We start from the raw sequence: 61,981 nt of genomic DNA on the forward strand, positions 1-61,981 counted from the left end.
GAGGTCATCTACTTCGAGAGGAAAAATGGTAAATTGAACTATTTCTTAAATGGTGAAACACTGTCACTGAGAAAACGTTCCAACTCCACAGGACAGCATCTGAGATCAGGATTTAACCTGGGTTTCACTAACTGGTGCATCACCCACTAAATTGATTCCAAATTAAATGAATATAAACAGCTTGAGCACAAGCAAAACTTTTTAAGAGTAATTTTGAGCACAATGTGGGACAAAGAATCTGTTTCCAGGCTTTATGACTCGAAAGGCTAAAATCCATCAAATATTGGGCAGAGCTGTGTTGTAATCCATTTATATTAAGTACAGAGCTATTGCCTTCAGTCCAGGTGGAGAATCATTGCACAAATTAAATAGTAATGTATTTTCTTGATCTCAAGTCCAACTTTCTTCTTTCAATCAAAATCTCCAAAAGTAAATAAAATGGTCAATTCATGGATGCCTTTAGTGAGCTTTCTCTGTGCAAACTGGCATTTGTTACATAAGAGTCACTACATTCCAACCCGATTTGTTCTCCGAGAAAACAATTCTCACTGTTACGACCCACCATTTTTTTTCATGTTTATTTCACACTGCCACAAAATTATGCTTTGATTGCCTTCCCAAATTCTACTCTGCAAAGACACAAGAATCCCTGGTTAATGCACTTAATTAAAAACAATTACGATGAAAATTAAAATCGCCTTGATTCTATCCTGTTGGAAATATTGCCTCCTCCACCCTTCCTACAGCATACAAGCTACTTCTATCTGTGTTGCAGTTCCGATGAAGCGTTTTTGACCTGAAACATTAACATTATTTCTTTTCCTACAAGTGTGGACTGACCTGATGAGTATTTCCAGCATTTTCTGTTTCTATCAAATAAAATATTTACATTAAATAAATATATTTTCTACATTTTAAATCACTGCATTTTCAATCCACGTGACAATAAACTTAAACTTGGTATCTTTCTAACTGCACTGAACCTGCATGCTTGAACTTAGCATGGTTAATCAGATACAATTTCACACTTCAAATATCCAGTTCTATTCAACAAAGGCCAAACCAGAATAGATACATCATCTCTGGTGCCAGCCTGTTGGAATATACATCTCAAATTTAGTACCAATTTTTAATACTTGGTTCCTTCATGATCATAACATCTTTTCTTATACTGTAAGATTACATCAGAAGCTGCAGTATCCTCCCAAATGATATATGGTAACCATGTTTGATTAAAATTCTGTCTTAAATGCACTTCACGAAATATGCAGTTGCTGCTTTGTGAACAAGGGCCAGGCATGATGGAATATATCATCATCTGCACATTACAGGGCCAAAAACATACTTCATTGAATGTAAATTGACAAATTGGGAAATAAAGTATGTTAAATTCATTTTAGTGATCAGAAACATAATGAAATTGGCTAAATCCAGAATTGGAATGCAGTCATAACATACAAAAAGATATATAGAGTGGTGCAGATAATTATAAAAATTGTTGTATTTTCCCCATATAAAATTGTTTGGGAACACTGACAAAGCAAATCAAAAGTTTTGATTGTGAAATGACAAAAGTATTTTTGCTAACATTGACAAGTTTCAATCTTCCCACAAAACATCAAGATGCAATTACAAAGTCTAAAATCAAAATACTTTCCAGATGATTATCCTTTTCATGGCAGATCAGTCATTAATCTATCAGCTGTGAATATAGTTTATTTCAATAGAATTATGAATCAGTTAGTGGTACTTTACCAAGGGCTTTTGCTGTGTTGACAGAAATCAGAAGCCTATCTCATCACCATTCCCTTACCACTAATACACACACACATAGGCAGAATGAAAGAAACAAAATTCACTGTAAACACCTGCATACTGAATTTAAACTGGTAAGTTTAAGGACCGGACACTCGCTTTCTGGCTATAGTCAGCGTTCAAGAACAGTTCGAAACAGATTAAAGCTATTTACCCCATATATGCTAACTGACATAATTATGGTGACACAACTTAGATAAATGTCTTTCTTTACTGAATCCCTCTTTTAATTATTGACTTTAAGTTCATAACAGTTTAATAATTACGCTTTATACAAAGTATTATCCTCTAGTTTTCATGTGGGGGGTAGGGGAGGTGTATAAATAAGTCTATCCCTTTCAGGTATGGTTGTATGTTACTTCACCTCCATGCTCTTTGCTTGGGAAATTGCTCTTCCCTGGGGGGAACAACCAGTAACTTCCTTCAGTCACGAAAGAGCAGATAGAAAAATTCATGAAAATACATCTTCCTGGAAACCAGAGATTCGTAAATTTAACAGAGCAGTTTTATGTATCAGATGTTATTATTATGAACTGTCTAGATTTAGGAAGATATTCGCATTTAACCAAGAACAAGGACCATTTTCCCTCCATTAGCATCTCCAAGTCTAGATAGTTGAGGATGTTCCAACTTCTCAGTAACCACTCTAATTAAAAAGAAATCCCAAAGATTTTGCTCTTGCTCCGTCAGGTTGTGGCCATCAGGTTGTTACCCATCTTAGACGACGTGAACCATGAAAGACACTGGGCAAGTGTCCAGGGCTCGGGTTGCAAGAAATTGAATGAAAAACAACGGAACACTGGGCTCGAGGAAATTTGGACCTGAGCAATTTAACGAAGCATTTGCAAAGAGCCGTTTTGGGGGATGAAAACGTTTGTTAACTAATTTTCAACAACGTGACAAAAGCATCGTCGGTAACGTTGGGACCCTTCGATTCACCAAGACCTCGCTGCCCACGTTCTTAGAAAAAGCATCGTGATAAACTGTCGGGGAGCGACTCGGCTCCTAAAACTTGACCCCGGGCAATGAAACAAAACCGTGAGCAAACCAGGCGTTTCCCCAATTCACGTTTGGACCAGATCCCGTCCCGAATCGTTCGTTCCTTTTAATCAATTGACCTCGCCCGTCAGCTTTGCAGCCGCCGTGCGCATTCGGGGTAATAACCACTTTATAACTTTAAAGGAATCGGATCAAAAATCCCCGGGGAGGGAGTTGGGGGATGGGGGGGGAGTTGGGGGATGGGGGGGGAGTTGGGGGATGGGGGGGGGAGTTGGGGGATGGGGGGGAGTTGGGGGATGGGGGGGGAGTTGGGGGATGGGGGGGAGTTGGGGGATGGGGGGGAGTTGGGGGATGGGGGGGGAGATGGGGGATGGGGGGAGATGGGGGATGGGGGGGAGATGGGGCTACATCTGTTCTTAATTTAGGTAAAATTGCGTGAGAGGGCAACAGCAGGGGAAATGTATTCAGAGTCCTGAACTGGGCAAACTGCTGCACTTCACTCCACACGGGTCACACTGTGGTCTGATGCAATGGTGTAGGACAGGTTTGGCTCTGAAGGCGTGGCGCTGTTTCCATGGGAATCCCATGGTGATCTGGGTGGTAGCAATCAAGAGACTTTAAACAAACAGACCTGCGGAGAGCCGAAAAGACACAAAATACAAAGTATTCTCAACTGCAAGTTAACTCCGCCCAGAGCTGGTTGATCATGGGACCGCTCTTGTCACTGGTCTGTGAGTGGGTTCCGGGTGGGGAGATTCAAACCGCCCTCCCACTTTCTATCCGTCTTTCCACTCCAAGTCCATTGGAGATGTGCGGGGGGAACGGCAACCGTTCCCGGTTATTGTTTAACCCAGTCAACTGGAGCCGGACCACGTGCCCAGTCAACTCTCCCTCGCAAATGTGGCGAAGTTACATCATGCAGAGGGATACATCAAATTGTCACCGGGGTCTGAAATTCGAATCTGCTGCAAAAAGATACTGGATGACAATGGAAAAACAAAAGAGACAACGATTAATTTTAAACCAACTCTCGAAGTGTCCTCTTTGTATGTTTTCCTGACCATAATTTCCTCGAGAATCACTTTCTCGATTTCTGATTATGTGGCAACCAACTCTTCATGTTGCAAACATCCCAACGTGCAACTGTCAGTGCAGACAGGTGTATTTTGCTAAGCAGACTGGATCAAACTCCAAATCAGTGTTGGATAGCCCGACAAATGGCCTGCTTGTTCAGGTATTGTGGAAGTCGGCCTTAAAGATGCAAGACAATGCCCATTTAATTTGCTCTCTCTCTTTCAGAGTCTGGTGGAAAACAGATGCATCAACAGAACGGCATTAATCATTGATGAGAGGGTGACCGTCTTTATCGTGGTCTTAATTGGTAAACCATCAGAGATTAATATCAATTCAGCAGCTTCCTCTGGATAATTCAGTGCTTTGACGTCTTTGCGAGCACAGTGGAGAGAAAAGATCGATCAAATGGAAGGCCTATTCATGAGTCCCCCACTTCTTTTAAGAAACCGTTTTGGGATTAGTTCAATAAACCACTCTCCAAATTAACACGTTAAGATTATTTATCAGTAAATGACAAAACTTCATTGCCACTTTTCAATGGTGAATCAATACTCCCAGTTGCGCAGGCGTGGATCACACGAGTAGTAAGCCCAGCCTTAAACAAATATTGGTCTGCAGTGATCATTGGACCCTCCAAAACCACCGAAGTGAATGGCCAGTTAATCAGTTCCCCTTGGTGGTTTGATGTTGGGAGGTCCCGGCATTTCTGTCTCACACCAGCCGTCATGTTTCGAAGATTTTGTCAGACGGATGGGGGTCTCTCCTCCTCGGAGAACGTCACCCCTTATTATGATCTTGAGAAGCCTCGCACTTACCCCAGAGCGGTAAAACGAATCAAAACTTTCCCAGCGCCTCGTGGTATTTGAAATAAATAAAAGTGAAAAATCATTAACAAAACTTTTTGAGGTTTAATTCTGAAAGAAGCAGTAAAATCGGAGTTGAAGGGACTTTTGTGTAAGCTGAGTCAAAAATATTTCCATCTAGACAACCATTGACACTTCGTGCAACCTATTTTTCTCATATATCATTCAATGTCTAAGTATCAAAAGGCGGTCTTTCCCCTCCAGACCAACAGAGTAGCTGGCCAGAACGACAAGCGTGACGCACTTGGTATCTTCTGGTTCTCCACCGATCAAAAGGTGGAGCACCGATTGGATTGTTCCATTATGTGCGATGCCACGTCCCTGCTTTCTTGTTTGCAAAGAACCAATGGAATCTCCCAGGCGATTGCTCCTTTACTTGTCACATGGTCTGAGCCTCAGGCAGGTAAATGAGGACAGAAAGCAGCCATCGTTTTCCCATGTCAGAGTGAAAGAGACCAGGTTTGTCAGTTTCTCCTCGAGCAGGATCCACTCCTCAAACACCTTTGGATCAGGTAGAACTAGAGGAGCTTGTTCCTTTTTGTTTAATGGAAAATAAGATCTTTCTCATCTTCCCTTCCTTTTTCTTTCGGTAGAGGTGAGCACTCGAAAGGTGAACACTTTTTTTGTGTGTTTGATCCTTGGCTTGTAGTTCTCCGTCATGACGGCTTCGCACGATTCTCTGGTGGTTTTGTATGGGGCAACGGCTGGTGCAAGTGGGGCTAAACTAGGTTCGGATGAAAGGGAACTAGTTCTCTTGGTGTGGCAAGTTGTGGATCTACACAACAAGAAGGTACGCAATTGATCTGGATTTTATGCGTGTCTTTCTGTACACAAACCTGTTTTCACCGGTGAATTAAATACACCTACCTCTTTGTGTGTGTGTGTCTGTTACTTTGTGAGTGACTGAGTTACTTACGCAATGTTGCAACCCGTCCTCTCTCTCTCTACCCCCCCACCAACCCCTCACGGTTAACAGGTAGGAGACGTGCACAGAATCCCGGTAAAAGCCGACAACCCGGAGTTGAGCGAACAGTGTAAAGAGCAGCTGGGTGTTCGCGCGGAGGAAATCGACAAGGCGGAGCCATTCGAACGAGTTATTGCACAGGTGAGGCCGCCGCGATTTGACCTGAAAACATGTAGGTTTTAAAAAAAAATCAACTCTAATAAAAGGGACTTTTTGAGTTCTGGAGAGGACGTGTGAAGGGTGTGAGGTTGGGAACAAAAACTTGACAGGCAATATGGAAACCTGTTGCCAACACAGGAAGCAGTTTGGGGAGTGACCCACCTGAATTCGGGAGGAAACTGCTTTTTTTTTTAGCCCAACTCAGGAGGAGGCGGCCTTCACACACACCGATTTTAATCGCAGTTGCGTGGCCTGGTGCTCAAATGTGAACCAAGTTGCAACGTTTCACTACATTCTATCAAATCCTTTGAGCGTTCAGGAGCCGGAACTGTTTGGGAAAGGGGGGAGGGGAGTGGTTGGTTGGGGGGGGGGGGGGGGGGGGGGCAGCGGCCAATGACGTCCCGGTGGCTTGAGAGTCTTTATTGAATTTCGGGATCAGCCTGTCAATGTTATTTGCCTTCACCTGCGCCCCTTTGTAATGTTTGCAAAGGGATTTCCTTGCTCCGTGTTGCTTTTTCTTAAAGAAAAAAAAACTAGCAACTCCAACCTGAGTGACAACAAAGACAGTTAATCTGTAGCTTCTTCCGGGGGGTTTGTTTGCATGAACTGTAACGAAAGTCGAGTTCTGTAGCCCGGGAAAATGGAATTGGCTGGAGTCGGGGTGGCTCTCGGTTCATCAATGAATCCTAACCGTTTGAGTCCGGTTCACGGACAAACATGGCCATTGAAGGGAAGCTGAATGCCTGGTTTAAGTAACAAAACCGGGTGGGGGGTTAAGCACAAGAAAGCCCCGTGTTTAGATTTTGAATCTCAAAAGGCTAACTTCGACAAATTCCATCTCTTGGTCACGCTGTTGCTATTCGATGATTTGAGCCACAACTGGGCTCTCAGATGATGAATGCCGGTGTTTAACTACAAAGTGCGTGCGTGTGGTATTTAGTGGTAACTAAGTAAGAGAGGAAACTAGATCACTTAATTGAACTTGTGTCGGTTCACGTTCCCCCGCCCATTGTTTTGTTTCTATTTTTATTGACGTTCAGCGACCCCCGAAACTTGATTCAACGGACAATCGATCACACTAACGGATTTCAGATTTGTTGACCAAGTACAGACATGACATCTCCCACAACCCTGAGATTCTTCATTGAATGATATATTTACATCAGAGGTTTTCCAAGATGTTTAAGGGAGAGGAAGAAAAAAATATTGCAAAGGGAGGATGTGCCCTGGAAGCTCCTTAGTACCCAAGTGTCAGCCCCCAAAAGAAATGGACTATGGATTGGTGATGGACAGATTATAGCCCAATGTCATGTCGCGTTCATGTGCTTTGGTCACATTTAAATTGTTATCTGTGTTTTATGTACTTGGGAAGCTGCTGCAAATGTGACTGAGCACATCTCTACAGCTTTCTTTTGTGGATTGAAACAAACCCCTTCATTCACCCTGCTCCAGAAGGGAGATTTCCCCTTGCATGTGTCTGGAATCCTCAGTGGGGCCCTGCTTTGAAGACCAAGCAAGCGATCTGATTGGAGTTTTGTGCAGATTCACAGAGTTCAAGCCCTGCTTGTGAAAGGCGGTTCCCAACTTCCACCTGAATTATCTGCCGCTGGTGGTCCTGTTGAATCTGGACCACAGGTCTGTCAAGTTTCTGCAATAAACAATGAACGCTTCAGATGCAAAGGACTAATTCTATCATGTTTTACATTAGTGAAATACATTGGCTTCACCAGAATGCAGACAAACAAAGATTGATGTGGCCACATAAGGGCTATTTGAGGAGCTATCTGATCAATAAGTTTTAAAGACTGTGTATAGTAAGAGGTACTTTTATGGACTTTAGGGCTGTGGCAGCTAAATGCACTTTTAAATTGGAGATGTCAGAGTTGGTAAAGGTTATTGGGCATTGTTGGTGCTGGGGAAAAAAAATGAGAAAAGGACCAAATGAAGGTACTTGAAATAAAGTCTGATTTTTTTTTTTCTTGTATGTTGCTTGGCCTTGATCTGAAGTAGGATGATGAGCACAGATATGATGGTGTTTGGAATTTGCTGCTGTTTAAAATAGGAAGAGCAAAATTCTGAATAGAGAGAAAAAAATTTGAGATTGACATTGAGATAGTCAAGACTGGGAGTGACACGGATGAGGGTTTTGTCCGCAACATGTGACAGAGGCAAGAATAGGGGAACTGTGGATATGTGTGCAGGATCTGAATGGAATAAATGTTGCAAACTGAGAGAGATGGAGTCCATTGGGGAAAAAATGGAATAGGCAGTGGTTTCCTGAATCTTTGTAGGAACTTTCTGCTTTTCTAGTACCTGCTTGGCAGCTGGTGTGACCGTTTTAAAGGGAATAATTGGATGTGGTGGACCAGCACCTGCAAGTAACAAGATGATGTCGAGAGACATGAGGACCGAGGAAGAATTGTGGGATGGTGGAGAAAGACAAATTGAAACACTTTCTAGCACTGTTCTCTTCTGTCTGCTTGCATCTATTTTAATAATGGTTTCCATTAAAAGTTGTGTTATTTCCAAAATATTCCATGTAAAGTGAAATAAATTAAACTCCCGAACCTATTGGCTTTGATTTGTAAATCCTTAGGCCCTTAGTTAATGAATGTTGTTCTCCTGACGTGGCTATTTAAATCTTGCTACAATTTAAATTACATTTTTAAATTTAATTTTCTAAATTGAAATTTGGATACGCATCACGGTAGAAGGCCATTTTGGCCCACTAGTCCATGCCACCCAATTACTTACAAACTTGGTAAGTTTTGAACTGATAGCAAGATTTTTTTTAATCGCATTTTCAATCTATCAAGATTGAGGCAAATTTTGTTGATAAATATTCTAAGCCATTTAATTGTGAAAATGCTGCTTCAATTTTCCGTTTTTTATGTCTTGTCTCCAAATTATGCAACATTCAGAGCTTGCCTCTTGAATGAGAAATCTTTGAAGAACTACGGTTATAGATTTTCCTCTTTTACAGCTTGTTATCCTTAACTTCAAGGAAGTTAATGATCATTATTACTTGTCTTGCGCACAATGCACATATGCACCACTGTTCTGACTTGCTGTAGCCAAACAAGGCCTTTCCATTCAACCTGACCACTATAATTCTAGTTGATGAATTTAATCAGAAAACCATAACCACGGTGCAAATTCAACAGCTCCGACACATGGGCTGAAATGGCCTGTTATGCTGGTTGTCTGAATTTAAATTTGTTTTTGTATCCCCAAATTTATTGACTCAAATGCACTCCCTCAATTATCTGTAACCTTCACCTGCTAAACTTTTAAGTTCCTTTGGAATTCTGTTGTCTTTGTGAAAATCTGTGAACACTGATCAACTTCAGTTCTTGATTGTGTATTGCTTGGGTCTGAAAATTTTGTAGCCATGTTTCAAATCTCTGCATGATCTCGTCCAGCTGAGAGCATTCTAATGCTGATCCATTTGATATTCCCAGTTTATGACACAATAAGTGGCCATTAGCTTTGGGCTTGGGACGACCTTTGTGCTTTGCCATGCTCTATTTTTCCCTCCTTTTGAAATAAAGCTTTTGGTCCTGAGCCCTGATATTGGTCACAACTTTGTTTTTGCTTCTGCAAAGCAGCTGAGGAGCTTTCACTACTTCGGAGAAGATCTACTGTAGGCTAATATTAATCCATAGGATATTGTTTGAAAGGGATTCTAAAGTTGAATTACTGAAGTTGTGGAATCTAAAGATGTCAGTGTTCACACAAGTAAATGATTTTTTTGAGAGAGTCATTAAATTGTTTGTAACATGATAGTGAAGTAACTAGATACTAATTTTGTAGGTTATTTGGTTTAATGTTAATTTATTTTCTCAAAGTATGGCTTGTTTGCAGAAAAAGTTTATACAGACATGTTTTCAGGAAAAAGTAACCTGAGTATTTGGGGATGCTGGATTGTGGTTTTCCTGGTTGATGGGAGTTTAGTTGTCTCTCTTTAAAGTGGTCAGACACGTTGTTCTGCCTTGTCCAGGCTTCAGCACCAAGCTGCCTAACAAGTATTTCTGCTTAAAAGTTTGCATCTAGCTGACACTTCCTTTTAACCATCTTCTACATGGTTTTTTTTTGTGTTTGAAAGTTGAATTTAGCAGCCTATGGAGTGGGAATGAGCACATTTGCTTTCACTTAATCTGAATTTAAATGTTGGAAATGTCTATTTTGGTGTCTAGCTGAGTGTGTGTGTGGTGCAGGTGATTGTGATTTATGATGTTGAAATCCATGCAAAACTTGTTGGTTATACAGACTTTATGGAGCCACCTGTAATTGCTAGGGGAGGACACTCCATGTTCCTTCTCTGTGTAATGACAGAGAATATGTATTTTGGCAAATGTTAGAACAGTTTTAAAATTGATAAATCTTGTGGGAAAATTGAAAGAACTTCATCCTCTTTATACTTGTAGGACTGAATTTGTCTGTGGCAGTGCTCTATGTCTAATTAAAAAAAACACACAATGTATCCTTCAATAGATTCATCCAGTGAATGTGTTTTGTACTCTCATTGGTGTTGGAGCAGCTCATTTATACATCTGGCTAGATTGAAAATGATTTGAGGCCTTCACCAGCTATTCTAATGACTAGGCAAACAGGGATTATTGTATATGCTTCAAGTCGCTGTCATCCATGTGGAAACACTTCAGCACCATCAGCTTGCTTGTTTTTACTTCTCTTCCTTCACCCCCCCCCCCATCTGCCCCCACCACCACCCCGATTCTAACACTCATGTATATCCATTGCCTTTTGGTTAGCCTTTCTCCTGAATATAAATAGTATCACTCGCTCAAATCTCAACCTTTCCTGCGGATATTTTGATATTCTCTTGCACAACAGCTTGTCATTTCGATAACAGTTTAAGGCATTGCTTGTTTCCACTTGTGCAGTGGTCTTGGTTAAATATTGCTGTAGATGTACTAGTGAGTTATTTCCATTAATATGGGAGAAGAAATGTTTTCTTGATCTGCTTCCCCACCCATCTACAGTCTTAAAAAAACTAGTACTATAATTGTGTTGATCAACATTTTAGATGTAGTTACTGTACTTTATGAAAGTTGGCCCATAGAATCTTTTTTGTGGTTTAAATGATTTGTGTTTTGTGAGTCCTCCCACATTCTTTAGAAAGGTGTGACCCAATAATTGTAAATGATCTGAATAAATACATGAATCATTCCTTTTCAGTTCAACCAGTTTGTGTCGAGCGAGTTGAAAGCACTTGGGAGAAGTTCCTACTGCCTTTGTACAGATGGCCAACTACTTGTTCGACAAGTCCTGCACCCAGAAGCATCCAAAAAGGTGAAGGAATTTGACAGCTCTGAGGTTATAAATGTTGGGGGAAAACAGAACATTTGGGTGATCCCAAGCTCCTCTTAAGTGCTTTATGTTGCCTTCTCTAGCTTTAGACTTTGGGTTTAAGCTTTTGAAAATTTCAGCATCTTTGCTAAGAATGGACCTGCTACACAGAATTTCCCAGCAGCTAATGAGATTTAGATCATTCGCATTTTTGGAGTGTTTCTCCAGCAGTGGGATTCTGAGTAAATTGGATGATATTTTTTCCTGAGACCTCTATTGAAAATTACTTTTTGAACTTCATAACCCAAAAAAATACTTTACGTAATTCTTTTTGTGACTTGATTAACTGGCATTAATGGATGACATTAACAGTTCATCTCTCGGGTCTTTCAAACCAGTTTGGCAACTGGCGCTTCAAGCATTCCATATCTTTGACGTTTAGATGGTTATTTTAGACACCTATTTCTAAAGAGTAATCTTTCTTCATTGGCCTGGCAGTTTCATGTTCTCCTGAGTTGACCATTTTTCTACTAGCCCAGATTCTTCACTGTTGCCACTCCATCATGCCCTTCTCTGTAGACTTCACAAGTTTCCTGATCTTTGGACTCTTCATGACCATTCTAGTTCTCCGCATCCTTCCTGATTTAACCTGCAGATAGTGCAACCTGATAAATTAATTACTAATCCCACCATTTGTGTAACCTTGTGCTTTAGTTCCCAGTTCATCTGAGTTTTTAATTTAGCCTTGTGCTGCTTTTCAAAAGAACATAAATAGAAGCAGGAGAAGTTCACTCAATCTTGCGATCCTGCTTTGTCGTTTAATAAAATTGCACCCAACTTTTAACTCGATCATTTTTCTGTTCAAAGTCTTTACTCTTTCAATGCCTTGGTACACCAAATATATTAACCCCTGCAGTGAATATACTTGGTGACTGGGCTTCCAGAGTCCTCTGGCAGAAAAATTCCAAAGATTTACCACCACTTGGGCTCAAATCTGCACGTCTGAGGTCTTTGTACTTCTGTGCAGTGCTCAGTGTATACATTTGCTTAATATTACTCCAGTTTGAGTTTGATGCATTTTATTTGAATCCTATTTGTATGCTAGATCAGATCTTTCTCTGAGCAAGTAAATTACTGATACTCCTCCTTCTATGGCCTTATTACCAAACTTGACTCTGGTGTTTGTGAGTTCTAGCTATTAATTCATTTATTCTTTCTTTGCTGTTTCTTCTTGGGTTCCTTCTAGAATTATTTGTTAATGAGTATTGGGCTAAATCTTTATTTTTTAAAAATTGTTTGATCTCAAATTCCTTTGGAGATTCTGCTTTATTCAAATCTGTTAGTCTGAGTTTGATAGAAGTTTACTGGAATGATGTGCAGAACAGATTTGACTTGGAGATTGAAGATTCTGGGTTTTTTTAAGAAGCTAATTCAAAACTTAATAGAGATTTTAAACATGGAAAAGTTCTGAAGGTTATTTCAAAATTATGCATGTATGATTATTTTTGCAAATGAACCAGAGACAACTTGAGAGACTTTTTTTAAATTTTATTTTCCATTTGCATCAAAACATATATAGTATTTATCCATAACATAAAAATAATAAAAACTGTGACACAAAAGTCATAGTTATATATTTTCTCCCCCACCCCCTTCCTCCCTCCCCAAAAAAAGTAGGAAAAAAAAGAAAAGAAAAAGCCTGTCTAATAAACCTATACCTTTTAATTAATTGCAATTTACATAACAATCTTAAACCCTAACTAATAGGGCGAGTTGGATGGGGGAGTGATGGATGCTGCAGGCTAAGTCGTAGCAATAAAATCTATGTAGGGTTTTCAAATCTTATCAAATTTTTCTGGTTGATTTCATAAATTATACGTTATTCTCTATAATGGTATACAATTTAATAATTCCATTCGCCATCTATTCAACCCCACAATATCACCAGATTTCCATGTTACAGCTATAGATTTCTTTGCTACTACTATTGCTAGACTTAAAAACTTCTTTCAATAAATATCTAACTTCAATTGGGAAATATCTCCCAACAAAAATACTCTGCAATCCTTCTAAATTTGCATCTTCAAAATTCGTCCCAATAAATTACTTGTATCCTTGCAAAACCTGCCTACCTTTTCACATTGCCAGACTGCATGCAGGAAAGATCCTACTTCTTTATTAGATCTAAAACATTGATCAGAACAATTTGAATGAAATGCATGTAATTTGTATGGAATATAATATAATTGATGTAAAAAATTAAATTGTACTATGTGATATCTAACATAAATTGTATTAGTTACACTTCATAATATAATTTTGACCACACTACTTCTTGAATCTGTATATTTAAATCTTTTTCCCACCTAGATTTGGATTTGAATAAATCCTTTTTCTGAATAGTCTCTTGTAATTTGATAGACATATTAGTAATAAATCTTTCAATAAACGTATCTGTTACTAGATATTCAAATGGACTTTGTTCTGGTAATTTAAAATTCCTCCTTCATTTTCTTTTTAAATATGATTTAAGTTGATAATAAGAAAAAATAGTATTGTGTTGTATATTATACACGATCCTTAATCCTTAATCCGGAACCCTTGAAGGAGAGTGTGTTCCGAATTTCGGATTTTTCTGGATTTTGGAAAGCCAGATTTAAGTCCACCCCCTTCCAGTCGCCCTGCTGTCTCTTTTTCCCCCCCCCACCCCCCCTCGCCTGCCTGAATCGCGCTGCCGGTTTTTCTCCCACCCGACTCGCGCTGCCAGTCTCCCACCCGCCCAACTCGCACTGCCACCTCTCTCCCCACTTGCCGGATCTTAGAACTTTCTGGATTTTAGATGTCTGGATAAAGGATCGCGTACCTGTATCTGTCTTTCAATTGATCAAAATTTTTAAAAATCCCCAAAACAATGCCTTATTGTTTTTTATTTCACAATTATATTAAACATCAATTATTAACCATAAAAGGAATTAAAGGATGCAATTAAATATTTAGGAATTAATATTGATAATGATTTGAATAATTTATTTAAATGAAACTACATACCTTTATTGAAGAAAATTAAAGATTTATTAAAATGGAAAGGTTTGCCAATTTCTTTAAGAAATTGTGAAGATTAATATATTTTCTAGAATACAATACCTTTTTCAATCTTTAGCAATTTTTGTACTAATAATGTTTTTTTCAGGATTTAAATAAAGGTGCAAGAAGATTTATTTGGAGGGATAAAACACCTCGGATGGCATTGGAAAAATTAACATGGAAATTACATCAAGGGGGACTTCGATGGCCTAATTTTAAAAATTATTATAAAGCAGCTCAACTTAGATTTTTGTCGTCTTGTTATCAGACCGATGAAAAGATTGCATGGATGCAAATTGAAATGAGTAAAACAGGAGAAAGTAATTCTGAACACATTTTATATAAATGGCACGAGGGGTTATTGCAAGGAAAATCAGTTACACCAATTATGAAACATATACTTCAAGTATGAAATAGAGTACATGTCGAAAGAGGAATGAAGAATTATTAGTTGGCTAAAATAATATTAAATCAAAAACTTGAGAGATTAATAGTAATGGTGGAAAATGACTTAATATTAACATCCAGGATGAAATTTAATAAAGATTCAAATAAGATTTAGGAATGAGTAGATGTGTAGGGAGGTCAATGGATAGCTACTAAAGAGCAGGTGTAGGTTCAAAGTGCTGATTGGCCAGTAATGTATGCCAGAGAGAGACTGGGTCAATCCATTGATTTTTGAAGTGTGTATAAACATGTATGAGTTCTCCACTATTCTCTTGTCAAAGCAGTCAGTTGATTTGACAAGTGGAACCTTTCTCTTTTAATCCTTGCTGTCTCTTTCCTGACTTTGCTTTAGTTGATGATGCCTTGTCATATTTTTCAATATGCTTGTATATTATCTCTGCCTACTGAATGCTGAGACTGAAATTATATTGGGTGATATTTATCTTGATCCTGTCAGTGCCTTTTATATATGATTTTTTGTTTCTCTCTGCATTCCTGTCAAACCTTCCCAAAACGTAACAAATAGGTTGAGGGCGGGGGAAAAAAAGATGTGTTAATGGTGAACCTTTTACAATTCCAACTCATTTTAAAGCCAGCAGTTACAAATGATGGCCTGCAAATTTCTTTCTTGGTTTTCTTCATTGTGAACCTGATCCAAACAGTTTATTGATCCTGAATGCATTCTCTGGCCTTTTTGAAATTTAAAAAATGATGTGTAACTTGATGCTAAAAGGAAGTTTACGAATATAATTTCTTCTGAGCAGCGTGGGGCTTGGAATCCAGCACACTGCCTTTCGTGAGGATAGGAGCCATGCTATGTAGTATTTTAGCAATGACTTGAACTAATTCTGGGAGAGAGACTTATTTAAGTGTTATTGTAATTCAAGAACAGAATGAGTCAAATTGCACAACATTTTCGGGATCAAGTTCTGTTTCAGACCAGTGGGAATTATAAGTGAATTTCACCAACAGAAGAGTTGATTCTGATCATGAAGTAGGATGATGTTTGCAGTGTGTAATCTGGTAGTCATCTGATTGGATTGATAATACATGCACCACCAAGATGATGAAAAGTTTAACGATTACAGTGTTAACTGCAGAGTGTGTGGCCTGTTGAATGTTTGGCAGTAATCGTTACTATTACCTCTCAAGTTTGCCATATCCTCAGTCCTAATTTCCCATTAATTTTGGGGGGGAAAAAATCATGCTTAAATTAGGGCAGAAATTATGCTCTTTACTGATTTAACTCAATGCTTTATTAATTATTGGTTGGGATTCATTTCAGGGTATTTTTGTTGTTGAAAGATCTGGACATTTGGCTGTCTAGCTGTCTAATCAAACTGTCATTTGAGCTTGCTATCGTTTAACATTTGTTATCCAGCTCTGACCTTGTTCCCAGAGTAGCGGTGGTTCTGTACTAGTCAGTACTAATCTTGTAATAAATATTTGGATTGGGTAATCCAGACACTTTTTTGGGGGTGGGGGAAGAAGTGAGGGTGTCGATGAGAGGAAGGCAGGCCATTGTAAGGACCTTCCTGTTAACATATTAACCTTTTTGGCTCAGAATGCTCAACTTGATTCTGATTTCCTTTTTATAGAACTTGGTGCTGTTGGACTGCTTCTATTCATTTTATGACCTACCGAAGGAATTTGAGAAGTGCTGTTCAGATGCAGCCTCCACAAAAGAACTTTCCATCAGTTCCATGGCAGAATGTATCCTTCCCTCTGTCTTGCGCTTTGGCTTCTCTTTTCCAAAGAGTTTGAATGATTTATCAGTAGATACTGTTCTATTCAACGAACCCAGAACTGGAAACAAGTACACGTTTGAGATTGAATTCTTTATTAATTTGATTTAATGCTTGGGTGTGAACCTTTTTGGATTTCTATACTAATAGAAATCACCCAATGGAAATGTTCCCTTGTTTAATCCAAATAGATAATAACACTAAGAAATGCTTTGTGATCAAAATTAACATAGCAGAACTCTCATAATTTATCATGATACCTCGCGAAGGTTCTGCTGCAAGTAAATTTCTTTTCTCATTTACTTAAAACGAAAGACTATCGGTTTGCATTTCCTGCGTTTTACACACGTGTATAAATGTGACTGATTGAAGACTAGAACAAAACAAACAATATTATTAGAATTGATTTTTATAGAAAGCACGTAATGACTCTTATTTATCTACCTCTCCCCTGTTCTAAGTCCTTTGACTAATTTCTTACTTTTAAATTACCCATTTACGCATCCGATTGTTGAATTACAAATAATGGATGATTGCATCCAAGGATGTAATTCTCGAGGATTATGTCAATTCACCTTCCTTAATGATGAGCATAGATTTGGAATTGAGCACAGATGATGCTGTAAATGAGTTTGGTGTATTTGAAGTAACCACTATGAGTGCAATTATTTTGCATTTAATTAATGAGCCTTACAGTAAGTGCCTTAACCCTCTGATTTGGCATTCTAGATTTTTTTTTCTTGCTGAGATGAGATAATGTATAGTTGTTTTATTCCCCTTTTCAGATTATGTGTTCAAAAATTCTGAAACAGTCAACTACAAGTTTGAAACTGGTCCCTGGTGAGTGATGGTGTACTTATTGACTTGTATCAAGCTGTATTTCTGTAATTTAAATTTAAAAAAAAATTAGACAACAGCATGGTAACAGGCCATTTTGGCCCACGAGTCCTTGTCGCCAATTAACCAACACTCCTGGTTCATTTTGAATGGTGGGAGGAAACGAGAGCCCCCTGGGAAAACCCATGCAGACACTGGGAGAACATACCAACTCCTTTCAGACAGCACGTGCCTGTTCCGCTTCACAATTCTGTTCTGAATTGCCTTCAAGGGTCAGTTGGGCAGATGCGGACAACTCTGAGGAAGGAGGGAAGTTTGGAGTGGTGGGGGGGGGGGAGGAAGAGGGGTGATCCTGGAAGTTTCCGAGTAATTGGTTTGAGGGGAGGTAAAATGGCGAGACAACTCAGTCTGCTGTGCGCCTGGCCTGAAAGAAGCAGAAAATATTTTGGTTAGAAAGATGCTTCAATTTGGCGAAGCAATTGATGTTTGTTACAAAATGCTAAAATATTTTGGGTTGTTTTACAATGGTCATTTCATGATGTAACGCTGATGGGTGGAACTTTACTGATAAAATACTCTCTTGCAGCAGCAAAACTGAAGGAGTAGATGGTGAAACGGTAATCAGGGCCAGAGGTTTACCGTGGCAATCATCCGACCAAGACATAGCACGATTTTTCAAAGGACTCAACATAGCAAAGTAAGTGTGCTTTGGAATAAGGACCCAATCATATGAATGTCATATTTGCTTGGATTTAAAACCATATATGATTTGAAATGTCAACTACCAGAAATAAAGTCTTCCTCAGGTTGTCTACTTTTTAAATAACCGGCAGAGGTGGAACGTGAATAATGGTGTTTTCAACAACATTGATTATTTCCAGTATCAGAAGCCTTTCCTGTGTGTGCTCACCGGATTTCTGTCCATACTCCCTTTTTATAAAAAGGGTTTCCATGACATTCACCAGTTGCTTGGTAATCCTCTTGAATGTTTCCCTTCCTGATTTTGGTATCTTGCTTTCCTTAATCTTATGAAGTAACTCTGGTATTCTTTAGAGTAAAAAAAAAATTTCCACAAATGCCTAATAGTGTTGCATTCGATTATTGAAGGGTCAGTGTTGTGTGAGGAGGAAACATGGCCTCCCTGCCTATCTGGAATATGTGTATTGCAGGTGGTCATGTGTCCTCCCTGTCTGATCACCTGTCAATCAAGGTTGGATTCCGGCCACTCATTAGTGCACACCTTGCCATTGGACTGTTTAAATTATTTAGGTCATTATTGGCTAGGCACCCAGATCAGCACATTCTTTCTCTCTGCCTTGTGGTCCAAGCCCTAGATGTCGCTCCATGCCAGGTTGCTTCGCTGGAAGTGTCGTAGGTAAGGTGTGCACTACACTGAAGATGAGCCGTAGTGTTGCAATAGATAAATACTTGCAGAGATCCGCAACCCCTTTGGTGCAGGGAACCTGTTTTTAGTGTGTATACTCAAGAGTGTGAACGTGTCCAGTATAGGCTCACTATTGTCAGAGTCCAACCGAGGTCTGATGTGAATGTTTATATCATTGTTTAATCCCCTGTTTGTTTCCCGTGTGTTAATTAAAGTTATGTGTGATTGTAACAACAGTGTCCATACTCCCCTCTCTGTGAACCCACCAAACCTTGTACTCTTTCCAACATGACAGTTGGTGATGAGCATGTTTTCTGGCCAGTAGCTAAAGGAGTATGCTTTGGAGATAACAACTGTCAAAATATAGCCTGCTTCTTTGGATGTCCTGTACACTGGTTTGCTACTAGTGTCTGGGGTGCAGTTGGTGATATTGGAGAGAGTTCACTTAAATGGTTCATCTAAAGACAACACCAGCTCAATTTGAGGGTGAATAGGCTGAATCTGTCTGGTGCAGTGTTTTGATTTTTAATAGTGTTTGCAGAAATGAACCTTTTCAGCCATAGCAGAAATTCCAAGAAGCAGAAGTCAGCAAAGTTTATAAAGGCCAATGTGCTTAAAGGGATAATGGATACAAAACTGATTGTTTTTGGGAGAGGTATTTTGTGGTGGTTCCCAGAAGAGAGAACAATAGTAGGTTTGACGTGAACTAGGATACGAAGCATGGAAGTTGATAGAGATTAGGGATTAGTGTGCATTTTTGAAATGGGTTGGAATGTGAAGCGATGCAGAAAAGTGTAAAATTGGTGAATAAAAATGCTAGTTTACGAGGAATGAGAAGAGGCAATATTAACCCTTCTAGAAGGGGTGTTGGAGCAGAATAAATGGGGGCAAGTAGGCATTTCAATACCAAACTACAATATCAGTGCTCAATGCAAGACCTTGCATTGAAACCTCATGAGCTTCACATTAGGAAGGACATCCAAAGGCTGAAGGTGTAGAAGAATTTTAATTGACACCACTTACCAGAGAAGATGAGTTGATTTTGCTTTGGAATAAGCTTTAGCAGAAGATTTAAGTGGAAAGTTTTCAACAGTGAGATGCTGAGATCTCCAGTCTACTTCATTTTTTTTTTAAAAAGTGGAAGCCGTTAAAAGGGCGAACTCTTAAGAAGAATAAATAAGTGAAAGTGGAGAGGTTATAGACCAATTATACGATCTTGGTGTTTCACTCTATCTGGTTGCTTGTAGACTTTCAGCTGTGTTTTCATTGTAATTTAAATGTTCTAAATGGCTTTGAATTGGTTCTTCTTTATCCATTTATGCTTTGAGGGTTTATCATAAATTTACCATTAATCAGTCATTCATAACGATTCATTTTTACCATCCATAATTTATCAAAAAAAATAATTATGCTTTGTGTTTGATGCTTTTATTCTGACTTCTGTTGATGAGTAAAGCTCCTGCTTACTAAGCCTTTGGTTTGTTCAATCATTCAATGATCCTTTGCTCCTAATTGATAGTGTAATTCTGCATCATAGTTATTGCTTTGAAATATTATTTATTGTTCTCTGAAATTGCATGTCTGCACATTCCCGAAAAACAACTGCATCCTCTCAGACTCTTTCTTTCAACAAGTTTGTGCTTTTTTTTTGCTTACCCATGTGAAGTAGGTTCATAGACCAAATCTTTGATTTGAGGAGTGCAGAGTCATCTGCAGTGACCTGGCTCTTGGTGAAGAAGGATTGGATATTGGCAAAGAGAGGGAATTCATAACGGGAGTAAATTGAGGAGATTTGTACAAGAGGGTTGGAGCAGAAACAAAGGATTGAGGTGTTATTGGCTACCATTGTAGGCCAGTGAGAAAAGATGAACCATCTCTGCAGGAAAGGAAATTGGCAAGAAAAGGAGATAGTTTGAATGTTATCATAAAAACTTGTGTAAGTTTAAAGCAGCATGCAAGGATACCAGTATTGACTGAGAAGGAACAGAATTGAAGTGGAGATGAGATCCAGGGGTTCTGAGCTTGGTTGTGTGTGTGTGTGTGTGTGTGTGTGTGTGTGTGTGTGTGTGTGTGGAAAGAGAATGATGAGGAGTTTATGATCATTCAATCTTTCCACAAATCCAACTCTTCCACCAATGGGTTTGATGGTCGCGTTCTAGAATGTGGATGGTGTAGAATATGATACAGTGCATTTCTCGTAGTTTTGGGTAATGTTACCATCTAGTTTAGGGAGAAGGTCAGTAGGTTAATCGTGTGTTGACTTGGTGTGTAGCATTGCTCTGGAGGCAAATGCATTGTTGGAATTACGCAGCTTATAAATAAATTGGCAGGATTGGAAGCAAACCCTGGTTATTCTGTGAACTGTATCAAAGAGATGAGACACGAGGATGTTGTAGGTGAACAGAGTGTGTGAGTAATGGGCAATGGTCACAGATTTGGATAATTCTGTATTAAGATAAATGACCTAAAAATTGTAACAAAACTAAAACAAAGTTTAGAGTTGGGTTGGGGCACAGAGTAATACATTTAAGGATTTTTTTTTGTAACGATGATGAGGTATAGGACTCAGACCTTCAAAACGCCCTTGAGTTTGACCTAGTAATTGCTCCTGTGGCACAAGTTAATGCCATACTTTTCAAGTGTCTGGAATTCTGACTTGATTCTATTCATATGAACCTCAGAAATGGGGGCAGGAGTCGGCCATCTGGCCTGTTGAGCCTGTTCCACCATTTCAATGAGATCATGGCTGATCTGATCATAGGCTTCCACCTACCTGCCTTTTTCCCATATCCCTTAATTCCCTTACTATGTTTTAAAAAAAAAAAAATCCAACCTTACATTTACTGAGGTCGCCTCCACTGCTTCAATGGGCAGTGACTTCCATAGATTGGTCACCCTCTAGGAAAAGCAGTTTCTCCTCATCTCTGTCCTATCTACTTTCTTGAATCTTGAGGCTATAGCGCCTAGTTCTGGTCTCCCCTTCCAATGTAAACAACTTGCCTACCTTTATCTTATCTATGTCTTTCACAATTTTATATGCTTCTATAAGATCCCCACTCATTCTTCTAAATTCCAGTGAGTACAGTCCCAGATGACCCAATCTCTCCTCATATGCTAACCCCTTCATCCCTGGAATCAACCTGGTGAACCTCTTCTACACCATCTCTAAAGCCAGTGTATCCTTCCTCAAGAGACCAGAACTGAATGAAGTACTCCAGAATAGTCTCACCAGTACCTTGTACCGATGCATTCAGGTGCACTGAAATTCAATCCCTCTAGCAATGAAGGCAAACATTCCAATTGCCTTCTTGATGGCCTGCTGCACCTGCAAACCAACCTTTTGTGATTCATGCACATGCACTCCCAAGTCCTCCTGCATAGCAGCATGCTGCAATCCCTAGCCATTTAAATAATATTCTGATCAATTTTTCCTTCCAAAGTGGATAACTTCACATCTGCTGGATCCTTTCCCATTCACTTATCTATTTACCTCTCTCTTCAGACTCTTGGTATCTTCTGCGCAGTTTACTTTCCCATTCAATTTAGTGTCATCAGCAAGCCTAGCTACACTACACTCTGTCCCCTCTTCCAGATCATTTATGTATATGGTGACAATCATAGCTGGTGTCCCCTCCAGAGGGAGACGAGGTGCTCTACAGATTGCTGTTGTTGTGTCCCACAGTGACCTCCTGATTTTAAGTGCTGATTGAGGGACAAGAGAGAATGTTTGCCTAACAGGACTGGATTTGGCAGGGAGAAGGTTGGAGAGAAGTGAAAGGAGAGAATGGCAATATCAAGAGTGTGTGCTTGGTTGGGGAATGGATTGACTTGAGATAGAACTAGGAGGTTGGAGTTGTACGGCACACAAAGGGAGGGAGTTGTATCCAAGCTCCAGGACATCACTGTAGAAGTTCTTCAGGGGATAGACTGCCATAGTCATCTCTGCTTCAGTGACTTCTTTCAGAAGGATAGAGGTTGAAAGCAATTCCAGTCATGGCCCTTCTGTGGATGAAGCAGGCCCATGGTTGCATGCGGCAAGATTTAAGAACAGATGAGTGACAAGTCGCATTCACACCACCTAAGCTGCAGGTGGTGACCATCTCAAAGAGAGTCTAACCAGCTGGTTCTTGTGGTTATAAGAACAGTCAGATTATCTTCCAGTGAGTGGCTCAACTTCTGCCATTTATACGGCATAGTGGGAGAGTGATGAAATTGTCTCCACTCTTCTGGATGAGTACAGCTTCAATAACACTTGAACAGTAACACCATCATCCACACCAAGCCACCTCCCTGAATAACACCTAGTGCCCTCTCATCATTCATTCCCTCAACCACAGGTGCAGGGTGTATGCCTCCGACAACACAAAATTATAGTTACTCACCTGGACTATTCTTAAGAGTACCTCCCATACCCACAACCTCTTCCAAAAAGGACTCTGGCTTAAAGCATTCTTTACATGGTCAATGCAATATCAACCAAGATTTAACCATAATGAAATTGCAGTTAAATTGATGTGGTCCCTATCCACTATTGTCACCATTGCTTGATGTAGATTAAGATGAAGAATTTTTATCTCCTTTCTGTGACTGATCTTGTTTGTTTGGGCCAACCTTGTTTGTAATGCCCATTCCAATACTTGGGGGAAATCATTGGCCTTCCTGGTCAATCGATAAATGATTTTTCGAAGTTCCCCAACTTTATGCAGAGAGCCTTCATCAAATTTTGGTATTACTGATTTTTAATTAATGTTGTTAAAAACATAAGTGTTAAATGGGTTTAATGTGAAAGACACAGTGATTGAAATAAAACACAAAGCTGGGGTCTCAGCAGGTTAAACAGTGTACCTTGTATAGCAAAGATAGACACATAACCAACATTCTAGGCTTGAGTCCTTCATCAAGTTGTGAGAAAAATGTAGGCAGATCCCCTTTTTGTCCAGGTGCCTGCTACATTTTGTTCATTCCTCGATGAAGGGCTCAAGCCCAAAACGTTGGTTATGTATCTATCTTTGCTCTAACTCTAAAGTACACTGTTAGACCTGCTGAGTTTTGTTTTTACTTTGTTAAATGGGTTTGTCGTTTTTGGATTGGTTGGTGGCCGTAATGGATGGGCTTGACAATACTTCAATAATGAGATCATTCTGCTTTCATCAAAGGGGTGGTGTAGCTCTGTGCCTGAACTCACAGGGAAGAAGGAACGGAGAAGCTCTGGTCAGGTTCATCAATCGAGAACAGCGAGACCTTGCACTGGAGAGACACAAGCATCATATGGGGAGCCGATACATTGAGGTGGGAACCACTGTGATGTGGCTTTAAAGTTCATTTCTTCAGCTTCTCTTTTTCCTTTAAAAGGAATAGTTGATTTATTTGAAATTTCCTTTCCAGGTATACAAGGCTACTGGAGAAGAATTCTTAAAAATAGCTGGAGGTAAGTTTTTGGAAAAAAAATGCATGAATTGAAAAGTTATCAAGGATTTAAGGTGACTGTTTAAAAAAACATTTCAATTTGGCTACTGATTTTAAATTCAATCTTTCATTTTGCCTGTGGTTTGGTGAAAAAGGTTGTTATAGGGCTAAAGGTTTTTTTCATTGGGTGAACACTTGGTGCTTTTCCTATCCAGCAAACACCCAAAACAATCTCACTGTCACACCACAACTGAGGCTGAGGAGAGCTTCATGCTCGTGTATCTTCCCTGGAACAAAAGACATCGTCATTCAGCAAGAAAATCTGCTATTGTAGTTGTTGAAAGAGGAGGAAATAAGGAATGCTGATTCATTGAGAAGGAGGAAAATAATTGTGGAGTTGGCTTTTAATGGATGAAAGTTAGCCTTTGAGAAGATGCCCTTTAACGTCAGTGAATGCAGCTGTAGAGCAATGTTACTTCATTGCTGGAACTGTCCACCATTGCATCACTCTCAATTGTCCATCAATTGCACCAGTCTCCTCAGTGGGGTCAGAAACATTTACTATCCAAGGAGAAAGTTTTTCATGAATATCAATGTGCCTGAATCCATCTTTGAAGGTGTTTAATAGAGAATTTGATTTGTTTAAATTATGAAAAATCTTCATTGGTCTTATGGCAAACACAATTTCCATTTAAATGGTCTTTTCTAAAGCATGACCATTCCAAGGTACTCAACAAGTGGGTCAGTTAGTCAGAGGGGTGACTTTAGTGAAGCATCTTAAAAGGAGGAAAATGGTGGAAAGGTAGGAATAGCTTTGAGAGGGAATTTCAGAACATAGGGGGAAAGCAACCGAATGGCTAAACATTGAGATTGAGTGGGAAATTTGGAAAACTATATACAAAGCCTAGCCTGGTTAGGGTGAAGCCCACTGGTGTAACGGTTAGCACAACAGCACCAGTGACGCAGGTTCAATTCTGACACTGTCAGGAACTTACAGACAGTGTGCATCCTTTGGAGAGCTTCGGTTTCCTCCCACTGTTCAAAACATACGGGGTTTGTAAGTTAATTGATGTTTTTGGATGGCATGGGCTTCTGGAAGGGCCTGAATCTGTAAATTAAAATAAATAATCTGGGGAGTATTCTAGGACGAGGTGAGGTTAGATATGTGGATGGGGAAAAATATGGTAATTGTTTGGAACTATGGATAAAACCAACAAATTGTTAACTGGATGGTAATGCAGGATCAGTAAGCAGTTGAGTTTTTTTTTTGGAGGGGGCAAAGAAATGAATCGACGATACAGGTTAAAAGGCAACAATATCTAAATAAAAGAAAATCCTGGATGAAGTTTTGAGCAGCAGGTGAGCAATGAGGTGAAATGAAGTTTCAACAGAGTTCCCATCTGTACTTGCTGTTAACCAAGCATCCAGGTTGGCCCAGCTAAAACTCTGGCTATCGTGGTTGTTGACTGCATGTGGTCTTATCACGCTGTGAATTCTCTACCTGCGTGTTGTCAGAAGGCAAGGATTATTGACAAATAATCACACTTATCTCCTAATGATGAAACTCATTATTGTTCAAATAGTCAGTAAACTAATTTTGAGATCCCATTGTAATCTACTCAAAACTTTATTGCGATTAATAAGTAAAAATTTTGTATTTGGCTACTTTTTGTACTTGGACCATAAAAGGGCAGTTATATAATCAATGCATTGCAGTACTTTGTTTTATTAAAGAATTTTTTTTTAAATATAGGTACTTCAAATGAGGTGGCACAATTTTTATCGAAGGAAAACCAAGTTATAATACGAATGCGTGGATTACCTTTCACAGCCACCACAGAGGATGTCCTTGGGTTTTTTGGAAAGGAGTGTCCTGTTACAGGGGAAAAGGAGGGGCTCCTCTTTGTTAAATATCCTGATGGAAGACCTACTGGGGATGCATTTGTGTTGTTTGCATTTGAAGAATTTGCCCAGAATGCACTTAAAAAACACAAGGAAATATTGGGGAAGCGTTATATAGAGCTGTTCAGGAGTACTGCCGCAGAAGTACAACAGGTTGGTGTCCTTTACTGCACGTTAAAGTGCATCTGAATTGACATTTGTACAGGAATGACAACAATCATGGTTGAACTATGTTGGAATGAATGAACCTTTGCTCTCCCTTTTAAGGGTCTGTCTTACTGCCCTTTTCACGCCACTTCAATTTTGTCATAAAATCCTACATCACAGAATAGACCCAAAATGCACTGTCATCTTTTTTTCTCGGAAAGCTTGCATGATTAGTCCCCTGACCCTGTACAAAAAATTTGAGTATTCATCAAATTCTCGATGCAAAGTTGTTAGTGGATCTGCTTCCATCTCTCGTGGTAATGCCCCCTGGATGAAGAAATGATTACAGTTTCTGTCGCATTCCATGGCTGCCATTCTGATCCAATGGAAGGTACAGTTAACAAACCAAGAAGTTTTTTTTTTTGGCAATTGCCTTTTTTTGGCTCCCTTCAACTATTTGCATTAGCAAAGCTTTGAGGGAAGGTGGTTTATTATACTGCAAAATGTTTCTTGTATGCCTTTTGGTTGCTGCCAGCAATCACTTTAGATCACAGTCAAGGCTCGTGCAACATTTAGGCATTGCAATGTCATGGTTGACCTTCTGCACCTTTGAATTAAAACAGCTGTACATTAGCCACTGGCATCAGTAACTGACTTTCCACAAAACACTCGATGAGCTGATTGTGCAGAAGGTGACTTTTCACTTGTGCTGCCTCGAGGGCAAAGTTGTCACATGTTGATGAAACAGGATTAAACGTATACCATTAAAATTCCTGCAAGTTAATAGACTATCTACAGTTGTGATCAATCAAGATTTGCTGTTATGATGAGGGTTCATTCTAACATCTTTGTGGGAGTGGGTGGGGGGGGGAGGGGGAGGGGGAGGGGGTAAATAGCATTTCTGTTCCATGATGTAGACGTGAGGAAAATGTTCTTACCACTGCAAATTTGGAATTGCTGATAAGCCCACTCTCTTTGGCTTGGCTTCGCGGACGAAGATTTATGGAGGGGGTAAAAAGTCCACGTCAGCTGCAGGCTCGTTTGTGGCTGACAAGTCCGATGCGGGACAGGCAGACACGGTTGCAGCGGTTGCAGGGGAAAATTGGTTGGTTGGGGTTGGGTGTTGGGTTTTTCCTCCTTTGCCTTTTGTCAGTGAGGTGGGCTCTGCGGTCTTCTTCAAAGGAGGTTGCTGCCCGCCAAACTGTGAGGCGCCAAGATGCACGGTTTGAGGCGTTATCAGCCCACTGGCTTAAGAATAAACTCCAGATTGTTGTTAACTTGGCCTGTGTCATCGTAGGCACCAGATCTCATTCCACCAAGGATATCTACATGAGGCAGTGACTTTAAGAAAGCAGCCTCTATCCTCAAAGACTCCCACCACCCAGGCCACGCCCTCTTCACTCATCAGGGAGCCTAAAGACGAGCACTCGGCAGCACAAGGACAGCTTCTTCCCCGCTGCCATCAGATTCCTGAATAGTCAATAAGGCTATTCTTCTGCATTTGCATCTTTTTGTTTGCATCAAGATTCCTTTTTGAAGTGGATATCTCAAAATGGTGTCCGATTTTTAATATAGCAATTCGCTGTAGTTTAAAAAAAATGTTTTATTGTGGAGAAAGTTGTGTACATTATTTTTTGCAGTTATTCACCTGTCATGCATTTTACAATGCTCCATTAGTTGCATCTGTGTCTCAATGAGACTGTGGTGTGAAGTGGATCTTTTCTTTAGCATCTTGCTTAACGTTATTGATGTTGAATAATCAATTTTTGACACCAGGCTTGCATTAAATCTGCACTAATGTAGCGGATGTACATGTGTGACCAACATTGCAAAACTAGAAGCTTTTCATGAAGGAGCCAACCAGTCACTGATGTTTCCTTTTCCTCTTCCAATTGCCCAGGTGTTAAACAGATACATGTCTGCACCATTAATTTCAACACTCCCTGCTCCGATAATCCCTGTGATGCCTCAGCCATTTATTGCCAGTGGAAGTACTAGGGACTGCATTCGTTTACGTGGCCTTCCTTACACAGCAAGCATCGAGGATATTCTGGACTTCATGGGAGAATTTACAATTGACATAAAACCTCATGGTGTTCATATGGTACTGAATCAACAGGTAATTTGAAATCTGCTTCTGCTCATGTGAAATCATTACTCTGAGAATTACGTAGTTGTCATTTTTCAAGTCCTAACTACAATTTCAAAGCAGTGATTCACTTCATTGCCTCTGGTATTTAACTTTATAGAAATAAATTTATAATTCAGTTTCTAATGTGTTATTCCAATTATTTGTATATAAATTACACTTTGTTGCATTGGTAAGTGGCCTACATTCTGTTTACTGCAGGGTGTACATTATTGACTTTGGCTGCTGGAAAGACCTGCACGTTAATACTAGTATGGGTTAAGTACTATTTTGTTTCCCAGAAAATTGCCCACATCTAGTTATTCCATCAATGCTTTGTATGTTGTCCTATTGTATACTTTGAATTTGATTTCTGAGCTGTGGCTGTTAGATGATTTGGCCAAGGGCAAGCAAATTTTGAAGACTCTCTGGTGTTTGATGGTCATTAAAGTTTACATTTTACCGTGATTATGTTCCGATGTCTTATGTAGCCTTGACTGACAAGGCTGTGCTGTGAGTTTGCAGATTGGTTTGTTTCTATTGTGTTCAGTGACTGGGAGTTCATTAGCATTTCTGTTCCATGATGTAGACGTGAGGAAAATGTTCTTACCACTGAAAATTTGGAATTGCTGATAAGCCCACTATGGCTTAAGAATAAACTCCAGATTGTTGTTAACTTGGCCTGTGTCATCGTAGGCACCAGATCTCATTCCACCAAGGATATCTACATGAGGCGGTGACTTTAAGAAAGCAGCCTCTATCCTCAAAGACTCCCACCACCCAGGCCACGCCCTCTTCACTCATCAGGGAGCCTAAAGACGAGCACTCGGCAGCACAAGGACAGCTTCTTCCCCGCTGCCATCAGATTCCTGAATAGTCAATAAGGCACTGCCTTATTTTTTTGTGCACTATTTTTTTTATAATAATGTTGTAAGATGTATGTACAATATGTATGTTTGCTCTATGATACTGCTACAAAACACCAAATTTCATAACTTGTTCATGACAGTAAATTCTGATTATAAAAACAATTCAGCCAAGAGATCTGAGAAAGTCAGTAAAGTCTTTATTCTGAAATCAGACGATCTATTAGAATTCCATAAAGTTGGAATTTCTGTCAGAATGTTAAATATTTCTTGCATAATATTTTGCCAAGATTCTCACTTTTAAGTGTCTTTTATTTTGAGGGATTAATTAGAAATTAATGATGGCTGCAGAGATGAGGTCTAGAATTCAAATTTGCTTTGAGATCTGAGTCTTCTTGCACACCACTGCTCTGCGAATAGAGTAATATTGATTCTGCTTTGTAATATTGAAATGCCGGGGAGGTGTCTGCCACCGACATGATAGGTAGTCACTAATTAAACAATAGCTTACAAGGAAGTCTTTCTCTATTTTGTGAGACTCTTGGATGACAGCAGCCGTGAGATTTTGTTTGTTCACTGACCCTTTTGGCTGATGTCTCTCAGGTCTTCAGAATCCATTTCTCTTCTGTTCTTTAAAATAACTTGTCCAGCAAGAGCCCCATATATTGCAGGTCATCCTAGGTATTGAGATGTGTTAACTTATAAGTATTTTTGACCTACCTATCTGTATTTTAGGTAGATGAAAGAACTTTGAGCTAAAATGAAAATGAAGATCCCAAGCACAATCCTGCTTTTATTTCCTCAATATGCATGAGAAGAATATTTTAATTCTTTGACTATTAGATGTAGTTTAACACCTGTTCAAAGCCTTTCTTGGCTGGATATGTTAATTATTTTAAATTGTAGATAATTTAACAAGTTTAACTCCCATCCTCCATTTCCTGAATCGGATCATTTTGGTTTGGTATTTTGGGCGCATTGATACCTGGCAGCATAAAGCCATGAGCAACACTCCCATTTCCTTCCTTGAGAGGAAAGAGTGTTGTTGGATTATTTAACTTGTTCATACTGATTGTATTGGTGATTTTTTTTTTAAAAAGCTGCTGCGGCATGGAACATTTTCACAACTTGTAGGTGTGAATAGAGGGGGTATTCCCACACAAGGTAATGCCTCGGAGCCCTCGTGGAGTTGTAGAGCTGCACAGCATGGATTTACACCCTTTGTCTATCCAATCTGATGATCCATCCAAGCTCGTCCCATTTGGTTGCATTTGGCCCATATCCCTCCTAGCCTTTCTTGTTCAAGTAACTGTCTGAATGTTGCCATTGCACTCCCTTTGGCAGCTCGTTCCGTATATTTCATCATCAGGACCCTTTTAGATCTTTCCCCTGTCCCTGTCAACCCATGCCACCCAGGTTTTGGATTTCCCCAACCCTGGGCTAAAAAGACTAACATTAAAGGTTTTTTTTAGAAAAAAGTTACTGGAAGCAGACCTTTTAGTTTGGGAATGTTTTGAACTGGTGGCAGTTCGTTCCTTGTTGTTGGAGATCCTTGGAAGCCGGCAAGAGTATGTTCACTTGAGGCCAATTGCAAATGTGATTCAACAATTAGCATTACTGAAGAGGCTTCGTGTGTTGATTCAGTGGAAAATGAGCTTTAAAAGTTTGACTGGAATTTGTTGTAACCTCTTCAAAATTGAAGTGCAATGAACTGTTATTTTTTTCCCACCCCACCCCTGCATTTGACCCAGGGACGACCTTCAGGCGATGCTTTTATTCAAATGAAGTCTCCAGATCGTGCTTTCTTGGTTGCACAGAAATGTCATAAGAAGACGATGAAGGATAGATACGTGGAAGTGTTTCAGTGCTCCGGAGATGAAATGAGCTATGTTTTAATGGGTGGCACTTTAAATCGTAGTGGCTTGTCTCCGCCGCCATGTAAGTTACCATGTAAGTTTTGAATTCTGACGCTCTCTTGCTGCTAAAGGCTGGAATTGTGGTAGGTGGAGGCTGGAGCTCTGTTTAGCTTTTTCATCTTTATCTGGTTTGCCGTGATCAATTTTTCATCAATCGAGGCTTGAGAATGAATTGGGGTTTTGATTTTTATATTTTGTCTCCCCACTCCCTTGCCCTTCCTCTCCCTCCTTCACCAAATGGCAAAATTGGGCATTGTACTGGGCGACTTTTGCTTTTTGGCACTTTCTGGAGCTCTGCAGTAGGTCTGCCTGGTAGTAGGATTTTTAAACTTTTGGAGGTGATGCTCATGGGTTGAAGATGAGGTGACTACTGGGGTGCAGTCTCAGAAAAGCTTTAACACAATGCCATAAAATGTTGAGATTAGCTTTCACTTTTTTTATGTCATTAAAATTCAAGGATAAGCAATTCGTCAAATTACCAAAGAAGATGCTCGAATGCAAACCTTTGTTCCATTTGGCAACTGTGGCTGTCTGCAGAGTTCAGACCCCTTGGAACATTAATCATGTGCACATCTATCTGGGACATCCGGTATGCTAATCCATCCTCATTTGCTTATTCGGCTGTCTGTGTTTCAGGCCTTTCCCCTCCGACGTACCCAACATTCACACCGGGTCCTGCTGTAATACCAGCCGAAGCTGCCCTCTATCAGCCCCAGGCCCTGCTGGCTCCACCGCGGTCAGCTCAACCTGTACCACCTGCAGTTGCCTATTACCCTACTCAGGCAACAGCCACTCAACTGTACATGAACTACACCACCTACTATCCAAGGTAACTTTTTCCAGCAGAATTGTTCTTTTCTCACTGATTTTAAAAATTTATATCTATGAGCTTGGGTTAGTTTAAGTAGTTGGCACAATCCTAGTCACCTGGGTTCAAATCCAGCGAAGACTGTAAAGAGTTTGTAAGTTCTCCCCGTGTCTGTGTGGGTTTCCTCCAGGTGCTCTAGATTCCTCCCAACCTTTTCAAAAGGTTTGCAGGATTAGTGGGTTAATTGGTCACATGGGTGTATTTGAGCAGCATGGTCTGGAAGAGCATGTATCTCTAAACTACAACATGCACAGGAAGGTCCTGAACCATGCCTGCATCACCCTTTTCCCTGAGAATATTTGACATTGATTTTTGGGCCCCTTGCTTTTGCAGCCCTCCAGTGTCACCAACGACCATGGGATACTTTGCAGCTCCTCAAGCAGCGTTAGCTGCAGCATCATCGGCCACCCATGCTGTTCTACCACAACCAGGAGCACTTGTTCGCATGCAGGGGCTGCCTTATAATATTGCAACTAAAGACATCCTTAGTTTCTTCCAAGGATACCAGGTAAAGGCCTTTGATTTACCCTGCTTTTGAGGATCACTTCTAGTCCTGCACTGCTCATTTTGATTTGAGGAGATTTTTACTTGAAACTTTAAAGATTGCCATGCCATGATTAAAATTTGTGTGTCTACATTACGGTTCACCTGTTGAGGCCTAAGGATATCTAACTAAGCATTTATTTTCTCGTGCCTTCTGTTTCTCGCTCTCCTGGATGTTTTGAATGACGTGCTGATCTTAAAGTGAATACTTTTTGGACCACCTGTGGCTTGGTACGGCCATGTGAAAATGGGAGTACTGTGTACATTGCACTTGATGTGGGTATTGATCTGTCAGCTGTGAACAGTGATCTAATTTGGTTTTCATGCTATTTTGGGGAGATATTGGATGGTGGGTTTTGGGCTCCCTCCCTTGGAATCCTTTTTGGTTTTGTGGAGCTTTCTTACTGCATGTTTTGAACACTCTAATGAACAGTTGCAGTAGTACCAGACCTGCTGTAGTACAATACCATTTACGTGCAGTAAAATGTACTGTCTCAGAACTAACAGGATTCTTTAATGCTGAAGTACAGGATGCAAAAAAAAAAAATCACATTTAATCCACCAGAATCCAATGTGCTTCTTTCTTACTATTTACTGCAGTATCTGCTTTACTAACCACTTTTCTGTGGGAAGACCTGCTTGCATTAAGTTTACCTGTCTTTGATAACTGGGGCTCATTAAAATCCTTTCAGTAAAGTGGTCAAATTGAGGTGTGGCAGAATATCTGGTGTACAAATCTTTATATAAAAAAAAACTGCTCTTTCATTTTTCCAGTGGAAAAGTGACGTTTAATTCTCAATAAATACCTGCAAATGTAGTTTAATTGTTTTTTTGGTTTAAACTATGGTGTTCTGCCATTGTCATTGAGAGAGACAGCATGGAAATGGGTCCTTCAATGCCCTGAATCGCACGTCCTCTGCTCAATCCATTTTATTCTCCTTACACATACTAACCCATATGCTAGGGTCAATTTACAGGGGCTATTTAACCTGCAATTTGGTCCTTTTTGGGGTGAGGGAGGAAACTGAAGTACCCTGTTGGAACTCACTGAGAGAATGTGCAAGTTCCTCATGTTGTACTGGAAATGAAGTCAGAAGTCAGGTTGCTGTATCTGGAGGTATGATGATTTGCACCTTTCTGTCGCTGCAACTGCAGTGAAACACAATTCTGAGGAAATAATATTCCTTTTATTTTGGGTGAGCATTAGTATCAATTTTAACTAGTGGGTTCCCAACCAAAGTGGCTCTCTTATCCAAGTGTCCCATTTCCAATATTCTTTATGGGATCACCAGCTTGGTGCACAAGGAGAAATCGTAATTCCAAAAGTGTTCTTATTCCACTTTTGTTTTTGTTTCCGCTGCACTCCAAAAACCAACTTGGTTCAGAAGAATACCTCGACTGTCATTTAACTCGAGTCTTTGATAAGAATTCCCAGTATGTTTAGCTAAATATAAATAGGTCCTGCTCTTGGCTTTTAAAAACAAAACTGTTGATGTGCATGCTTTGATTTCCACCTCCCCTCCCCACTCCTATTAAGCTGGGTATTCATCTCATCTCCTCTTTGAAGAAGTACACTTAATACTGGAGAACACCACCACATCTTTATCACCAGATTTCAGATTATCAGAACACGTAATATTTCAAATGATTTATTTACAAAGCTAGACCAAGCTGATTTATTGTTTAGAGGTGAGCGATATTAACCCTACCCGTACTTTGGGTTCTGAATTTTCTCTCTCACTGCCTCACTCGTGGGGTAGTGAGATTGTACTAGATTAAACTTTTGGCAAGAAGTAATAGGCACCTTAATATTCAAATACCCTTATTTCATGTTTATGTTTGGATATATTAAGTAGATTTCAGTCCTAACATTTTCATTCTTTTTAATGATTTTCTGGATCAATGTGTCTCCCTGTTACTTGACCTGCCATCCTCTTCCACGAAGGAAATCATTTGACAATTGGATTGTGTGAGAGCAGGTCTGGTAATATGCTAATAATTGCACTGTGTGGCTGGCCCAACTTAGAATGTGTGGCTGGGCAGGTTAGTCACAAGGTAATGGTTTTTAGAAGATGGTGGATGGGCCGACAGTGGATTAATGATTCAGTGAGAGATTGCAATGTGAGTGTTTGGGAATGTTCATATTTGCTTTAATATAATTCTGATCCTTTTGCTTCAGATGCCTGAAGTAATAATGTACCCCACCCACCTTATTGGCAGGGGAGAATTTGAATGTTTTACAGATGAGATTAAAGTAAACCATTCTTAAACGATAAAACACTGACTGGCACCAAAGCTCATTTTGTTTTGCTCCCAGTTCTCCCAGAACTACATAATGGACATTTCTATTAATTCCCCTACTTTGAGTGTTGTTTAACTGTTCTGACATTGTCTCTGAAGTTATTTTTCAACTAATTAAATATGAATGGTGTCTGATTCTAGATTTAACTATCCTCTTGAACCTTTTCTGGGAATTAGACTTTTTACTTTCGATCTTGTTAATGGACACGTGAATGAACTTGCATTATTTTCCTTGTTTGACCTGCAGTTTATATACATTTTTTTTTAAAATTGACTTTTCATGAAGTTATTCTTCCATCTTAATTGGGAACAGTGTTGTAATGTAATGATCTTCTTGGCAAATGAGCATTAGCAACGAGTCTTGTGAGACTTTCCATTGTCTGTGTGGCTTCCCTTGTTCTGCCATGGATGTCAGAACTTTGGGGTAGACTGTGGACTCAGGCCAGCACCTAGAATTTTGCAGTTGTCTGCATTGAACCAGGTGGCGGGATGGACGCTCTTGTTGGCTCCAGGCGACATGATGTCAAAACCCTGCCCTAAAACCCCATCATAGCCAGCAAAGGAGGTGAGGAGTTTTGACTGAAATCCAATTTGCTTTAATAGATTTAATTGCCTATTAAATAAAATTGCTTATTTTAAATTTTTTGGGTTTCTATTTAAAAAAAAAGAGCCCCTCTCCCTCACTCTCTTCCCCACTTCTGATTCTATGCCCCACAGACTCCATTAAATTCAATGTTTTGTAAGTAATTTCAACATGATCAGCTGGTGCTGATGAATTTGTTGAGTCCAGAGGTAGAGCAGTCTGTTGGATTCAAGCTCCCTCAATGTGTCAGAAGGGCGCCTACTTCAAAGTTTGCCAATCCTTGTGCACACGTCTTCAGCCTGGGCGCAGATATTTCCGTTCAAGGTTTCCTGAAGAGAACCAGATCAATCTGGCTCGATGTTTCATAAAATGCATGCTCCAGGGTCCCCCACATGATGGTTCTCCCCCAATGAACCCTGAACATCGGTGTCGATAGTCCTGTGGTCCAAGGAATGTGACTTTTACCTTTTGTAAAAACTAAAATTCTCTCTTGCCAAGTTAAAGCCCAAGCTAAATACTTTCAAGGTTTGAAATTTGTGGTGAAGCATGCTCTCACCAAGCCATGTTCCTATTGACTGATGTGTGTATTCAAACTTGTACTGTAGTATGCACCTGATGACTACAGCGGCCTTATTCAGATGAACGATCAAGCAAGGAGTATGTTTCAGGCACCCAAAGAGTGGGTCTGTTTGTAGATGACCAACTTTACAAATGTCAATAAGGTAAGGGAGAAACTTCCCAGCTGGCTCTCTGGCCAGACTTCACTCTCAAGTGACATCAACTGGTGTTTCAAAACTGGGATTTCCATTTCTCTCTCTCCGCCTCGTCTCTGAGACTATTCTCATCTTTCTCGGCATCTTCCAAGGTGAGGTGGTTTCAGCCACCTTTTGTGCTTTTTTTCTCAGCTGCTAGGAAATAAATTGGTGGGAGGGGAGGTGGAAGGGTAATGAGTGAGTGGTTGAACAAACTTGCATTGATGCTATAATACAAATGGGAGCTAGGGAAGGAAAATTCCTAGTCATGAGAGGTGCAATGTGACAAACCACAATGAGCAGAGTGTGGTAGAGGTGCTCTTTGTCCTTCAAGAATGATTCAGAAATGCAGCTACAGGTTTGGAAGCTTGTGCTGTATATGGAATTCTCCATGGCCCTGGGCTCCTTTGAAAAGGTGCAACTGTGTAGATGTGAAGAACAATGAGACCAGGTTGCACAATGGAAAATAGTTTCCCCTCGTGAGGCGAGGATGTATTTGTGTGTCTTGCAGTGGATGGTAGTCTGCACAGTCAAAATGTGGTCATTTTCTGCCAAGGAAATAGACAATGAATGATGATGTGCTTTCTTGCAAGCAAAATGATGTGCTCTTAAAATTAGTCTTTAGAGTTAATCAGGTCAAGTTCCTTGACCACTCCTTCACACAAAAAGACATTTGAGTGTCAATAATATCCTGCAGGAGAGCAGAAAACCTGAGGTTTTAACGGTTTCAATCCCAACAGACGTTGCTTGCCCTGCTAGCTATTTCTGGCACAGGTTTCAGCCTTCTGGAATCTGCTGGATTTTGTTTTGCTTTCACCAGCTCCATCTAACCAAATTTTGAGTGGTTGTGGTGATCTCAACTTCAACTTTCTTTTGCAAATTGCAACATTGCTCTTTAAGGGTCGACCTAAAGCTCGTACTTCAAACATTAGATTTTGTAAGTACATCATTTTGCTTGTTGCCACTTGTTCTCTGCGTTGAAGATAGAGAACACCTTTTTAATCCTTTTGGTGTTGGTTACTTTCCTGAATTCTGCTTTATTTTTCTTACTTTTTTCATTTTGTTAAATTACACTTTGCAAAACTTAAAATGTTTTAGTTTTATTTACATAGCAGCTAGATCATAGGCTGCCCACTAAGTCCTCTGAACTAATTGAATCAAATTTTATTCTTCATTGTACCCTCAAATTTTTAGCTGAACACCCACCTCCTGGATGAGGAAAATCATTAGACTGACTTGGAGTGTTCTTATGTTGCTGCACAAGTCGTGCTGAAGGACATCCGATTTTTTTTTTTTAAACATCAGAAATTGCCAAATACTCTTCAGTCTTTCTTCTTTTCTCTCTCAGCTTCATGCAGATACAATCCTAATTCTGTACAACTTCAAAGGCCAGCCCAGTGGAGAAGCTTTGGTGACTTTCCCAACTCTCGAGATGGCTCGACAAGCTATGTCAGAAAAGAATGGACAACGCATTGGTCATCACTGCATTAACCTCAGATTGGTGTAAGACCCACAGCCTTCGTAACCATGGGAAATGCACGATGGGTCCTGAAAGGAAAGTGGCCTTGTACAGAATGTGGCAAAAAAAAGAAACTGCAAAGTGTGGGACACCCCCTTTCTGCCAAAGGATTGTGCACTAATGCAAAAGCCATAATAAACTGCAATATTCTACAGCTACTTTTTTAACTACCATCTGCATTTATGATTTTGACTTTATACTGACATGGAAGTGACTTGCAAAACTTGACATTGCTAACTAGTTAAGTTATATATTTTATTTAAACCTAGTAGCTTCAGAACCACATGTAGACTTGCTGTTGTTAATGTGCATGCATTGTTTATGTTAAACCATTTGTATATTATGATACAAAGATGCTGCTTGTAGGTAATGCCTCTAATACATGCAATTGATTTTTTTTTGTATATGCCTATAAGCAATAAGGATGAATTTTTTTTTACTCTATGACTAAGTGACAAATTATCTGCTGTTGGAGCACTAACACCTTGTTATCCATGATTTTCTTCCCTACGTGCCTTAATGCAAAGTGCAATATCAGCAGAGCAAGATTTTGGAAAGGTCTCAAGTGAGGCTAAATGAGTTGTACGTACTTTAGTTAATAGAGCAAGTTTGAAACTTGCAAAGTATAAATGTATGCTTTGTATAGCCAATAAAGTTTAAAGATGCATAAATGAATCTGTTAATTTGTGTGCAACATGAGGATTTGCTTTACATTTTAGAGTGATGTTGTATCTTGACATGAGAGGGTATTGCAGGTAGTCCTGAACTTGTGACCTAAGCAAGTTCTGTCCACCCACACATAAGACCAAATTTTAAAAAAAAAAACAGTACATATTCTGAGATACTTCATTCAAGGTACATTTCAATTTTTTCGAAAAATTGCTTTAATACCCCGTTAAGACGTACAAATTCAACTTGCAACCAAGTAATGAGCAATCCTTCAGTCCCAATTACAGATACAAGTTGAGGACTACCTGTAATTTCAAAAAAAATCTTGTTTTTGTGTGATGCGTGTTGATAGTGAGGTGTGTACTCAGACTGCAGATTGAAGGTAAATTGGGCAAGGCATTTGGTAGATGGAATTCAGTGAGAGAGGTTGCATTTTGCGGGTGGGGGGGGGTGTTCAAATAAGGATAGGATGTATACAGTGAATGTTATAGTACTAGCAAGCACCGAGTAGCAAAGGGACCTTGGTGCAAAAGTCCAAAAGATGCAACACAAGTAGAGTTATCTCCATTTTTATCATTTTTTTAAAAATTGAAAATAATGCTAAATCCAGTTTTGACGTACTCCGGCCCCTTCATTGTGGGCAGAGCTCTTTTACAGATTAAATATAATCCAAGGTAAGAAAATTCCAGATATGTATAATCAGGAACTAAAATTGCTATTCCTGGGCTCATCTGTATCATTCAACTCCATTGTTGTCCAGGCTATGATTCTGAACCAACCTCCAAAGCACAATTTTTATACACATCCGAAAAAGGATTATATTTTCATTTTTGCCACCAGGGCCATGAATGAAACAGCACAAGGAAAGGTTTAGGTCTCTAACCATTAAAGAAAAGCCACAGCAACTGAAAAAAGTGGGTAGCATTGGATTTGGTATGGCTAAGCTCTTGATCTCTGAGTTGGCTGCATAGACTCGATGGACTGAATAGCCTCTGTCATAAGGAAATGTGTCCATCTGTTACTTGCCCAGCAGAAATGTGCAAACAGGTGAAAATTGGATCTCCCTCTGGATTCTGATTTTTGGTCTATCAGGGTATACCTCGTTAATCCAATTAAATTGGATGTCTCTTGATTGGTTTGATTTTTCATTGAAAGGTATTTGTTACTGTGCAGGTGACCATCATTATACATCTTGTTATTGAAAAGCAGGGAGAACTGATAAGGCCACCTGCATAAGGAAATCTATTAAAAGCTTAATTGGGATGTTGACTTGTTAACAGTATTCAATACTTATAACAAACAGGATAAACAAAATGGTGAACAGAGAGTGAGAATCTGCTGTTAATAAAGTCAGAGTGATAACATGATAATTTTACATGAAAATTTTCATGCCTCTTGGTTTTATATCAACAGCAATAATATGTGTGCAATGAGTACAATTTGGAACCATCATCATGTTCAACCATCATGTTTTTTTACTAATTCTTGTCAGCTGTGTAAAACATGAACCTATTAGGATCTGAGTTCCTCTTTACAAGTGTCTAAATTAGATGATTGAGAGTTCTGCAGCCAATGAGGTTAAGAGTAGGGTGGTGTCAAAAGATAGCAAAGCAGCTGGGATGTGAGCCAGGCAGAGTGGAACATGATGGGGAATAGTTGAATTTTGTCCATGTCAGAATTAATTTAGACTGGAACCATGAGCATTCTTGAATATTTAATCTGTTGCCAACAAGAAAAATATGTTTTGGCTATCCGATTAATGAGGTAAGGGAAAAGATTGTTTTCTTGATGCAAGGATACAAAGATTGAGGTCTTGTTCACCTGAACAGAGCTTCAATCTCTATTCACGATTCTCCTGAAAAGGGAAATAAGTTGGAAAAATTGAACAAATGGTCATTTAAGATGATATATTCAGGATTATTGTTTCACTTGAATCAAATGCTCGAAAGTGCTTGATAAACAATGAAATAAAAGTGGTCAGAGAATGGTAAAGAGGTGGAGTTATTTTTTGGCTGATCATCTGCCTGTAGGAGGGATTGCCTGTAAATGGAAAAATGGTGAAGTAACAATAGGGTGTCCTGTAGTTGGGTGCACTTGAACAGGTTACTGGGAATGATGGTGAAGGAAGCAGACATTAGATTTAGGAAGCAAGATATAGCCAGGGCTCATGAAATTTTTTATGGTAGCCAGGAAGGAATTCAAGAAATTACTTGGGAGAGCTAGAAGGGGTAACAGAAGGCCTGGACAATGGGGTTAAGTAAAACTCAAAGGAGTTCTATGAATAAGTGAAGAACATAAGGATTGTGAGATTGAATGTTAAAGGAGGCAACGTGTGCCTGGAAGTGGAGGAGGTTGGAGAGGTCCTAAATAAATACTTTGTTTCAGTATACACAAGAGAAAATTACCTTGGTCAAGGTGAAATGAGAATAGAACAAGCTTATGTGGTGGACCATGTTGAGATTAATAAAGAGGAAGTTCTGGGTAATGTTCCACACAGTTTCTGACTTGTGTTTCCAACCCATCGCAAATTGTTCCACCTGGTTTTCCTCTGTTTAGTGTTTTTGCATTTCTGATTCTGACTATACACAGTTCCTTTGTTTTTGTGGAAATGCATCTTTGTCATGTTTTGCTTTGCAAATGTTCTTGTTTTGATATGATGTATTATTCAGAATCGTAGACAGTGAAGCAAGGATGTTGATGCCATCTGGTTGGAGAATGCCCAGAATAATGCCTCTGGTTAGAGATCCTTCTCTAATTGGATAGCATTAATATCGACATGCTTTCTGCTGACCTACTCTCCATTCTCCCTTCCCCTCATCTCTCCATTCTCCCTTCCCCTCATCTCTCCATTCTCCCTTCCCCTCATCTCTCCATTCTCCCTTCCCCTCATCTCTCCATTCTCCCTTCCCCTCATCTCTCCATTCTCCCTTCCCCTCATCTCTCCATTCTCCCTTCCCCTCATCTCTCCATTCTCCCTTCCCCTCATCTCTCCATTCTCCCTTCCCCTCATCTCTCCATTCTCCCTTCCCCTCATCTCTCCATTCTCCCTTCCCCTCATCTCTCCATTCTCCCTTCCCCTCATCTCTCCATTCTCCCTTCCCCTCATCTCTCCATTCTCCCTTCCCCTCATCTCTCCATTCTCCCTTCCCCTCATCTCTCCATTCTCCCTTCCCCTCATCTCTCCATTCTCCCTTCCCCTCATCTCTCCATTCTCCCTTCCCCTCATCTCTCCATTCTCCCTTCCCCTCATCTCTCCATTCTCCCTTCCCCTCATCTCTCCATTCTCCCTTCCCCTCATCTCTCCATTCTCCCTTCCCCTCATCTCTCCATTCTCCCTTCCCCTCATCTCTCCATTCTCCCTTCCCCTCATCTCTCCATTCTCCCTTCCCCTCATCTCTCCATTCTCCCTTCCCCTCATCTCTCCATTCTCCCTTCCCCTCATCTCTCCATTCTCCCTTCCCCTCATCTCTCCATTCTCCCTTCCCCTCATCTCTCCATTCTCCCTTCCCCTCATCTCTCCATTCTCCCTTCCCCTCATCTCTCCATTCTCCCTTCCCCTCATCTCTCCATTCTCCCTTCCCCTCATCTCTCCATTCTCCCTTCCCCTCATCTCTCCATTCTCCCTTCCCCTCATCTCTCCATTCTCCCTTCCCCTCATCTCTCCATTCTCCCTTCCCCTCATCTCTCCATTCTCCCTTCCCCTCATCTCTCCATTCTCCCTTCCCCTCATCTCTCCATTCTCCCTTCCCCTCATCTCTCCATTCTCCCTTCCCCTCATCTCTCCATTCTCCCTTCCCCTCATCTCTCCATTCTCCCTTCCCCTCATCTCTCCATTCTCCCTTCCCCTCATCTCTCCATTCTCCCTTCCCCTCATCTCTCCATTCTCCCTTCCCCTCATCTCTCCATTCTCCCTTCCCCTCATCTCTCCATTCTCCCTTCCCCTCATCTCTCCATTCTCCCTTCCCCTCATCTCTCCATTCTCCCTTCCCCTCATCTCTCCATTCTCCCTTCCCCTCATCTCTCCATTCTCCCTTCCCCTCATCTCTCCATTCTCCCTTCCCCTCATCTCTCCATTCTCCCTTCCCCTCATCTCTCCATTCTCCCTTCCCCTCATCTCTCCATTCTCCCTTCCCCTCATCTCTCCATTCTCCCTTCCCCTCATCTCTCCATTCTCCCTTCCCCTCCTCTCCATTCTCCCTTCCCCTCCTCTCCATTCTCCCTTCCCCTCCTCTCCATTCTCCCTTCCCCTCCTCTCCATTCTCCCTTCCCCTCCTCTCCATTCTCCCTTCCCCTCCTCTCCATTCTCCCTTCCCCTCCTCTCCATTCTCCCTTCCCCTCCTCTCCATTCTCCCTTCCCCTCCTCTCCATTCTCCCTTCCCCTCCTCTCCATTCTCCCTTCCCCTCCTCTCCATTCTCCCTTCCCCTCCTCTCCATTCTCCCTTCCCCTCCTCTCCATTCTCCCTTCCCCTCCTCTCCATTCTCCCTTCCCCTCCTCTCCATTCTCCCTTCCCCTCCTCTCCATTCTCCCTTCCCCTCCTCTCCATTCTCCCTTCCCCTCCTCTCCATTCTCCCTTCCCCTCCTCTCCATTCTCCCTTCCCCTCCTCTCCATTCTCCCTTCCCCTCCTCTCCATTCTCCCTTCCCCTCATCTCTCCATTCTCCCTTCCCCTCATCTCTCCATTCTCCCTTCCCCTCATCTCTTTCTCCCTTCCCCTCATCTCTCCATTCTCCCTTCCCCTCATCTCTCCATTCTCCCTTCCCCTCATCTCTCCATTCTCCCTTCCCCTCATCTCTCCATTCTCCCTTCCCCTCATCTCTCCATTCTCCCTTCCCCTCATCTCTCCATTCTCCCTTCCCCTCATCTCTCCATTCTCCCTTCCCCTCATCTCTCCATTCTCCCTTCCCCTCATCTCTCCATTCTCCCTTCCCCTCATCTCTCCATTCTCCCTTCCCCTCATCTCTCCATTCTCCCTTCCCCTCATCTCTCCATTCTCCCTTCCCCTCATCTCTCCATTCTCCCTTCCCCTCATCTCTCCATTCTCCCTTCCCCTCATCTCTCCATTCTCCCTTCCCCTCATCTCTCCATTCTCCCTTCCCCTCATCTCTCCATTCTCCCTTCCCCTCATCTCTCCATTCTCCCTTCCCCTCATCTCTCCATTCTCCCTTCCCCTCATCTCTCCATTCTCCCTTCCCCTCATCTCTCCATTCTCCCTTCCCCTCATCTCTCCATTCTCCCTTCCCCTCATCTCTCCATTCTCCCTTCCCCTCATCTCTCCATTCTCCCTTCCCCTCATCTCTCCATTCTCCCTTCCCCTCATCTCTCCATTCTCCCTTCCCCTCATCTCTCCATTCTCCCTTCCCCTCATCTCTCCATTCTCCCTTCCCCTCATCTCTCCATTCTCCCTTCCCCTCATCTCTCCATTCTCCCTTCCCCTCATCTCTCCATTCTCCCTTCCCCTCATCTCTCCATTCTCCCTTCCCCTCATCTCTCCATTCTCCCTTCCCCTCATCTCTCCATTCTCCCTTCCCCTCATCTCTCCATTCTCCCTTCCCCTCATCTCTCCATTCTCCCTTCCCCTCATCTCTCCATTCTCCCTTCCCCTCATCTCTCCATTCTCCCTTCCCCTCATCTCTCCATTCTCCCTTCCCCTCATCTCTCCATTCTCCCTTCCCCTCATCTCTCCATTCTCCCTTCCCCTCATCTCTCCATTCTCCCTTCCCCTCATCTCTCCATTCTCCCTTCCCCTCATCTCTCCATTCTCCCTTCCCCTCATCTCTCCATTCTCCCTTCCCCTCATCTCTCCATTCTCCCTTCCCCTCATCTCTCCATTCTCCCTTCCCCTCATCTCTCCATTCTCCCTTCCCCTCATCTCTCCATTCTCCCTTCCCCTCATCTCTCCATTCTCCCTTCCCCTCATCTCTCCATTCTCCCTTCCCCTCATCTCTCCATTCTCCCTTCCCCTCATCTCTCCATTCTCCCTTCCCCTCATCTCTCCATTCTCCCTTCCCCTCATCTCTCCATTCTCCCTTCCCCTCATCTCTCCATTCTCCCTTCCCCTCATCTCTCCATTCTCCCTTCCCCTCATCTCTCCATTCTCCCTTCCCCTCATCTCTCCATTCTCCCTTCCCCTCATCTCTCCATTCTCCCTTCCCCTCATCTCTCCATTCTCCCTTCCCCTCATCTCTCCATTCTCCCTTCCCCTCATCTCTCCATTCTCCCTTCCCCTCATCTCTCCATTCTCCCTTCCCCTCATCTCTCCATTCTCCCTTCCCCTCATCTCTCCATTCTCCCTTCCCCTCATCTCTCCATTCTCCCTTCCCCTCATCTCTCCATTCTCCCTTCCCCTCATCTCTCCATTCTCCCTTCCCCTCATCTCTCCATTCTCCCTTCCCCTCATCCCTCTACTTCTGTCCCCTCCCTCCCTTCTCCACCTTTGACTTCCTGTCTTTGGGATAATGATCCTCCTCCTACCCCTCCCTCTTATCATTTGGTTCAGGCACCTGCTGACATTTTTCTGTACCTTGTTGAGGGGCTTAAGCCTGAAATGCTATGTATCCTTTGTTACATGAACTACATGGACCTGCTGAGTTTCTCCAGCGTGGTGCTTTTCATCCTCCCCCACTGCCATCTACCCATTCTAACTCCCTTATTCAATTCCACCCATCATCTTCCAGCCTCAGACTCAATGCTCCACCCTTATTCTTGCCCTCCTAACTTTATCTGCCTATCGTTTCTTCTTCTGTCCCCTATCTGGTTCTACCTATTGCCTCTGCCCTGTCCCTCCTGTATACTGACTACATTCCATCTACCCTGTCTTGATGCAAGATCCTGACCCCTCCCTTTGCCTCCACACATACCAAATGATCCACATTCCTCCAGATTCCAACATCTGCTGTCTCTTGTGCTTCCAAGCCCAAATACCAATGCAAGGGGTTAGGATGCAGAATTGAGGAAGACCTCCATTGTGGAGAGTTTTGAGTTTGCACATTGAATGCTTCATGTGGTTTTGGTCACTGAGCCAAGCAAAGATGTGCTCCAATGCAGTGAGCTCCGTTGTGAGGAGCGATTAAAGTGTCTGTGTTGAAGTTGGTATTTTGAGCGAAAATGCTGAGAATCATTGGGGTGGATGCGAATGGGCCTGGGGAGGGGAAACCTCTGCCTATCTCTACCTTCAGCTTTGCCCTGATCACCCATTTTAACAAAGATTGCTTTTGATCTGGAGGCTTTTTTTTTAGTTTACTCCTGTTTAGTATTATTGCAAAAAATAGGTGGGGGGAAAACTAAAATGTGTTATTTGGTTGCCACAATGTATATCCGGTCCCCATCTATCATTCAACTTGCCTCTAATAGCTTCTGTTAGATCACTGTCTCCTTGTCCACATCAGATTCCAAAACTACAGTTTTTCTCCACTTGTTTACCTCCCTCCCCTTAACTCTACCCTGATTGACCTGTTTTCCTTCACCTGACTCCTTTTATTCTCTTGCCTCTCTCCCTTTGGCTCTTCATGATTAACTGCATTGATCATCCAATCTATCATTTCAGTGTCCTCAATTCACCAACTGACCCCTGCCCAACACCTCCCACCTTGTCCTCATTATACTGGCTTTCTCTCATCTGCACTCTTGGACTTGATGTTTCTAATTCAAAACCTGGACCACTCTTTTCTCCCACTTGTGCTGCTTGACCCACTGAGTTCCTCTAGCTCAGTGGTTTTCAACCTTTTTCCACTCACATACCACTTTAAGTATTTCCTATGTCATAGGTGCTCTGTGATTAATAAGGGATTGCTTAAGGTCGTATGTGAGTGGAAAGAAAATGTTCGAAAGCCACTGTTTTAATCGTCCCCAATTGATTCATTATGTGCATGGTTTCATAACTCCAAAGGAAAGGGTCCAATGGCAATTTTTCTCAAGCAAAATATTTCAGTAACAATTGAGTCTAGAGCAGTGATTCTCAACCTTCCCTTCCCACCCACATACCACCTTAAGCAATCCCTTACTAATCACAGAGCACTGATGGCATAGGGATTACCTAAAGTGGGATGTGAGTGGGGGAGAAAAAAAGTTGTGAACCATGGCTCTAGCAGATGATTTCTCAGTTATTCACCAGAATGCTGCTTGCATGTTTACTTGTGTTATCTGCATCAAGTCTCGATATTTGTGTGAGAGCAAACCATTTAGTTTAATGGTTTTCAAACTACCCCCTAAACTCACATTCCACTCCATGTAATCCCTATGCCATGTGCTCTGATCAGTAAGGGATTACTTAGTTGTATGTGAGTGGGGGGGAAAAAGGTTGAGAATCACTGCTCTAGACCCAATTGTTACTGAAATATTTTGCTTGAGAAAGATTGTCATTGGCCCATTTCCTTTAGAGTTATGAAGTTGTGCACCTAATGAGTCAATTAGGTACAATTAAAAGTGGTTTTCAAACTTGTTTTCCACTCGCATCCCACTTCTAGTAATCCCGTACGAATCACAGCAATTGTGGCAGAGGGATTGCTCTAAGTGGTATGTGAATTTAGGGGGGCAGTTTGAAAACCACTGATTCAGTTCATACATTGAATGCCTGGATACGTTTTCATAGTTAGTTAGCACTGTGCTTTTACAGCACCAGCGACTGGGGTTTGAATCTGGTGCTATCTATATGGGTTTTTCCTGGGTGCTCTGGTTTCCTCCCCAATTAACCTACAACCCCGTACATTTGGGTATAATTGGGCACCATGAGTTTAAATGGTCAGAATTGGCTTCTGTGCTGTTGGTTGAAGGATGTGAGGAATATGTGAGCTCAAAACAAGGGAGCCTAAAAGATGATCCCATTGATGGTGAATGGACCAGAAGCAAACAATGTACTGTTTCAAGTTGAAACTGGTGTTTGGGACAGGAGCATAGGATCACCACCTGGACATTTCCCTCCAAGCAACAGACTATACTGACTTGGAAATGTATAGCTGTACTTTACTGACACTGGGTCAAAGCCCTAGGCCTCCCACTCTTAACAACATAGTAGCTATTCCACACTCTCAATAACTATGACAGCTTAAGAAGCCAGCTCTCTGCCACCTTCAAGGACAATCTCAATAACTATGACAGCTTAAGAAGCCAGCTCTCTGCCACCTTCAAGGACAATTAGGGATGGACAATTAAATGTCTGCTCAGCCTATGAATCCCACAACCCTTGAATGAACTGCATAAAAAGGGACTACAATTTGGGCAAGTACATGGATGGGAGAGGTATGGAGGGCTATGGACTGGGTGCAGGACAGTGGGATGAGCCAGAAAAATGGTTTGACACAGACTAGAAGGGCTTGTGTCTGTGCAGTAATCCTCTATGGTTCTAAGTATTGTGAGGCATATCGGGAGTGCATTGCTTTCTGAGGCAACTTTGTATTACAGTTTCAGTGACAATTTAGATCCTGCCCTGTGAGTTGGCTTGATTCTGGGCTGGGACATGAATAGATTCAGTCAGAGGATGAGTGTCCAGCACTTGATAGTCTGAGCTGCTTGTAAAATTATACTGATGAAAATTTCTGTGAAGAGTGTTGGAGAACTGATTCCATCACAAGGGCACAAGTCTAAAATCCATGGCAGATCCAGAGCAATGAAAATGAGCCCAGGTCCAAAACGAGCATCTTTGCCTCCTATGGTTGCCACAGAACGTGCTGAATTTCTCCAGCACTTTTGTGCATTAATCAGAGCAATGAAACATTGGCTCAGTCCAGGTTTTCAGTTTTGAAAGTTGGCAGTTCATGGTTTAAACAAGCAGCAAAATAAATTCCTAAAATGCTTTGAAATAACAAAAACCATGATTTGGGGCACATTCAGTGATGAATTGTAGAATACATGTTTCACCCCCCCGCCAATAGACATGATATCAAACAAGTGTCTTGTTCGTCAAGGTGTTGATCAACAGTGTGATTATGTGTGAACAGATTCTGTGGAACTTCAACCAGAAGCTCTCAACAGAAAGCATTGTCAAACTGAAAATTAGTCTTCTGAAGTCTAACTCATTGAGGTGAATTGCATCAGAGTTGTCAGATTATTGTATAAACTGTGAAAACTAACCATCTTTCATGTAAATTCCAAGAACTGGTTTGGCCTCTCCAAATGTACTCACACCTGTCTGCTGCATAGACCAACTTTGAGCAACATGATTTTTCATTCTGTGCCAATAAAGATGTTGACACTCGTTCTGAATGATTTTTCCAGTGTTTTTCAACATTGCAGGTCCCTACATATCTGCATTATTTTGCTTTTCTAATATTATTGTTACTTCAATGGAAAAAGTGTTACCAAATTGCATTTCATTCCAAAACAAATGGCATATTCTGCAAACTCGGGTGGTTTATAATTCATGAAAAATTTAAGTGCTAGTGTTATTTGTATATTAACTAAATGATGAAAACGGAAGTGAATAACATTGGGAAGGAGTTGTGCTGGATTCCAATCCATCCTTGATCAGTCGACATTTGCTATGCTACACAATCACAAAGTAGCAAAAATTATTAGAAAGAATAGAAAAGGAACCAACATATTTTGTGAGAATGGATTTTGACTGATTTTCTGCATGTTGGTTGTTGTACCAAATTGACACTGGAAGAAATCTAGGAAATTTTGTCAGGAAGATGGCTTGGGTAAATTGAAAACTAATCCAGGTATGTGCTGTTTAATGTCCGTTTGGACAATGTCAGACTGCATATAATTCTCTGGTCCCATAATTATTCAGTTACTGTGAGAAAGTCTGCAGCAATTTAGAAAACATACTCCTCAACTTGCCATGGGGTTATGTTCCGGCACTCCCATTGTAAGTTTTTTTAAAAAAATCATGCACTTAAAAAGATTGATACAGTGCAATTGGGAGACCCTGAGCATCATAACCTAGCCAAAATTCAAAGTACAGTACAGATTCAAACCATGGTAACCTCAAAATATCAAGGACTAGCTGTACTGTAAACCCACACTGATCCCTACTTACAAATAAAAAGTTTAGAGGTGCATGACAGTATCCCATAGAGCTTTTCTAATATGGTCTTTGCACAATGTCCACATCACATGGACTACACTTTCCTTATTCTAATCTATCCTAATTTCAAAGTATCATCTTCCAAAGCATAAGGTATGATATTCTGAATTTCGATCTCTTTAATCCAATAAATCAAACGGTGTGGCTGCTCCTTTGTGTAGTTTTAATTTGTGGATAAACATTTTGCATTAGCTTCGCATTAAGCCTTTAATAACAAAGCATTTACTGTATGATAGAGATACATAACTATATTTAGAGATATACATAAGTATATTTAGATTTACACAGAAGTATTTAAAGAGGCAAAAAAGCTAATTGCTCACGCTTCCTCTACATCTCGCTGAATAATGAGCAAGTTGATCTGGCTGGGTATTATGACATATTAAATAGTCACTATGGTAAACACTACAATGGTCTCTTAAAGGGACAGCACAAAATTAACCAAGAGTTAAAAATCACAAGGTTTTAACCTTTTACATTGCATAAAACCCAATTTCACAGAACATATTGTTGGGTGTTGAGCAGTGTATACCTGTATGTCAAAATAATGTTTGGTGATTTAAGAAAAAAATTCTTTGCTTTTCTGATGCTGTTCAGGTATAGTAGATGACACTGACCAAAACTAAAGCATCAACATTGTAATTACCACAAAGTATCTTGCATTCACTGTTGGAATATTTTCAAAATTAAGTAAGGTGCCCTACCAATGGGGTAAAACAATTGAAGGAAGTTTCTACAAGTCTCCACACGGAGAAATCAGTGCCCATGAAATAAATGGTGGTGGTTCTGGTTTTCCCAGCCCAAGTAAATACATTTTTTTTCAATATCTTGGACGGGTGATGTAGAGACTGGACTGTGTGAGCTTGAACCTTTGTATGTGTCAATGAGAGAGAGCTGAAGAATATATGTAGGTTCAAGGTTTACTTTCATTCCACTGAATTCTAGCCTTGTGGTGCTAAAAGTGTGGATAAATGACATTGCTGAATGACATTTTCTGTCATCTAAGAGAAACACTTCTGTCTGGTTTATATTCATGAAAATTTTGTCATGCACTTGAGCAACTGACAAAATTAACGGTTTAATCTGCATATTCTGCCAGTCCCATGTCAATAAAAAGTGAGTAAAGCAATATCAGAATCAGAATTTATTGTCATGAGCAAGTCATGAAATTTGTTGTTTTGCAGCATCATCAAGTGCAAACATTGAGCTAAACCACCGTACAAAAAATAAATTAAAATAGTGCATGAAAAGTCGATGTAAGGCCGTGTCTTTTGTTCATTGATCATTTAGGAATCTGATAACTGAGGGGCAGAAGCTGTCCTTGTGCCACTGAGTGCCCGTCTTTAGGTTCCTGTACTTTTTTCCTGTTCATAACAGAATGAAAAGGGCATGACCTCTGTGGTGGGGATCCTTGAGGATAGAGGCTGATTCTTAAGACATCACCTCACGTGTCCTCAATGGAGTGGTCTGGTGCCCATGATGTACATTTGAGGTTTTTTTTGTCTTAAATGTTGGCACCTCCATACCAGATATTGATGCATCCAGCCAGAATGCTCTCCATGGTGCACCTGTAGAAATTTGAGTCTTCAGTGACATACTGAATCTCCTCAAACACCTCACAAGGTATAGCTTCTAGCGAGCCTTTGTGATTGCATCGATATGGAGGCTCCAATCCAGATCCTAGGAGACGTTTACACCCTGGAATTCAAAGTTCTTGACTTTCTCCACGACTGAGCCCTTGATGAGGACTGGATCATATTCTCCCAACTTCCTCTGAAGTCCATAATCATCTCCTTGGTTTTGCTAACTGAGCACAAGGCTGTTGGTGTGACACCACTCAACGAGCTAAACTCCCTCCTGTACATTTCCTCATTCATACTGTTAATACTTGTTATTTCATTACCACTACCACATTATTTATATTGATTGTCATTGTGAGATTTATAAGTTCATAAATGCTTTGGGTATATGAGCATTTAAATCTCCAACTGAATATGACCATAAAGTGTAACACAAAATTCAACCATAATTAAGGTTTTGTTCATTTCTGATCTGCAAATTATTGGGTTACGAACAATTCTCAGGTTTACTCCCAAGGTCTTGTGTATCCCAGGGTCAGCACTTCTCTGGTTTCTGCTAACTTGCCTGCCCTTCCTTCCTTTTCCCCCTTTCCCTCACCTCTTCATCCCCTTCCTTCTCTATTCACCTGGCCATCCCTCTTCCCTCTGCTGCTGTTCTCTCCCTCCTTTCTCCACCTATTACTTCCTGCCTTTGCGACCATTCTCCACTCCCACACCCCACCCATCTTTTTATTTGAATGCCTGCCTACATTTTTCCATACCTCGATGAAGGGCTTGTGCCTGAAATATTGGTTATGCATGTAGCTTAATAAAAAGATACTGTTTGACCTGCTGAGTTTCTCCAGCATTGTTTTTACTTCAATCTCTTCTACCTTTGTTTTATTTCATTTTAAGCTCTGCTGTGCACATTTGCAATAATGTATTGTGCCCAGCAGGAGATGCTATAGGAATGGTTAAGGCTTTTTCTAAATCTACTGCAAATTTGGTCAATGTACTGTTTTTTTTAAACAAAATTGTCTTTCTCTTTTTTATGGCCCTTTCAATTTTCTTCTCTCTATGCTCAGCACCCATGTAGCTGAGAGAGACTTGGCCATGGTTATGTCCTGATATCAAAGTGAACCAAATCAAGTTACTATTTAGTTCAGACTCTGTGCTCAAGTAAAGGAAATTGGTGTCTGAGAAACACACTTTCTGCTCAAATCAGTGTTAAGCCAGGGTTACCAATTCTTTGCTGAAATATTCCTGTGGATTTCCTCACTGAACACTACATTCCAGCTTTAACAATTTGAGATCTGATAAAGAGTGAAATACAAACATCTGCATAAGCTGTCGTAGTAAAAATGCTGGAAGAACTCAGCCGGTCTTGCAGCTTCCGTAGGAGGTTTCAGGCCTGATCCCTCTGTGGTGGTACACCACCGGCCTACTGCAGGGGGCAACCTCTGTGTCTGCAGGAGAGTATGGGGGATCAGGACAACACCTGGCTGTCAATCAGCTGACCTGAAAGGATCAAACCCCACCCGGTCGGGTGTCAATCACCCTCCGGCATACAAGCCTGAGCCAGCCTCCTGAGGCCTCACTCAGTTTACAGCAGTACAACCAGCCCTGATCTGTGGGTGACTTTGTTGATTAAAGCCTGTAGTATAGTCTCTTCGGTTTTGTGTGTTTGCTTCTGTCTAACAGTGCACCACACCCTCTTTCAAGGTATAAGCAAAGAACAGGAAGGCATCAGAATAAAGACTAGCTGGGGGAGGAGTCCTGACCAGCAAAAGAAGTGCTAACTAAAAATGATGATAGGGGAGGTGAGAATTGATTTTGGACAGTGTCAGTGGAAGTAAGTCTGGGTGAGAACATGGTCGTAAGAGCTTGAGAGCAGCTGGGAGTGCAGAGGGGAAGCAGTGTGTAGGCCCTTTCATGCAGTCAAAAAACCGCCCTTACGTCGGGAGACTGACCTCTTGTGAATGTGCCCTGGCCGACCACTCCGGCACCTCACTTGGCCGCTTCGGCCTTCCGGGCCACTCATTAGCACCAGTGGCTTAATACATGGCAGAGCAATGGCCATCTTCCCTACCCATAATTTCCCATGCAGCTGGAACCATTCTGGGGCACAGAGCGGTTCCAGTTGCATGGGGGATTATGGGTAGAGAAGACAGCTATTGCTCTGTCGCATATTTGATGGGTGGTGCCAGGGCAACATTTGCCCCGCCTACAGTGGCTCCAGATGATGCACCAAGGCGTCACTCTGCATAAAAGCAGCATTGGAGCAGCCTTTTAGGGCTGCTCGTTGAACAGGTAAGTTTAAAATTTTTATCTGCCTCGACAGCTGGCCTCAAACCAGAGGCCTAGCATGAAAACCTCCAGAGAGACTCGAAGAGAGGAGGAGAACCTCTTCAGGTAGGCATCCCTTGAAGAGATTTCACAATGGATCAACTAAGAGCCAACACTCTGATTGCAGTAAACATGCACAGAAATGCTGGAGGACCTCGGTTAGTCTTTCAGTGTCCATAGGAGGTAAAGATATATGACTGATGCTTCAGGCCTGAGCCCTTTAATATAAAAATATCTTTTATTCTCCAATGTGAATGCACTTGGTTTCCATTTCCTCTGGATGGAGACTTCCGAGGATGCTTTATCTTCTGAGTGAAGAAATTCACTGAGTGAAGAGCTAATAAACGCCTGTTCAAATACTTAAGAAAAAAACTAAAACACAAAAGTCTGCGGACATCGTGGTTGAAGTAAAAACACAATGCTGGAGAACCCCAGCAGGTCAAACAGTGTCCTTCATATAGGAAAGATAAAAATACATAACCAACGTTTCAGGCTTGAGCCTTTCATCAAGAGTTCAAACCCAAAACATTGGTTACTTATTTTTATCTTTGCTATATAAGTTGTATGGTTTGACCAGATGAGTTTCTTCAACATTGTTTTTACTTAAAAAAATTTTTTGATTTTTTTTTCATCTTTCTCCTGAGTTGAATGAAATTGTGGAGATGGAGATTTCCATGGTATTGTGGAAACAACCCACTATCAATTAATCCTATGTCAGGTTTCTTACAACCAGCAGCAGCAGGAAACCTTCCATCATTTATGGGTTTTTTTTTTACATAGAATCTGCATGATTTTTCCATTCTGAAGTGTCTCCCTAACTTCCTGGAGTGACCATTCACACAGGAATGACCAAAACTCCAAATGTCTGTATCACACCGTGCGTTCAGCCAAAATACTGGAAGTGTGGTCATTAAGGAGGTGGGACTTGCAACATGGGACGTAAAGCGCTACTACAGCGACATCAAGTGTGACGTGAATCGCACATCATTGATGCCGTCTATTCATTATCCCATTGTTCTCTTTAGACTACAGGCATTCCAGAAAATTTACTAGGGGGTCAAGGATATAAAATATTGGAATGGGACTGACTCTTTATTCCCATTCTGATCTTTTCACACAGATTGTGTTCTGGTAAAATGGCAACAATTTCCTGGAATGCAGCGGCTGTGTTTTTAAAAAAGAAAATATACCACTCCCAGTACTGGTCTCAAAGCACAAGGGGGAATTTTTCCAATCTCAGAATAGCCAGCCCTGTTGAAATAGACGTGATTCCCTCAGCTCTCTGGGAATTGGTTAACATTGCGAAGTCATATTCCCTATAAATGACTTAACAGCTACAGATGAAGGAGAATAATTTCTTCGTTAGTCCAACAGAGTACGAGGCTATATTTCAGGGGTAGCCAAACCACATGCGGCTCTTTGTCATGTAATGTGCGGCTTGTGTTAATATGTTGGCTGAGACAGGAATTGGATGAGCTGGTGCTCATATTAGTGGGCATGGCTTGTGATCATGTGATTGTTGTGGCTCTCAAACATCTGGTTTATTGTACGTGCCTCTTGTGTTTTTTTTAAACTTTATTTAAAATTTTATGATATGAATAAAATAAAAATTACATTTAAAGAAATAATAAAAAATAAGATAATAAAAATTAGAATACTACATCATTAAACTACACAAATTAACCCCCCCAATAATTATAACACAACATTAATCATCTAATTTAAAATTAGTCCAACCCTCCCCCCAAAATAAAGAGTGAAGAATTAATTAACAATATTGTAAATAAAATAGAAAAAACCCCACTTACAAAAAAAGGATAAAACTTAACAACAAAAAAAATTACTAACAACAACAAAAATCAATACTAAAATAATACCCTTAAACATATATTTAAATCAAACATAATACATGTATTTAACAAATGAAATCCACTTTAAAACTAAGTTCAAATATTAAAATCATATATCAACCACATATCTGTTATTCAAAAAAAATCATAATTAATAATACATAAATACAGAATTTCCATTAATACCAAGTTTCCTTTATAATTCATCGAGAGAACAAAAACATCCCTTAGAAAAACAATCAGATAAACTTTTTATTCCCTTCCCCTCCCCTTATATAAAAAAAGAAAAAAAAAGAAAAAAGTTCAAACTCTTATAAAATTCTCCATATTCTTCATTTATAACATCTTCAAAATTCTCTATCGAAATTAACTTAATTTTATTAAACTGTTCTCCCTCAATGTATTTGTACTTAATTTTCTTCTTTTTCTTCTTATCTCCTTTCCCCTCATCTTCCTCTTCATCTAATTCAACATCCTCAATTTTTGACTTATTATCTTCTGTGACATCATCCTCTTAAAAAAGAAAGAAAAAAGAGAAAAAAAAACCCCCCCCAAAAAAAAGAAAAAAAAAAGGAGAGAAAAAAAACCTCCTAATTCCCTCTCAATTACAATCAGAAAACAAAAAGAGTTAAAAAAAATTATTTATTTAAAAAAAAATAATAATAAAAAAACCTTCACTTCTTAACCCAAAAATCAAAAAGAAAAAAAAAACAGGTCGGAGGTCACAACTACCTCCTCCTGTTTAAACCGCCCAAAGTGGTAACTCCCCCAAAATATTGGGTGTGAGATAACTCACAGGTAGCTGATGACTTCTGGAAACTAGTGCCCACCCAGTTCCCTCTCCCAACTCCCATTTCATTAAACTATCATCATTATTTAAACTATTTAAAGTCTTCTCAAAAAAAAGATAAAAGATTTATTATTTTAAAAAAACTGGATCCCACCTTACATCTCTACTCTCTTTGGAGACCTTGAAGGACTACATCGTTCCTGAAACTGCATGATTGGTAGAGACTGAGCAAAGTCCATAACCTCTTTAGGATTGTCAAAGAACTTTGGCTAATTTCCATCCTAAAAAATCTTCAGTACTGCAGAATACCTGAATGTTCCCTTATGTCTTTTTTTCCACAACCGTTCTTTCACAGAATTAAATTCGCGTCGTTGAAACATAATTTCTTGACTCAAATCTTGATAGAAGAAAACAGGATTATTCTGAACCATCAAAGGAGATCTATTTTGCTGGGCATTTCTAATAGCCATACGTAAAATTGTCTCTCTGTCACAATAGTTTAAACAACGGATCAAAACAGATCTTGGATTCTGTCCTGAAAAAGATTTTCTTCTTAAAACTCTATAAGCACGTTCCAGTATTAAACCTTCAGGGAATTTATCCTGTCCTAACACTTGTGGAATCCATTCAGTAAAAAATTTTCTTGGATCTGGTCCTTCTATGCCTTCTGGCAAACCAACAATTTTCACGTTGTTCCGTCTAGATTGATTCTCCAAATAATCAACCTTTTTTGCTAAATTTTTATTTTGGATCTGCAGTGTTTCAATTATTCTATTTTCATCTTGCAGTTGATCCTGTGCATCGACTAAACCTTGATCACACATTTCAAATCTTTCAATGGTTTCAAGCTTAAAAGCTCCATTAATGACTTCCGCCATCGCATTAATCTTGGAAATAAACAGGTTCACAAAATTAGCTAAGTGACTCAATACAGAATATATCTTATCTTCAAGATCCTTAACAGACATTTTTCAACAGAAGTAGATTCAGGCATAATGGAGTCTTGCTGTTCCTTAGAGACCACGGGATCTTCTGTCCCTTCCCTTAATTTAGTATCTTTTCTAGCAGTTTGACTTTGTATAAAAATCCCTCTCAAAGTCCCCCCAGCAATGCCAGGAGACTGAAGATCAGGGTTATCTTTAAGCCAAATCTCTTTAATCATCTTCACTGAATCGATGTCTGGAAAAACCGTTGTAATTGAAGATGCATTTTGCAGCGCCACCACTGTAGCAGTCGAATGACAGATCTTTAACTCTCCAGCTGGTGGCGCCCCAGCTGATTCAACTGTCAAAGCCTCAGCAACAACACCTGCAGTGGCCACCGTGCGAAACACTGGCACCCGTCCAGCCCCTTGTTCTGAAAGCTGTTGAGTGCGACCTTCAGAGAGCCTCACCGGCTTAAAACGAAGCTTCAATGCCGAACTCTGCACGTCCTCCTCTGGATCCATTCTACGCTGAGTCCTGGCTTCTTGTACACAAGTAGGCTCAGACAATTTTGGAAAATGTAGTTTTTTAACAGTCTGTTGATATTTTCTTTTACCTTTTTTTGCATATAAACCATTAGGCACTAATCCAACACCTCTTATTATTTATAAACTTTTAAAAGAACTTTAACGGGCACTTAAAGACAAAACAATAAATCAGAGTCAGGAGAGGTCTGGAAGGCACGTCTGTTCCCTACGCCATCTTGCCACGCCCCATGTGCCTCTTGTGTTAAGCAAGTTTGGCCACCCCTGCTATATGCATTAGCTATGATCCAATATCACGAGTCATAGTTATGGAACATGTGTTGCAAAAATAATGTGCAAAATATGATTTTGAGATGAATCGTGTGTTAGAAATATTCAAAAGGTTCCTTGCCTCAAGTCTCTCTGAGGCACGGTCACTCCCTGAACAAAATGATGGGCATGTAACGATGGACCTGGTTAAATTCTAGCTGCCAAGAGCAACCTGTTGTGACTCACCCTGAACATGTTCCTCTTTCCCTCGTACACAGGCAAAATCCATGATGAGCTCTGCTCATGGCTTGCGCATCTTTTTGGTTGTTTTATTCAGTCTTCCTCTCATTAATTTTTTTTTCATTGTAATTATGAAAATACTTCCCACTGAAATAATTTTTTTTTAAAAATTGGGATCAACCAACCCCTTTGGAGCAGTCAGCCAAACAAGGAAAACCTTGTTTACTGAAGGAAATAGGAGCTACAAAGAATACCTTCTTGTCATTGATGGAGAATGGGAACATGAGTAGGAGAAGGCTTTGCCTTGTACCTGTCTGTCATTTAATGAGATTGTGACTGATCCTTTTGGAATAATCCCATGTTTGTTGATTCCTTTAATTTCAAAATCTTTTATTCTCCAACTTAAATACACTCAGCTTCCATTTCTGAGTGGAGAATTCCAAGGATTCTCCATCTTCTGGGTGAAGAAATTTCTTCCCATCTCAGTCCTGAATGGCTGACCCCTTTATTTTGAGACTGACCCCTTGTTCCAGACACTGTGGCCAAGGAAAATATTACCCCTGTATCGACCCTGCCAAATTCTGCAAGAAATTTGTACATTTCAATGAGATCACCTCTCATTCCTCTGAACTCAAGTCAGTGCCATCCCCAGGAGAAACACGGCTGCAGATGCTGGAACCTTGAGCAGACAAGGATTTGTTGGAGCCACTCAATGGATCAGACAGCATCCGGGGTAGAAATGGGCAGTTGATGTCTCTAATCGGGGCCTGTTATTGAGACTAAAGAGAAAAGGGGGTGATATGAAGGGTGGCACAGTTGGCATAGTGGTTAGCGCAATGCCTTTACAGCACCAGCAATTGGGACTGAACCAGGATCTGTAAGGATTTTGTATCTTTTCCCTGTGTCTGTGTGGGTTTTCTCAGGGGGTTCTGGTTTCCTCCCACTGTCCAAAAAATAAATGTTCAGGGGCTTTAGGTGTCACGCTGCTGAAGATCCAGCTGCGCTGGGTGGGTCACGTCTCCAGAATGGAGGACCATCGCCTTCCCAAGATCGTGTTATATGGCGAGCACTCCACTGGCCACCGTGACAGAGGTGCACCAAAGAAAAGGTACAAGGACTGCCTAAAGAAATCTCTTGGTGCCTGCCACATTGACCACCGCCAGTGGGCTGATATCGCCTCAAACCGTGCATCTTGGCGCCTCACAGTTTGGCGGGCAGCAACCTCCTTTGAAGAAGACCGCAGAGCCCACCTCACTGACAAAAGGCAAAGGAGGAAAAACCCAACCCCAACCAACCAATTTTCCCCTGCAGCCGCTGCAACCGTGTCTGCCTGTCCCGCATCGGACTTGTCAGCCACAAATGAGCCTGCAGCTGACGTGGACTTTTACCCCCTCCATAAATCTTCGTCCGCGAAGCCAAGCCAAAGAAAGAATGGGGTGTAAATTGGGTGGCATGGAATCGTACTGTATGTCTAAATAAAATTAAAATTACGTGTAAAGCGGAAAAGAAGTTGGGGGTGGGCCAAGAATATAATCCCTATCAATGTAACTTCTCCCCTTGGAAAATCTGCCATCCCAGGAATAAAGGATGAATTACACTGACAGCCCTCCATCGCAAGTATATCCTCCTTGAGAAAGGACTACTTGGGGAGCATTTGTACCAGTGCTCTATGTTTTGGAACAAGTTGCATTTTCTCTTCTATTCAAAACCTCTAGCAGTAAACAGCATTCCACATGCCATCCTCCATGGCTGCTGGACCTACGTGATACATTTTCATGGACAGATAGGGTCACTCTAAGTCCCAACGCCATTCAAATTATCTATTTGAAAACTTCCACCTGTCGATCTCTATACCAAGAGCATGAGCTCACAGTTTCTCACTTGCCTAGCCATCTTTCTCTCATTGAACCCTTCTGCATTCTTTCCACAGTTCACACTGACTCCCAATTTGGTATTCAATTTGGATCATCCATCCAGATTGCTGATTTAGATCATGAAGAACTGGGCTCCAATTCCTGCACTAAGACTGAAGTCACAACCTCCCAATCCAAACAAAACCTGTTTCTTCCTGCTCTCTAACCAATTACCAATCTTCATTGCAGAGTCAATCCTTGCGAGCAAGAACATGAACTCTAATTTTGCTGGTCTTTTGTGTGGTGCCTTTTGCAGTTACAAAGACATTATATCTACTGGTTCCCGTGACTTTTCCTGTAATTAGAATTCAAAATGCTTTCCAAAAGATTTTATCCAATCATCTTGTTCTTCCTGAGAATAGGAATTTTCTTTCATCATGGATTTTGATATTTTTCCATCCACTAATTTATATTCCCTTTTAATCTTTCTACTAATCCTTTATGGAAAAAGTGGGACTACATTTGCCAATGGGAACTGTTCTGGAGTCAGTGGAATTTTGGGAAATGATACCCAGTGCAGTCACAATTGATCTCAACACTATATAAGCCCCTTTTACATAAAACCCTCAAGCCAGCTTTCCTCTGACTTCTATATGCTTCGCTTACCTGCATGTATGCAGAAAAGGTGGACTGGTGGGTCCTTTTCGCTCTGTGTTTTCTCTGCCAATGGACCTAATATCAGAGGTGGAGCGAAGTCTCGCCGCCTCCTCTGTAAAATGATGAGCGCTGAAACTGGCTCGAAAAGGGAATGGCTGATAACGTTGTGATGATGTCCTCAGCCTGCGAATTTTAAAAATTAACCATCTGTGAACTTGACAGTTAACCCATTGCAATGCACAGAAAATTTGCTTGAGTTCTACTATGGTAAGGAAGGTACTCGGCTTACATTCGTCCCTGCTGTTCAGCCTCCATTATAGTGTTCAAAGCAATTTCACTTCCTGGTGTGTATTCTACATTACACCAGAGCGTGGCACTGCTGTGCTTCACATCCTGCCCCTTTTGCCCAGGGAAGCTAACTTGCTATGTAAAAGGACTCAGCAATCTACTTTCAGCATGAACACTGAATCCACCTTTCGGATTTCCCCTTTTACATAGGTCACGAGTTGGGCAATAAGGTGGATTCTCTATGATGCAGGTCTCCAGATCCTGGGGACTTGTTGTCTCTCAGTCCTGTTAATACTCCCTTGTTAGTTGTTGGTAATTTTTGGCCTGGAAGTCAGCCTGAAGAAAACTGAGGTCCTCCATCAGCCAGCTCCCCACCATGACTACCAGCCCCCCCACATCTCCATCGGGCACACAAAACTCAAAACGGTCAACCAGTTTACCTATCTCGGCTGCACCATTTCATCAGATGCAAGGATCAACAACGAGATAGACAACAGACTCGCCAAGGCAAATAGCGCCTTTGGAAGACTACACAAAAGAGTCTGGAAAAACAACCAACTGAAAAACCTCACAAAGATAAGCGTATACAGAGCCATTGTCATACCCACACTCCTGTTCGGCTCCGAATCATGGGTCCTCTACCGGCATCACCTACAGCTCCTAGAACGCTTCTACCAGCGTTTTCTCCGCTCCATCCTCAACATTCATTGGAGCGCTTTCATCCCTAACGTCGAAGTACTCGAGATGGCAGAGGTCGACAGCATCGAGTCCACGCTGCTGAAGATCCAGCTGCGCTGGGTGGGTCACGTCTCCAGAATGGAGGACCATCGCCTTCCCAAGATCGTGTTATATGGCGAGCTCTCCACTGGCCACCGTGACAGAGGTGCACCAAAGAAAATGTACAAGGATTGCCTAAAGAAATCTCTTGGTGCCTGCCACATTGACCACTGCCAGTGGGCTGATATCGCCTCAAACCGTGCATCTTGGCGCCTCACAGTTCGGCGGGCAGCAACCTCCTTTGAAGAAGACCGCAGAGCCCACCTCACTGACAAAAGGCAAAGGAGGAAAAACCCAACACCCAACCCCAACCAACCAATTTTCCCCTGCAACCACTGTAACCGTGTCTGCCTGTCCCGCATCGGACTTGTCAGCCACAAACGCTGACGTGGACATTTACCCCCTCCATAAATCTTTGTCCGCGAAGCCAAGCCAAAGAAAGAGTTGTTGCTAATGTTAGAAAGTGGCGTGAATTTCTGGGCGGTCCTCATTCACACCAGACATCTAGTTTTTCACAGTTTTACCAGTCAAGAAAATTTGTGTCCTCACTGAGCATTAATCACCCAATTACACTAATCTCCTGTTTTATTCTTCCCAAGC

General features: G+C 41.0%; 1 protein-coding gene and 1 long non-coding RNA gene across 9 annotated transcripts; both read left to right on the top strand.

The window, feature by feature from the left end:
• Positions 1–3,272: 3,272 nt before the first annotated feature.
• Positions 3,273–4,374, top strand: LOC138744819 (uncharacterized). The gene is made up of 2 exons (XR_011345777.1): positions 3,273–3,541; positions 4,114–4,374. It is a non-coding gene; the product is annotated as an uncharacterized lncRNA (long non-coding RNA).
• A 743-nt stretch (positions 4,375–5,117) lies between these two features.
• esrp2 (epithelial splicing regulatory protein 2) lies at positions 5,118–38,283 on the top strand. Of its 8 annotated transcripts, none has more exons than XM_069901535.1 (17): positions 5,118–5,263; positions 5,401–5,541; positions 5,728–5,856; positions 11,074–11,187; positions 16,314–16,428; positions 17,057–17,155; positions 17,246–17,300; positions 17,884–17,994; positions 23,838–23,970; positions 24,067–24,109; positions 25,841–26,142; positions 28,037–28,255; positions 30,882–31,068; positions 31,683–31,875; positions 32,248–32,422; positions 35,947–36,063; positions 37,442–37,529. In XM_069901535.1, exons 2-16 carry the CDS (start codon positions 5,410–5,412, stop codon positions 36,034–36,036), a joined length of 2,097 nt encoding a protein of 698 aa, XP_069757636.1. In that variant the 5' UTR covers positions 5,118–5,263; positions 5,401–5,409; the 3' UTR covers positions 36,037–36,063; positions 37,442–37,529. The 8 variants fall into 8 exon arrangements, with proteins under 8 accessions (XP_069757636.1, XP_069757634.1, XP_069757631.1 ...); XM_069901533.1 differs by lacking the exon at positions 37,442–37,529 and adding an exon at positions 37,288–37,434 and having other exon boundaries at positions 30,882–31,080; XM_069901530.1 differs by having other exon boundaries at positions 5,119–5,263; positions 5,345–5,541; positions 30,882–31,080.
• Positions 38,284–61,981: the final 23,698 nt, after the last annotated feature.

This window comes from Narcine bancroftii, chromosome 10 (assembly GCF_036971445.1).
Source record: "Narcine bancroftii isolate sNarBan1 chromosome 10, sNarBan1.hap1, whole genome shotgun sequence".
Taxonomy (NCBI): Eukaryota; Metazoa; Chordata; class Chondrichthyes; order Torpediniformes; family Narcinidae; genus Narcine; species Narcine bancroftii.

Bases quoted from the DNA above. Each gene is read 5' to 3' on its own strand.
- esrp2 (XM_069901536.1), top strand. From the start codon at position 5,410: ATGACGGCTTCGCACGATTCTCTGGTGGTTTTGTATGGGGCAACGGCT. The intron at 5,542-5,727 runs GTACGCAATTGA...CACGGTTAACAG, and splicing joins TGGATCTACACAACAAGAAG to GTAGGAGACGTGCACAGAAT. The intron at 32,423-37,441 runs GTAAAGGCCTTT...TTTCTCTCTCAG, and splicing joins GTTTCTTCCAAGGATACCAG to CTTCATGCAGATACAATCCT.